General features: G+C 41.5%; 2 protein-coding genes across 2 annotated transcripts in view; both read right to left on the bottom strand.

Moving 5' to 3' along the window:
* Positions 1-14,530: 14,530 nt before the first annotated feature.
* Positions 14,531-43,725, bottom strand: LOC112628439 (neuroblastoma breakpoint family member 4-like). The gene is made up of 15 exons (XM_025391163.1): positions 43,617-43,725; positions 31,398-31,610; positions 29,883-29,982; positions 28,799-29,013; positions 27,684-27,756; positions 26,620-26,831; positions 25,042-25,092; positions 24,765-24,852; positions 24,035-24,174; positions 23,005-23,056; positions 22,013-22,182; positions 20,940-20,991; positions 20,032-20,204; positions 16,807-17,031; positions 14,531-14,736 (listed from the first exon to the last, which is right to left on the bottom strand). Exons 2-15 carry the CDS (start codon positions 31,573-31,575, stop codon positions 14,531-14,533), a joined length of 1,935 nt encoding a protein of 644 aa, XP_025246948.1. The 5' UTR covers positions 31,576-31,610; positions 43,617-43,725.
* A 16,457-nt stretch (positions 43,726-60,182) lies between these two features.
* The window catches only part of LOC112635616 (neuroblastoma breakpoint family member 6-like), a 21,567-nt gene continuing 9,660 nt past the window's right edge, over positions 60,183-72,089 (bottom strand). Inside the window, 7 exon segments of the mRNA XM_025403850.1 lie at positions 60,183-60,236; positions 63,180-63,394; positions 65,415-65,651; positions 68,696-68,868; positions 69,614-69,665; positions 70,652-70,821; positions 71,646-71,697. Of these exon segments, the coding sequence (XP_025259635.1) occupies positions 60,183-60,236; positions 63,180-63,394; positions 65,415-65,651; positions 68,696-68,868; positions 69,614-69,665; positions 70,652-70,821; positions 71,646-71,697 (953 nt within the window).

The raw sequence follows: 72,089 nt of genomic DNA, 5'->3' as shown, positions 1-72,089 counted from the left end.
AGGTGGAATTCTTTAATTGTGTGAAAGGTTTTGGGTCCTAGAACTGTTCTGATCTCTTTGAAGATAGGACAAGCAATGGAGAAACTCACTGTGCAACCAGGATAGGGGAGAAGGGTTTCCACCTTCTTCATTGCTCTACTCAAGGCAGAAATTATGGGCCTGTAACAGTCACTATCTCCTTTTACATTTTTTGGGCCATCAAGGAACACATTTCTTTCTAATTTTTATAGACACATACAAAGCAAGCAAGTATGCCTGGCTGCTGGGATTCTGGGTTCAAAGCAGAGAAAGAGGCAGAAGGCCTTCTATCCATCGTGCATATTTTTTTCACTGAATCCCTGTGTTTCCAGTCCTTACAGAATTATTGAATTCTGTATTCTTTATTCTTGAATCAAGAACTTCTTCATTTTCTCCAGAGAATAAAGCCTCCAGGGGTTTTTAAGGGCAAATCAACTTCTATGTGCATTCCCTTTTGTAGAATTTGTTGTAATTTTTATTCTGCTAAGTCAGTTATCACTTTTCCATTTGCTTTCCACCTCCTCCAAATCTGTTGAAATTGATAGTATTTTTTTTTAATTTGTAGATTAGTTATAGGGTGACCATATAATTTTCATACAGACCAAGATCCTTTTGGAAGTGAAAGGGGACCGGGGTGGTGGCTCATGCCTGTAATCCCGGCACTTTGGGAGGTTAAGGTGGGTGGATCACCTGAGGTCAGGAGTTCGAAACCAGCCTAGCCAACATGGTGAAACCCTGTCTCTACTGGAAAAATACAAAAATCAGCCTGCTGTGGTGGTGGGCGCCTGTAATCCCAGGTACTCGGGAGGCTGAGGCAGGAGAAACGCTTAAACCCAGGAGGTGGAGGTTGCAGAGAGCCGAGATCTTGCCACTGCACTCCAGCCTGGGCGACAGAGCGAGATTCCGTCTAAAAACAAACAAACAAAAAAGTGAAAGGGAGTGCTTAATAATCACCAAGGGACAACACTTGGGCAAAGAAAGATATGTGTACCACCCTAGGTACTGCCTTCTTTATTACGTTATTGGTGTTTTTGTGTGGTTTTGGGAGGGAAAGAGAAAAATATGTGTGGTCAATGGCCATTTTTACTGAAAGTTAATTTCTTGCATGTCTAAAAATTATTTTATTTTGCTTTTTTCCTAGACTGGCAGTTTGGCTGAGTTTGAGCATCAAGTTCAAAAATGCTTTCCCTCAGAGCTGTTAAGGCATTAATTACCCTGTTAATTTTTAGCATCTAGTGTTATTTCTGAGAAGCCTGAACCACTCTGATTTTTCATATATGACCTGTTTTTCCTCTATGCAAGCTTTTAGTCATGCTTCTATCCTGGCTGTTATGAAATTTTACAATGTGAATTTAGGTAGGTTTTCTTTTCATTCACTATGCTTGACATTTAGTGGGCTCTTCCTAACTATAAATTTATTTTTTCTTAGCATTAGTGTATTCTATTATTTTTCTTAATTTTCTTCCTTTTCTTTTCTATCTCTAGAATTCTTATTACTTGGATGTCATACCTTCTGGGTTGACCTTGTGTGTTAGTCAGGGTTCTCTAGAGAAACAGAACAGATATATATATCATATATATGATATGATATATATATCTTTTATAGTTGTTTTGTTCAAGGCAACGCATCTGACTGAGGATAACATAGGGATCTACGAAGTCTTGAACACTGAAGACACTTTGTTGTTATTGCCAGTTAAATAGTTACTACCTCATCAGTTGTTTGTGTAGCCTGTGTTTCATCATAGCTAAAATTATTATTAGAATTTAGAAAATCATTCTTTTTGTATTCAGTCTTTGATAGATATTTCTATATCAGAAGTTTATTATGGGAATTGGCTCATGGGATTATTAGAAGGTGTGGAGTTCCACAATAGGCTCTCTGCAAGCTGGAGAACCAGGAAAGCTGGTGCTTTCCAATTCCAAGTCCAAAGGCCTGAGAACCAGGGGAGCTAATGGTGAAATTCCCAGTCTAAGGCCAAAGGCCTGGGAACTAGGATGGAGGGCAGGGCCATTGGGGTAAGTATCAGAGTCCTCAGGCCCAAGAACCAGGAGCTCTGATGTCTGACGGCAAGAGAAGATGGATATCCTAGCTCAAGAAAACAGAGAAACAGAGACACAGACAGAGACAGAGGGATTTTGCCTTTCTTCTGCTTTTTTGTTTTATGTGGGCTCTCAAATGACTGGATAATGTCCACCCACATTGGCGAGAGTGGATCTTCTTTACTCAGCATATGGATTGAAATGCTAATCTTTTTCTTAAACAGCTTCACAGTCATACTCAGAAATCGTATTTCACCAGCTGTCTGGAAATTCCTTAGTCTAGTCAAGCTGACACATAAAATTAACCATCTCACCCTCCGTGCATCTTATTTATTTATTTATTTTTGAGGCAGGGTCTCACTCTGTCACTCAGGATGGAGTACAGTGGCATCACCACAGTTCACTGCAGCCTCGACCTCTTGGGCTCAAGTGATCCTTCCACCTCAGCCTCCCAAGTAGCCAGGGCTATAAGTGTTCACCATCACACCTGCCTATTTATTTATTTATTTATTTTTATTTATTTTTTTGGAGACAAGGTCTCACTAAGTCGCACAGGCTGATCTCAAACTCCTGGGCTCAAGTGATCTGCCCTCTTCAACCTCCCAAAGTGCTGGGATTACAGGTGTGAGCCATTGCACCTAGCTGCATCTTATCTTTTCATAAATATTTTCTATCACTATGTCATTTTCTAGGACATTTCTTCAATCATATAGTTTATCCCTTCTATTGAACTCATGTCAACAATCACATCTTTACTTCCAAGAGCTCTTTTTATCCCTTTGATTGCATTTATCCCTTTTCATAGTTCCTTGCTTGGTAGTTTTTTTCTTAATTATCATCTTGATTCTTTTTGAGGATATTAAAGGTGCTTTATATAGTTTTGTTTTAGTTGACTGTAGTTTCCTGAATTGTTACTATTTTCTCTGGAATTAGTTACTGTGTTTATCTTAGTTTTAGATTTTTATGCTGCCATTCATGCCCCCAAACATGTGGTGATCCTTTGTTGTTGTTTCATGGTCTCTTATCAATTGGGCTGGCCCAAGGCAAAGTTTGTCCTGTAGAAAGATTCTTATCTATCATCTTGTGTATGCATAAAGCTGGCCTTGAAGTCACTTTTCTCGAAGTTAATTCATATAATGTTCTTTCATATACTCTGGCCTCAATATTCATCTGATTTGCATTTCAGACCCTTAACAGGACTTATAGAAGTAGAAATTAGAATAGAAAGGAGACGTTAGAATGATGTACCTTCTGATCTATACAGTTTTGAAGTCCTGCCCTCTGCACGTACTTTTGGAGTGATGTCCCTTTAGAATGTCATAAATGTCCTCCAGTTAATGTCAGCTCAAATGAATCCATGAGGTGAGGACACTGACAGTAGCAATGGGAACACAGCAGAGTTCCGAGAGCAAAGCAAAGATGCGTACAGAAGGGCCTGACAGGGTGGGAGCCCATGGAACATAGAGGTAAGACTGAACAGAGGTTATAGCAACTGCTGGAGAGAACAAATGAGGAACAGAAAAAGCAGTGGAAGAATGAGCTGTCATCATAGACAGAGAGAAATAATAAGTGAGTGCAGCTAAGAGCCATAAATGTCATTACCCCTGAGCCCTAAGCTTGCAGGCCAGGGAATCTGCATGCCAATCTCCACTTGCTGAATGGTAGTTTTTTTTTTTTTTTTTTAAATTATACTTTAAGTTCTAGGGTACATGTGCACAATGTGCAGGTTTGTTACATATGTATACATGTGCCATGTTGGTGTGCTGCACCCATTAACTCGTCATTTACATTAGGTATTTCTCCTAATGCTATCCCTCCCCCCTGCCCCCATCCCACGACAGGCCTCCCCGTGTGTGATGTTCCCCACCCTGTGTCCAAGTGTTCTCATTGTTCAATTCCCACCTATGAGTGAGAACATGTGGTGTTGGTTTTCTGTCCTTTGCAATAGTTTGCTCAGAATGATGGTTTCCAGCTGCATCCATGTCCCTACAAAGGACATGAACTCATCCTTTTTTATGGCTGCATAGTATTCCATGGTGTATTTGTGCCACATTTTCTTAATCCAGTCTATCATTGATGGACATTTGAGTTGGTTCCAAGTCTTTGCTATTATGAATAGTGCCACAATAAACATATGTGTGCATGTGTCTTTATAGTCGCATGGTTTATAATCCTTTGGGTATATACCCAGTAATGGGATGGCTGGGTCGAATCGTATTTCTAGTTCTAGATCCTTGAGGAATCGCCACACTGTCTTCCACAATGGTTGGACTAGTTTACAGTCCCACCAACAGTGTAAAAGTGTTCCTATTTCTCCACATCCTCTCCAGTACCTGTTGTTTCCTGACTTTTTAATGATCGCCATTCTCACTGGTGTGAGATGGTATCTCATTGTGGTTTTGATTTGCATTTCTCTGATGACCAGTGATGATGAGCATTTTTTCATGTGTCTGTTGGCTGCATAAATGTCTTCTTTTGAGAAGTGTCTGTTCATATCCTTCGGCCACTTGTTGATGGGATTGTTTTCTTCTTGCAAATTTGTTTGAGTTCTTTGTAGATTCTGGATATTAACCCTTTGTCAGATGAGTAGATTGCAAAAGTTTTCTCCCATTCTGTAAGTTGCCTGTTCACTCTGATGGTAGTTTCTTTTGCTGTGCAGAAGCTCTTTAGTTTGATTAGATCCCATTTGTCAATTTTGGCTTTTGTTGCCAATGCATTTGGTGTTTTAGTCATGAAGTCCTTGCCCATGCCTATGTCCTCAATGGTATTGCCTGGGTTTTTTTCTAGGATTTTTATGGTTTTAGATCTAACATTTAAGTCTTTAATCCATCTTGAATTAATTTTTGTATAAGGTGTAAGGAAGGGGCCAGTTTCAGCTTTCTACTTATGGCTAGCCAGTTTTCCCAGCATCATTTGTTACACAGGGAATCCTTTCCCCATTTCTTGTTTTTGTCAGGTTTGTCAAAGATCAGATGGTTGTAGATGTGTGGTATTATTTCTGAGGGCTCTGTTCTGTTCCATAGGTCTATATCTCTGTGTTTGCACCAGTACCATACTGTTTTGGTTACTGTTGCCTTGTAGTATAGTTTGAAGTCAGGCAGCGTGATGCCTCCAGCTTTGTTCTTTTGGTTTAGGATTGTCTTGGCAATGCAGGCTCTTTTTTGGTTCCATATGAACTTTAAAGTAGTTTTTTCCAATTCTGTGAAGAAAGTCATTGGTAGCTTGATGGGGATGGCATTGAATCTATAAATTACCTTGGGCAGTATGGCCATTTTCACAATATTGATTCTTTCCATCCATGAGCGTGGAATGTTCTTCCATTTGTTTGTGTCCTCTTTTATTTCATTGAGCAGTGGTTTGTAGTTCTCCTTGAAGAGGTCCTTCACATCCCTTGAAAGTTGGATTCCTAGATATTTTATTATCTTTGTAGCTATTGTGAATGGGAGTTCACTCATGATTTGGCTCTCTGTTTGTCTGTTATTGGTGTATAGAAATACTTTGATTTTTGCACACTGATTTTGTATCCCGAGTTGCTTATCAGCTTAAGGAGATTTTGGGCTGAGACAATGAGTTTTTCTAAGTATACAATCATGTCATCCGCAAACAGGTACAATTTGACTTCCTCTTTTCCTAATTGAATGCCATTTATTTCTTTCTCCTGTCTGATTGTCCTGTCTAGAACTTCCAACACTATGTTGAATAGGAGTGGTGAGAGAGGGCATCCCTGTCTTGTACAAGTTTTCGAAGGAAATGCTTTTAGTTTTTGCCCCTTCAGTATGATATTGGCTGGGGGTTTGTCATAAATAGCTCTTATTATTTTGAGATACATCCCATCAATACCTAGTTTATTGATAATTTTTTAGCCTGAAGGGCTGTAAATTTTGTTGAAGGCGTTTTCTGCATCTATTGAGATAACCATGTGGTTTTTGTCTTTGATTCTGTTTATGTGATAGATTACATTTATTGATTTGCGTATGTTGAATTAGCCTTGCATCCCAGGCATAAATACAACTTGATCGTGGTGGATAAGCTTTTTGATGTGCTGCTGGATTCAGTTTGCTAGTATTTTATTGAGGATTTTTGCATCAATGTTCATCAGAGATATTGGTCTAAAATTCTCATTTTTTTGTTGTGTCTCTTCTAGGCTTTGGTATCAGTATGACGCTGGCCTCATAAAATGAGTTAGGGAGGATTCCCTCTTTTTCTATTGATTGGAATAGTTTCAGAAGGAATGGTACCAGCTCCTCTTTGTACCTCTAGTAGAATTCGGCTGTGAATCCGTCTGGTCCTGGACTTTTTTTGGTTGGAAGGCTATTATTGCCTCAGTTTCAGAACCTGTTATTGGTCTATTCAGGGATTCAGCTTCTTCCTGGTTTAGTTTTGGGAGGGTGTATGTGTCCAGGTCTTTTGCTATTTTTAAATGATCTTTGTAATTTCATTTCTGATTATGAAACTGGCACATATTTACCATATAGAAAAATATAGGAGACCACAGAGGAAAAAATGCTCATGATTTCACTTTCCAGAGATTTAAGTGTATAAGTTGAGTATCCCTAATCTGAAAATCTGAAATACAATTTATTGTTAAGTAGTGATCTCATGTCCTATAACCCTGATGAACTTATTAATTCTAGTAGTATTTTAGTACATTCCTTGAGGTTTTCTCCATATGGGAACATATAATCTTCAAATAGAGGTAGTTTCAATTCTTCTGTTCCAATCTGGATACTTTTATTTCATGCTCTTACCTAATTGTCCTGGCTACTATCTCTAGTACAACATTGAATAGAAGTGGTGAGAGTGAATGTCTTTGTATTATTCCTAATCTAAAGGTTAAAACATTTGGTCTTTCACCACTAAACATGATGTTAGCTGAAGATTTCTCACAGATGTCCTCTCTCAGGTTGTGGAAGTTTGCTTCTATTCCTTGTTTGTTGAAAGAATACTGAATTTTGTCATATGTCTTTCCCACATCTATTGAGATGATCACATTAATTTTGGTTTATTTTCTACTGATACTACATTAATTGGTTTTCAGATGTTAAACTAACCTACTATCCCTGGGATAAATCCCACTTGGTCATCATGTATAATTTATGCAGATGTTATTGGATTCAGTTTGCTAATATTTTGTTGAGGATTTTGTGTCTATATTTAAAGACTATATTCATTTGTAGTTTTCTTGTGATGTCTTAGAGTGTTGGGGTAATACTGGCCTCATAGAATAAGCTGGGAAGTGTTCTGTCTTCTATTTTTGGAAGAGTTTGTGAAAAATTGATATTAACTCTTCTTTAGATATTTGGTAGGATTTAGCAGTGAATCCGTCTGGGCCCAGGCTTTTCTTGGCATGTATTTTTTTTTTTTTTGATTGCTAATTCAATCTCTTTAGTTTTAGAAGTCTATTCAGATGTCAGTTTTGATGGCTTGTGGTTTTTTTTTTTTTTTTTTTTTTTTCAGTATTTAAAGCTATTGCAGACTTCTAGTATGTAGTGGTTCTGATAAGAAATCGAATGTCATCCCTACATTTAGTCCTCTGTATATAATGTGCTTTTTCTCCTTTTATTCCTCTTAGGATTTTCTGTTCATCACTGGTTTTGATCAATTTGAGTATGGTGTTCCTTGGTGTAGTTTTCTTCATGTTTCTTGTCTTTAGGATACACTATGTTTCTGGGATATTTGGAGTTTATGGTTTTCATTGCCCATCCATGATAGACTGGATAAAGAAAATGTGGTACATATATACCATGGAATATTAAGCAGCCATAAAAAGGAATGAGATCATGTCTTTTGCAGGGACATGGTTGAAGTTAGAAGCCATTATTCTCAGCAAACAAATGCAAGAACAGAAAATCAAACACCACATGTTCTCACTTATAGGTTGTAGCTGAATGATGAGAACACATGGACACATGGGGGAAACAACACACACTGGGGCCTGTCAGAAGTGAGGGGTGAGGGTTGGGGGGAGAGAGAGCATCGGGAATAGTAGCTAATAGATGTTGTGGTTAATAGTTAGGTGATGAGATGATCTGTGCAGCAAACCACATGGCACATGTTTACCTATGCAACAAACCTGCACATCTTGCACATGTACCCCTGAACTTAAAATAAAAGTTGAAGGAAAAAACTAAAAAAGATTTTAAAAATCCACTTAAATCTCCATACTGGCATCACAATTAAATCAAAATTAATTATAGTACTAAATGTAAACTGCAAAACTAGAGAACTTACAGTAGAAAACATAAGAGAAAATCTTCATGATGTGGAGTTAGGCTAAGTATTCTTAGTTATCACATCAACAAAACGATTAAAGAAAATATGATCAATTCAACTTTATACTAATTAAAAATTCTTGGTCAGCACAAGACACTATTCATAGAATAAAAAGACATGCTACAGATTGGGAGAAAAATATGAAAATCACTAATATGACAAAGAACTTGTGTGATAGTTAATTGTGTGTGTCACTGTGACCGAGCCCCAGGGTGCCACGACATTTGTTCCTATGTTATTCTGTGTGTGTACTGGAGGCGGGATCTGGATGACATTAACACTGGAATAGGCAGTCTATGTGAAGCAGATTGCCTTCCCTGAGTGGGCCTCATCCAATCAACCAAAGGCCAGAGGAGAAGTAAAAGGCCCAATAAGAAGGAAATACTTTCTTGGGTATCTGCCTTTCCGTCTTGGGAATTTCAGCCTCCAGAATCTCATGACCAAACTGTGTGTATATAGATACACACGAACACAAACACAAACACAGACACACAAAACACACACAGACGTATATGCCATATACATATACATGCATATATAAATATATATGTATACACACACACACACACACACACACACTTCCTAGGTAAGTAGGAAGGATTGCATTTTGTAAAGCTCAGCCATTCAACGATAATTGTTGAAGTCGGCCAGTGATTATGGGGATGTTCTAGTATAGGATTCTGTCTCCTTTTTTATACTATTGAAGTTCTGCATTTGGAGAAGTAGGATAGAATAATAGCTGAATTTCTCCACATACATGTCGAAGCCCTGGGGATTAACACAGAGTCGAAAATACCACCCATAATCCTGCCCCCAACCAGGGCTAGAGAACTCTGGGGACCCCAGGTGATTTTATTTAGCCAGATCTGGGAGCCACATAACCGCAGAGGGAGAGGAAGCACCAGGCAAATAGAGGCCAGCACAGCAGTGAGGGCCTGTTAATGACAAAACACAGGTAAAACCTTCCTCGGAAAGCGAGTGTGGAGAAACACAGATGAGGCCTGAGACCTGGTGGATCAGAACCCTGCTACTGGGGTATTGAAAGGCAGGGGCTTCACAGTGCAGAGGACCAGAGGGGTCAGTCTTCGAAGGGCAGAATTGCTGGGAGACGGCAAGGCCTGGACAAAGGAAGCATCCTCTGGAGACTTGTGAGGAGAATGAATGAAGTAACTGGCAGAAATTAAAGGTCCTGCTTGAACAAAATACAATCCCAGAATGAGAGCACACATGCCTGTTCCCCAAAGCCAGACAATATTTCCTAAAATCCCAAGAAAAAATCATTTTTGCCAAGGACCTTATATCCAGTGATGCAATCCATGTATCAAGACATTGGGAAAAGTTTATTATTAGGTATGTAAAAGTCAGTGAGACCTGATTCCCTCATGAGGACTCTGTTAAGGATAAATTCCACTCAACGAGTGATGCTTAGGACACACTTTTGAATAGCTCATGTGCATCAACATATTTAAATGTAGATCTCAACCAAAAACCAAGGTGTCACATGGGCTGTCACTTTATGTTTGGGTTAAAATAACAAATAAGAAATGGCAGGTAAAGAGGTTAGAGAAGAGGAAAATAATGTCTTTGATTGTCATAGTGGTAAAAATTTGAAGTTGAAAGAAATAATTTAAAATTTATAAACCAAATAGTAGAAATGTGTCATGTTAAAAGGGGATTAGTGACATCAAAACCTGTTCAGTGCATTGTTAAATGGGAGCTATACAACTCTTCCTAAATAACAAACAAAAAGCACACACACATACACAAACAAAAAAGAAAACAAATAACATCAACAAAGAAATCCAGTAAAACAATCTACCACATATAGTAAACATAGACTAAAACATGGAAGAGTTTAGAATATAAACAGGGAAATAAGAATGTTTTTATTAATCTAAATTCATATCCACCAAAATCAATCATAATAATAAAAGCTTAAAACATTATACGTAAAAAATCCAATAGTCCAGAGTGAGAGGCAAAATGTTTTAATGAAACAGATTTAAAACTTAAACATTTTTAACTGATTGACTAAAATTAATTTTGGATGCAAGTTAAAATTGGGGCAGAGAATATTGTTTTTCACAACAGAATGCCAGTGAAAAGAAATTAAAATTAATTTTGGATGAAAGTTAAAATTTGGGCAGGGAATATTCTATATTATGAAGAATGACAGCAAAAGCAAGGATAAAGTAAGATTTTGAGATAGAAAATTTTCAATGTACAAACATAAATATAGTAACTGACACAGGCAGGGGTGATTAATTGGTGATAAAATAGTCAGAGGAAGATTGTTAGAATACAGGATGTTTATACTATTTCAAACCACTTTCCAAATTAATTATAAACAAGGTGTCTTTACAAGGGACAGAGCTCCTAGACCCCTCCTTTACCAAGTGACCATCCTAGTATCACAACAATGGGGATGGACACACTGGGCCTTCTCTGCCTGCAGATGGACTGAGGTAGGAAGCTCACAGCATGGACTCTGCAGAGTTCCTGGCAAAATGTTTATGCTGAATTTAATCATGAGGACATTTTCAGATAACTTCAGAATGTAGACCATTGAGCCACACAGCTGACCTGTCCTCTACAAACAAGTCCATGTCACCATCCTCAATGACAGCAACAAAAAGATGAGGAGATGTTTTGGGTTCAAAATGACTAAAAAGCACAAGCTACACCGTCTTTTTACTCTTTTTGAGCCCAAAATGTCTCTTCTCCTTTTTGTTGTGTTCTTGGTGGTGACATGGACTGAAGGGGACAGGTCAGTTGTCCTGTCCAGTGTTCTACATTCTGCAGTTGTCTGAGGGTTACCTCCTATGAAACTCAGGCTAAGCATTTTCAACAGGAACATGGCATTGTTCATACTCTGCCCTGGCAGAGTCCCGGCTGACATGCTGTCTCCTGCCAGCAACTCCTGACTCCTGTTCTCTACACGATGGGAATTGAGAGGAGCAGGGCTAAGGCCTGTCAATGTTGTTTGTCCGTCTGGGCATTGGTCTCCCTAGGTATTGATCACAGTTGGAGGGGGATGGACTGTGGCTTCTCAGATCAAAGGAGCATAGTGGGTTGAAATAATCAAGAGTATTCTGTGTCTAAAATTCAATCCTCAGTGAAGGACCCCTGCAGTATTGTGTTTGGACTTGAACTTGCTTTGCTGTTTTAGTTGTTTTCATCAAATGGAAAAGCTACTTTTTGTGACATTCTTCCACCCTTTTCATCCTTCCAGCAGTATTTGGTATCTGTAGGGGAGAGAAAGAAAAAATCAAATGAGCATTTTTGTCAGGTCCTCCTGGTGGCTGAGTCTGGAGGGGTTGCTAAGTAGTGATATATCAGGGGCAAAAGGATCACCTGCCAGGAGGATGAGCTGAAGCGTGGGCCGTGGGTTGGCTGAAGGGGGAAGCGCCATCCACAAGTGAGAAGAAAACATTCCTGAACTTCCCTGAACTTCCAGTCAGCCTGGGGTGCAGGATATAAGGACCCCACCTATGCCCAACCAGCAGTGCGGAACATCTGTCCCTTTCCTCCTGATCCCCTCTGTCTGGAGCAGAGTTATGACTTTTCCTCCCAGTGAGGATGTGCTCAACATCCATCCTGCCTGCCAAGAAGCAGAGAGGAGCAGAAGGAGAGGACCTTTTGCAGAGAAATCCACCCCATTACAACTCCATGTGCTAGTTTTCTAGGGAGGAACGGGAGGGCCATGGGAAGAACTCTGGATGTGAGAAGCAGCAGGAACCTCAGACAACATACACGTCCAGGTCCACCTTTTACAACAGAGGAGTAGTGATGCCACAGGGGTAAGACTGAACTAAGGGCACATGACTTGCTATTGACAACCCAAGAATTAGAATCTATCCACTAAGGCTGTTTCAATAAAGACTGGAGAAAGCGAGAGGAAAGGCTCCAATCTGGAGGTTCAACAGTCATGAGAGGCAGTTGGGTCACCTTGACTAGGACAGGAATAAGGTTCTAGAAATTAATATGATGTTGCTGCGCTTCTTTGGTTGGTTAAAAAAAAATATATATATATAATTATAAGTATTTGTCCAAAGGGGATCAGGAAAAAAAGGGAATTTAAAAAAAGAGACTCAAAATGGAGTTAGTAAAGAGAGAGCGGGGACTGTAACCATGGTCCAGCTTATTTTCCCTAATGCCCTGAAGTTGATTCCACATCTTATTCCACCTTAAGGCATTTCTAGAAATATTCTCAATATCTAGACCAAGAAAACTCTGAAGCAGAAAGAGAAAAGGGTTAGTTTGTGTTTTACTACAGTCTCCCATCCTATTTATTGTTTTCCCCAAGTACATTTTGGGAAAGGTTTGTTTTTAATATTTTATGCCAGTGTGAAGAGAGGCATGAAGAAGTATTCATACACAATCTCCTGCAGAATTTCAGTCTTACTTTGTTATTGTATTCTCTTCAGGAAAAGTGAGACCAATGAGTTCTCTTTGGGGATTTCGTGGAAGGTTAATAATTGACCAAAAGTAAAATTTTCACATTGCAGTGGTGAGTCCATTAGTGGGCTATAAAATGGTGTGGAGAAATGTAAACTGAAAGTTTTCTTTTAAAATGCAAAAGAAAATACTAAATTCCAGTATATGTAATGTGGGAGGTATTATTTCTCTACATTAGGTGTTAATATAATGACTATTTCTTATCTTTTATTCAAAATTGAGCAAGTGTGCTTCAAGCAGATGCTAAACGTCTAATCTATTAATTTTCTTGTTTTTCTTGTTGTATTTTTTTCGATGCTTTACAAACAGCACTACTGAGAGCAGAATACAGATCCCATGAAAGGCTGATAGATACTCAGCCTTTTCTGTGGAATAGCCACACGTATGCGACACTTCCATGTCGCTAACCTGAGGTCACAGTAGGCCAGGGGTCCTTCTCATCTTTAGCCACATATTAGAGTCACATGGGAGCATTTTAAAACTACAGATGCTCAAACCACACCCCAGGCCATGTAAGTGAGAATCCCGAGGTGTGAGTTGAAGGGATTCATCTTAATTGAAATCTCACCAGTTGCTTATTACATGGCAGCAGGATTTAGAGATACTAAATGGACCAGCCCAATTTCCCATCATTTTCTTCCCTTTCCCCATTTATCTCATGATTGGCTTTGTTCCCAGTGGTTCCATGGATTGTAGCCTTCTCCCTGACAATTTCAGTTAAATCTCTCTCTTATCAATTGGGCTGGGCCAAAGCAAAAACTGTCATGTAGACAGATTCTTGTCTGTCATCTTGTGTATGCATAAAGCTGGTCCTATGGTCACTTTTCTCAATATTAATTCATAAAATGCTCTCTCATATGCACTGGCCTCAAGATGTATCTGACTTGCCCTTTAGACCCTTCACTGGACTTGTAGAAGTGGAAATGAGAATAAAAAGGAGAGAGGTTGCAATGGTGAACCTCATGATGTATGCAGTTTTGAAGTCCTGCCCTCTGCACGTGCTTTAGAACTGATGTCCCTTTAGAATGTCATAAGTGTTCTCCGGTTAACGTCAGCTCAAGTGAGTCCATGAGGTGAGAACACTGAGACCCTGGCAACTCGATCCACACTGACACTAGGCTGCACATCTGGGGCTAAAGACTAACCTGACTCCAGGCCAGTAGGGAACCCCCACCTGTGACTCTGGTTCTAATTTTGTTTCCTACGCGGGGCTCTTTGTGCGTAGTTTTAACACTTCTCATTCAGAGGAACAAGTGATGATTAAGAGTTGACTTAGTTGGATTTCTCAAAAGAGGACTCAAAAGGAAAATCTATGTGTAAATGATGTATTAAAGCAATGATTTCTGCAGAAAGAGGCAATGGAGCTGGGAACGAAGGGAGGAAAGTTAAATTTCCCAAGAGAGTGTGTGATTCCAGGCAAACGACCCTGTGTTCAGCAGCTTAAACTATGCACTTGGATGAGGACAAGGAGGCCTGGCTCTCCTGTGGCCATGAGAGGGACATTCAAGACACTAGAAGAAGGAATAGAGCAGAGTTCAGAGAGCAAAGAGGACATGAGGACAGAAAGGGCATGTCAGGGTTGGAGCCCGTGGGACACAGAGGTAAGACCAGACAGAGGTTAGAGCAGCTGTTGGAGAGAACAAACGGGTGAGAAAAAGCAGTGGGAGAATGAGCTGTCACCATAGACAAAGAAATAAGGAGTGCAGCTATCAGCCATAGACGTGATTACCTCTGCACCCTAAGCTTGCAGGCCAGGGAATCTGCATGCCAGTCTCCACTTGCTGAGCGGGAGTTTTCTTTTGATGATCTTCGGTTTCAGGACACTGGAGGCATGAATCTGGCCATTGACTTGACGCCCTTGTGTGTTGTCTGCTGAGCCTTCAAGTGCATCATCTCCCAGCTGGGGAGGGTTCTTCATCCCCAGGGAGGGCTCTAAAACCAGCTCTGAAAATAAAACCACAGCCAATGGGATCCACTGGCACCCACGATCTTACTGTGACTTTCTCTTCCACTCAGTGGACATCAAATCAGGAAAGTGGCCTTGGAAAAGAAAGTCCAAAGGGTGAGGGGAAGCCAATAGAGTCACTTTAATATTTTCTTTTTTCTTGATCTTTCCTACATTACTGAGCAATGGTAAGATTGCCAGGAGCCAAAGGCACTGCCAATTCACAAAAATATTCAAGAAACATAGGATTAAGAAACACAAATAGCTTCCAGGTAGATAAGGCAAAGGCAAGGAAATAACACTGTATGTAGGCTATGCTTTGGGGAGAGCAGAGATTACAAAAATCAAAGTTAAATCAGAGCTGGGTTCAAACAGGAGATGGGAATGGAAGGGTCTGGCAGGGTGGCAGCCCATGTGGCACCGAGGTGAGACCAGACAGAGGTGACAGCAGCTGGTGAGAGAAGAACTAGGAAGACTAAACCTAGAGAATTTACAAAAGATGTATCATTATATGATTTACTGCATATATATATGCACCGTAGATAGCATACACACCAGATATACATAGTCACACATAATAGGACAAATGATATAAATCTGTACATGTTAATTTAAAGAAATGCATGTATCTGTACATGTTAATTTAAAGAATAAATGTTATATAGGGATTTTGGAGAGATTGAATGTAACAGTGTCATCACTATTCTGGTCCATTCAAATTGGAAAAAAAATTAGAGACATGAGAAGAATGAGAAAGAAAAGGTGTGGGAGAAACAAATGACCTGGTAGACAGCAGGGAGAAATCACCAGGTGAAGCAAAATATTAATGAAACAAAAGGCATTCACTCTTTCTTCTTACCTGGGACCTGGTTCAGGCTCTGGACTCCAGGGAAAGTGAGCAACAGGGAGTGTGTCTGAGCCAGTGTGGTGAATCTTGGCTGGGGGTGTGAGAATCCATAGAGAAGCAAAGGAGAGTCCAGTGGGAAGAAATCAGTTTAAATAAGTTTTCACGGCATGTGTCAGGGACTGTGCATCCCCCGACACTCCCTGAGCGCCTTCCATGTGTCCTCTCCTCGGACCCAGATGGTGCTCGTTATCTCACCCAACCCTCCCTTCTCCTGAGGACGGGGTCCCCTCATTCCTCAGCTGAGGCCATCGCCTGACAGATGAGCACCAGGCAGCCCCAGGGGCTCCAGGAGGAGATACTGAGTGGGAAGAGAGTGAGAATGAACACGACCCAGGGTTTTAAGGAAATCTGAGCAGAAGTGGATCCCTGTGAGACAGAAACTGAGGACATGGCCGTGGACATGAGTGGAGAATTTAAACTAAATGGAATTTCATAAAAAACACTGATGTGAACACTTTCCATGTGAAAGTTGCCCTTTTATTTCAAAAAAAGCAGGAAAAAAGGAGAGGAAACTGGACATGTCAGGAGAGTGAGTGTGGGCCCAGGATTTACACTGTTACTCAATGTGCCTCATAGGTTGTTACTGAAAGTGCCTGATAGGGGAAAATTGGCTTCATGAGGGATGGGGAAGGACAGGAAGAAAACTGGCAGAGGAGTCTGTGTGAGAAAGGAGAGGAAGAGGGGCCCTAGAAAGCAGAGATCTTCATAACTGCTCTACCTCAGAGGAGACATCATCCGTGAAGTCACTTTCTAAGTGTAAATTTAGCTGAAAGATCTTAAAAGGATTAGATAACACCCATTCTTAAGTTTATTGGGTAATTCTTATGGAATCAAGCCCTTTGGAAATTATCATAATTAATATTCCCAACAATGATTGCAGGTAGATATAATTTTTCAGGTATCTCAGATGAGGGAACAGAGATGTAAATAGCAAAAAGACAAAAACCTTGGCCAAAGTCAACAAGCAGAAAGTGGCAAACCCAGAACCTGACAGCAGATTTGGTTCTAAGTTCCAGGCCTTTGCTCATCTCACTGGGTTGTAGCATCGTGAATTTCAGCTTGACCCTGAGGAAGCGTGGGAGGCCCCATTCTCTCCTCCACCCACAGCACTGTGACCACCAACACCTGGATTAGAGCTTCATGACTCCGTTTCCTTCCCTACCTTGGAAGTTCCGTTGGTTCCCAGAATCAGTGTTGGCTGCGAAACTGCAGGTGGTGGAGGAAAGGCCCCGCCTGGCCAAGCCATTCCCTTGATCCAGCTGTAGTCGCAGACAACTGGGCACCAGGGTGCTTGGCTCCAGCTGTGCCTGTGCAACCTGCACCTCTGACAGGTGGTGGCTCAAGTCTCCACTCCAAGTCCCTTGGGGACAGGCCGTCTTGGTGGGAGCTGAAAGGAGAAGGTGCTTCAGTAGGAATAATCTGAGTTTTCCCTTTGTTAAGCACGCCCAGAGCACCCATCCCCGATGTCTCTGCTGTCCGTAAAGCCACCCAGTGACCCACGCCACACAGACAGACATCATGTCAGTGCAGGCGACGTCACCTTTCCTGTCTGTGCCTGGGGACGCTGACATGGCAGGGTCCCAGGCTGGGGTGTCCCTGAAATGAAAAACCTTTGCTTCAGCCCAGAGGGCTTTGGATTGTCTAACAAGACCATCACGATTATTCTGTTATTATTCAATTCTTTCTTGTGACAAGAGGGAAAGTTCTAGAGAGGCCTCAGAGCACAGGAGAGGAGGAGCTGTTTTTCTTCACACACAGGGTTGTAAGAACAGGCCAAGAATTAGAGCTGCGAGGCTTTGAGAAAGAACCATGAGAAAGGGGGCTGGGAGGCTACAGACCAAACACTAACTGAGGCAAACTTTTATGGGTTCTGGGACACTTTGAATTTCCCGTTGACTATAATGGTTTGACCCTCAACCCACACATATCCATCCTATTGTCATATAGTGGGTGTCAGCAGACAGAGGCAATGTAGGAGAGGGACCAGTCCCTTCCTGGAAATTCAGGGGCCACAAGAGCCACAGATCAGCACGTGCGGTTCCTTAGGAAGGTAACAGAGGACACAATCCTCACATTACCCACTGCTCCAGTGGGGTTCGGGTGGCACCCCTTAAACAGATTCTTTCCATTTCCCCAGGGAGAGGAATACACATTCTGAGTGGACTAAGACTTCCAATGACTTCACAGCAGTCCAGGTTGGGCTCAGGATGGGGACGGGGCCTGCAGGGCCAGATCCATGTTGCTGTGGGGCTCCTCTCTCTCCTCCCCTCTCCACATCCTTGTTCTCTGCAAGGTTTTCTAAGTTTTCTTAAAAACGCCTCAGTGCCCTCAGCTCTAATATGCAAATACCACTGCCCACTTGGGAGTGTCCTTTGAGCCCGGAACAGGTTATAGCAGGACAGAGCTTGCTTGCAAAGGGGCAGGACATACAGCAGGTGCAAGGACAGTGTGTATTTTAATTGTTTCATGAATCACTGTGATTCTAGAAAGGCATTTGCTGTTTTGAAACTCAGGGAGAAATGCAAAATGGGAATGGGGATGGTCCCAGTATGAAAGGCACTTACTGACCAAAATAGAATAGAGGCCAACATCTTTGTTGCTCGTTTCTTTCTTTTTGTGTGTGTGCCTGTGTGTGTGTGAGTGTGAGTGTGTGTGACACAGGGTCTCACTTTGTTGCTGAGGCTGCAGTGCAGTGGTGCAATCGTGGCTCACTGCAGCCTCAACTAACCAGGCTCAGGTGACTCTTCTACCTCAGCCTCCCGAGAAGCTGGGACTACAGGTGTGTACCACCACGCCCTGCTAATTTTTTTGTAGAGACAGGGTTTTACCACGTTACCCATGCTGGTCTCAAACTCCTGAGCTCAGGCGATCCACCTCCTTGGCCTCCCAACATTCTGGAATTAAAGATGTGAATCACCACACCTGGCATTTTTGCTAATTTCATTACAACATAATCCAATTACTGAGGGACATCACAGAGTTACTTGCTCTTACTAGAAGATAATGTAATGGGTAAAATCCCCAACAATCCACATCAAATTCCCAGAATTGAAGTTATAAAAAAGAGAATGAGCAAGAAGAAATGAAAACTGGATTTTGTTTTTACACATCCTATGAAGCTGCTATCTCAAGGGGCACTTGCTCAGAGGAAGAGTTTTCTGGACGTCGTGGGGACAGGAACCACTTTGCTTTGCTCATCGGTTACGCCAGAACCTCATGAGGGACACTAGTTGTCGATGGTTTTCATGAGAATATAGCACTGAGACCAAAACTTGATTGAAACTAAAACCCACACATGGAGAAAACCACTGGAGCTCTGCAGAGGATGCAAGCCTGACACGCATAAAGGAAGGGACGCTGGACTGCGTCAGTGGAGGGAAGACCCCTCGGAGGAAGTAGAGCCGCAGTCCCCAACCTTTTTAGCACCAGGGTCTGGTTTCATGGAAGACAATTTTTCAGGGACCAGGGTAGGAGGGATGGTTTTAGGATGATTCAGGCACATTACATTTACTGTGCACTTTATTTCTACAAACATTACATTGTAATATATAATGAAACAATTATACAACTCACCGTAATGTAGGATCAGTGGGAGCCCTAAGCTCATTTTCCTGCAACTAGATGGTCTCATCTGGGGGTGACAGTCACTGGGAGACAGTGACAGATCATCAGGCATTAGATTCTCATAAGGAAAGCACAATCCAGATTCCTGGCATGTGCACTTCACAATAGGGTTCGAGCTCATGTGAGAATCTAATGCCCCTGCTGATCTGACAGGAGGTGGAATCCAGGCTGAAATGCTCTCCCAACGCTCACCTCCTGCTCTGTGGTCCAGTTCCTAACAGGTCATGGACCCATAATGACCCATGGCCTCAGGGCTAGGGATCCCTGAAGAAGAGAATCTAGCTTGGGACACAGGAATCATGAAACAGGCCTCCAAATAATCGGGAAAAACTCCCAGCATATCTGGATGGCCAGAGAAGAGATAAGGGCATGTAGTTAGCAACATAATTTCAGGAAAGACCGTTTCCCTATCTTAAAGAAGGAGGTCTGTTATATAAATTTCTTCAGCTAAGCTACTGTGGCCAAGACTTTGCAATAAGTCCTTACCACACCCCTCTCAGGCCTGTTTTGATAGCCACAGCCTACTCTTGTGAGAAGGAGCCAGGTGACAGAGGAGTCTCTTGGGACAGGAGAAGAGGAAGTTCTACCCAGTGGATGTCTGTGCTGAAAACTGGACCCAAGAGCCAGATTCAAAACAGGCTCAGTGTATACGGCCTGCCTGCAGAGGTGGTCTCTCTGAGCTGCACAAGTTGCAGAAACAAAACATACAGAGGCTGCCTGGGATGACAGTGGATCTTTGTGACCTCCAGGATGGAGTACTCACAGGCTATATCCAAAGCAGAGCAGGCAAGTTGATCCTCCAATGAGGACAAGGTGCTGCTATAAGGCTGGTGGCAGTCAGACAGGTCACGATGAACTAAAGGAGTCAAGTAAACTTCATCCACAGAGTCCTCTGGCATTTCCTGCTCCTTCACCTCTGGAAGCTCCTGGCTGAGCCTGGGGTAAAGAAGACAGAAGATAAACGCCAGAGAGAACCAACACCACTGCGCCCAGCTGGTTCTATAGGGAGGCCCTCAGGAAGGCCCAGAGGAAGCAAAGTACAGTCTCCTCAGGGAGATACAATCATCCTTCCCTGTCTCGAGAAGGAGACAGAGCGTGAGAGGCTTTGAGTGCACTGGGCAGGAAATGAGCTGGGGAGGAAGGAAATGGAGTGATCCCTGTGGGAAACTGTTGCATACATTTTCTTGAAATTAGCATCATTGGCCAAATGAATACAGACTCTTGAGTCTTCACAGAGTTCCTGTATCCTCAACATCTCTTGTTCTCAACATTGTAGCATGACATGCATTATTTTCATTAACTTTCCTGCTGTCAAATACTTGTAAACATGGCACTGTCTAATACTTGTAAACATGGTAATGCCAAAGAGGCAGACATCAAGTGTGCAACTCCACTTTAATCAAAAAGGACAGAAAAGGGGATTGCAGAAAATGTCTGTGACTGATCAGTTCAACAGAGTCAACTGAATGCAAATTAGTAGAATTGAAAAAAATTAATAAGAAGGAAATGCAAATATAGGTGTACAATGAAAAGAGTCAACCTTATGAATATGGCTATTTCATGGTTGGCTGAACAGATGGAACAGGTATATTCTGCATGCTCTGATTTTCCCTGCATCCGAGACTCCAGATATCTACAGTGAATTAACTGTCCATGATTCCTCAGAGTTACCTGGGGCACGGTGGGTCTTGATCTTCTAGCTCCTCTTGATCCTTTTCAATTTCTGCAAATAAATTCAGACAGAGACAGACACATTAAGCAGGTTCTCCTACACACACAAACAATCCACTGTGCAGTCCTAACATAGGAACATCAGTTTCCTCAGTGGGAGATCAGGACAGTGTGAGAGAAATATTCCAGGAGGCCTGAGGTCCTGTCATGAGAGAGATGCCTTGGTTTTCTTCCCTGAGCCTAGGAATGAAATCTCCCTGTTCTGGTAGATCATTATCCCAACATCAACTGTCCTGATTTTGTGAAAATAGTTATGCAATTTTTTCACACCAATTCAAGGCAAACACCTCAATTGCTTTCTAGAAGGAAAACTGCACTATTCAGCCTTCAGTCATCAAATACCCACATTGTTCATGGTGGCAAGGAGTTTATACACTGAAATTAGAATGAAGGAGAGAATATACAGACCCTCGAATCAAAATGAATCTTTGGTACTACAAAGAGACATTGGCATTTCGTGATATCTAGGAGTGACAAGGCCCAGTCTTGTTTCTAGACACATAACAAAAGCAAATGTACTGCTCACCTAAAACAGGCCAACATCAAGGACACAGAGAATGAGGCTAGGTTCTTTAAAACCTAGGTAATATCTTTAACGAAAAGTAGACAAAGATGCCACTGGCCTTGGGCTGGCATAGAATCTCAAAGGACATGGCTGGGGAAAGAAACTTGTAAGGAACATAATAGCTGGCAAGACGAATCTTATTCAGATTAAGAGGCCTGACAGATACCTGTTGGGCATGTGCTGCGTAGGTTGGTGTGAATTTGTCAATGTCGTGACAGTGGGCCAGGGTGACACAGGCCTGGTCTGAGATGAGGAAGAGAGCAGAGCTCACTGACCCACCCCATGTCTGTGCTTCCAACTTGATTTTTGATTCTGATGCAAATCATCCTGTGTCTCTGAGTCATGCCCACCCCAATGACACGTCTCAGTCCAGCCAGGGGTGCAAGGATTATGGAGTCTACCTGAGACACCAGTTGGAGATTTATCATGTTCACAATGGAGTACTCACTGTCTACAGGAGCCAAGCTGACTTGCTTGTCTTCAAAACAGTATGAAGTGCTCCCATAAGGGCGATTGGAGTGAGGTAGGTCAGGAAGGATGGAAGGAGTAAAGCAGCATCCATCCAGTGACTCCTGGGGGACTTCATGCTTGTCCACCCTCAGCGGTCCCCTGCTGAGCCTGTAAGGTAGGAAGGAGTAAGGATTAATCCAAGGAGTTTCAGCGCCCAGCTGGCTTCACGTGAGGCAGGAGGCAGTGATGGCAGAAACAAATGGGGCAGCCCATTAAAGAGTTCAATATTCTCCTCTTCTTGGTGGGTCACAGTGTGGTTGCCATGGGGTGGGTTGCAATACAGAGAGAGGGAAAGAGAGATGAGAGAGAGAGAAAGAAGCATCAGGAGCTCAGCGAAGTGGCCAGATCACGATTTTCTGAGGAAGGAGACTGAGTCTCTCTGTATGGTGCAGTCATGACTTACTGAATATCCTGTTCCATAATGGTGGCTTCATTCCATTCTTTTAAATGGTGTTAAATTTCATGTGTAGTGACCAATTAAACATAGCTTTTGAGGCATAATAATATCCCCGAAATCTCATGCCATGAAGTCCTTCTTCTCTCATTACTATGTGTGGTATAATAATAATCTTTTTCTACCTAATTTCCTTACCTTGAAATGCTTAGCACTGTGTTAATGCAAAACAGCAGAAAGCAGATATGAATCTCAGGCTGGTTGAAAACATAAGAAGAGATAGCTGCTTTACAGAAATCTCTGGGACTGATTAATTGTTCACAAGATCAACTGGTTTTATGTACTGAACCTGAGAAGTTAATACAAAATGGCCAACAATGCAAGTATCACAATGAAAATGTAAAACATGGTTAGAAAGGATCATTTCTGGTTGGCTGAAGGGATGAATTAGGTATATTCAGGACTTTCCGGTTTTCTGGGGATATGAGTTCCACAGGTGTCACCCTGAATTGAGAGCCCCGATTTTTTTTAATTACCTGGGATCAACTGTTTCTTTTCCTTTCACCTCTTCAAGATTATTTTGCTTTTCTGCAAGTAAATTAAGAGAAGACCAGTCACATGAACTTGATTCCATTCATACATGCACAACCCTGTGTCCAAATCTACCTAGGGGCATAAATATACTCGGTGTGATAACAGGCTATTGTGAGAGAAATTTTCCAGGAGGCTCAGGGTGAGCCTTGTGAGAAGTCACTAGGTTTGCTTTCCTGAGCCATGGAGCAAATCTCCCTGATATGACAGGTCATCATCACAGTCCCTTCTGTCCTGAGTCACAGCAAAATGTTAACCATATCCTATTTACTAACAGATCCTGGAGATCTACTTAAATGCTTCCTAGCAGGTTACTGCAGTATTCAGCATGTTTCCTTCAGATAAGCTGTTTTCGGTGTTTTTGTAGAATGTACATTTAGAGGGACAGATTAAATCAAATGAATCTCTAACGCTACATGGATACATTGGCCTTTCATGTGGCAGGGAGTTCCAGGGCCCAGCCTCCTTTCAGAAACATACAAAATCTAATAGTGGTGTTATGTTCTGGTACTCAGAGACCTCTTAGCTAAGAGAAGCCTGCTAAAAGGGGAGGGAGTCTAGCCTGAGAGAAGTGAACGAGGGTAATGACAGCTCCAAGGATATAGATAAGGCTGCCAGTGGCCTTGGACAGGCAGAGAAACTCAGGTTGTTTGGGAGGGAAAATTAAAAGTTTTCATGTGAGATGACAGATTAAATCTAAATCAGGAGGACTAGTGGTTACATCCTGCACCCAGGCTGCAGAGGTGGGTATGAATTTGTCAGGTCAACTTTGGGTACAGTGATTTGACAATGGGGCAAAGATGAAGGACAATGTGTGGTTGTGGAGGAGGATGGAGCACAACTCTGACTCCTAGGATGCCTTCCTTCAAAATCCTAAAGCCTGGTTCTAACCAGTGTATAAGCATCGTGTCTTCCTGAAGGTATGTCATCTCTCATTATGGACAGATTGTGTGGTGGAAAGAATAGGGAGCCTACCTAGGAAGCCAAGTGAGGTCTCATCCCATTTGGAATTGGAGTAATCCCTGGCAACATCCTGAACAGAGCAAACTTTCTCTTCATCCAGTGCCAAGAAAGTGACTTCATGATGCAGGTAAGAGTTGGACATGTCACAGTGTCTAGAATGAGAAAAAACACATTCCTCTGGTAAGTCCTTCAGGACTCCCTTCTCTTCAGAATCCTGCAGCTTCCTGATGAGCCAGGTAGGATAGGAAAGACAGCCGATTAGATCAAGACAGACTCAGCACCACAGCATGTCATGTGATTTGATGGGACACAAAGGGAGTGGTCACAGAAAGCAAAGGGGGAGTTTCCTCCAAGAGAGAAAACCCATCCTTCTAAATGTGGGGTGGATATGACTGCCCTGGGGACAGAGCAAACACAAGCAGCAGGTGCTCAGTGCACTTGCCACAAACGAGCTGCTGCAGGAGACCGAGACTCTCCCTGTAAACTAGCAGCATGACTTGCAGCAGAGAGATCTAACACGGGGCTTCACTTCCTTCACACAAATGGCGTTGACATTTACATGCAGCATCCAAGTGAACAGAGCTCTTGAGGCATTCCAGACTCACAGATGCTGTTTTTATGGTCCCCCTTTTTCAATATTTTGATATCGTATGAATTTTTTTTTTTTAATTTTCTGTCTTGCAAACTAAGTAGTTGCCAACATGCTGACACAAAACACTCAGAAAGCAGATATGCATCTTACTCTGGATTAACCACATGGGAGACCACAGGTGAGATCAGGAAATCCGTGAATTTAGTCAGTTCACCTGGCTCAACTGATTGTCGGTTCCCATGCTTGAGATGGATTAAGAAATTGAAACCTATTCAAGTACCACAATAAAGAAGATAACATTGTGAAAGGGGTAATTTGCAGTTGGATGAATGGATGAGACAATTCTGTTCATCACTTCCTATTTTCCCTGGATCCGTGGTGTCCAGGTGTCACTACTGAACCAACAGCCCACAAATCCACAGTTACCTGGGGGGCACTGGCGCTTTCCCCTCCTCTTCCTCATGATCATTTTGATTTTCTGTAAACAAATTCAGAAGAGCAGGTCACAGTAAGGAAATCACACTTCACAAGAAGAAATCAGTGCCCCATCAAGGCACAAGAACATAAATATCCTCAGTGTAAGAATGTGACATTTTGACAGGAAGGTTCTAAGGCGCCCTACATTAAGTCTTGTCAGAAGTCGATAAGCCGCCTTTCCATACCCATGGAGCAAAATCTCCCTCATCTGGTAGATCATAATCACCTCTCCTCTGACATAAGTCTGTGCCGACAGTTAAACAAACTTTTCTCACAAGAATTCAAAAATGGCCCTAACTACTCTCCAGAAGTGTTGTTGCAATACCGATTTATCTCATCATATATCATGGTCAGTGAACGGTTCAAGAAATTTATATAGGAGACTGAACTGATGGATAAATTCCAACAACCCTTGCAGAAAAGAGAGTGTGGTGCTACACAGAAACACTGGCCACTCATGGGGTGATGAACTTAGGGCCCAGCCTTATTTAGGGAAACTTCTAAGCAAGATAAAGGTAGCAGTGTTTATGTCCTGCTTTCAAGGTGGCTGCTTAGCTGGGACAAACTGATTTAAAGGAGACCAAGGCTGGGGCTGAGAACAGTGAATCCAGAGAAACAACATCTCCAAATACACAGGCAAGACTGCCAGTGGCCTGTGACAGGCATAGAAAGTCCAGGTACATTGTTCAAGGACACTAATCATTATTGCATGTGACAAGAGACATAGGAACTGAACCAGGAGACCTGATAGCAACCTCCTGTACACAGATGGCTATGACTTTGTCACACCTGCCTGTGGTCCAACATGCTGACATTGGGGCCAGGAAGACAAAGTCATGCCATGGGACAAGGAGTAGAGGAAAGTTCTCTGACCCTTGGATGGCTGTGTGCAATATTCCCTCATAGTTTCTTTCTTTACTTTTATCCATTTATTTCTTCATTTCTTTCTATCTTTCTCTTTCTTTTCTTTTTCTTTCTCTCTCTCTCTCTCTTCCTTCCTTCCTTCCTTCCTTCCTTCCTTCCTTCCTTCCTTCCTTCCTTCCTTCCTTCCTTCCTTCCTTCCTTTCTCTCTTTTTCTTTCTTTCTTTCTCTCTCTCTGCCTTTCTTTCTTCCTTTCTCTCTTTCTTTCTTTTTTTAATTGATGCAGAGTCTCTGTCTGTCACTCAGGCTGGAGTGCAGTGGTACAATTATGGCTCACTGCAGCCTCTACCTCCTGGGTTCAGGTGACTCCCCTGTCAGCCACCCGGGTAGTTGCAATGACAGGCACGCACCACCATGCCTGGCTAATTTTTCATATTATGTGTAAAGATGGGTTTCACCACATTTCCCAAGCTGGTCTTGAACTCCTGAACTTAAGTGACCCACCCACCTAGGCCTTGCAAAGTGCTGGGATTACAGCCATGAGCCACTGCACCCGGCTCTGTCTTAGTATGTAAATCAAACCAATATGTATGTATGCAGCCTGTCCTCAGAATTGATCTTCCTCAACCTAGACAGAGGCAGGAGGGACAAAGAATAGAGAGGCTACCTGGGAGAATGTTTAGAGCTTCCTTCTCTTCATCATGAGAGGGTTCATTCTCTACAACCAGAGCAGAGTCGACTTTGTCTTCCTCAGATGTGATTTTGTTGCTCCTGTGAGGCTGGTTGGAGTCAGATGGGTCGTGACTATTTGAACAAGTGACAGCACATTCCTCCAGTGAGTCCTGAGGGACTTCCTTTCCTTCAGCCATCTGCACCTCCCTGATGAGCCTGGTGGGATAGAAATGACAGAAAATTAAACCAAAAGACATAGGACCCTAGGAAGTCCTACTGGTTTTGACAGGAGGCATAAGAGAGTGGTCTCAGAAAGCAAAGGGGAGTTTCCCTTTAAGAAGGAACAGACAATCCTCTCCTCTCTGCAACAGAGCAGAGAAAATCAGAGAGGAAACAGCAACTAGAGATCATTGCACTGGGTAGATAGGAGCTGAGGAAGGAGACTCAGCTCTCTCTGTATGGTACAGTCTTGAGAGCACACACAGAGACTAAAAACAGCTGCCACATGGTGTGTCTAAGCTGGGTTGTAGTTAACATATGGTGACCACGGGATTGCAGGTGTTTGAGCCATTGTAGACTCCAGAGATGGTGTGGCTTCTAAGATTTTTTTTAATTTATATATTGTGCCGTGAAATGTAAACTTTTTGTCTAGGTGCTTTTCTTTGTGTTCAACTTTGCTAGGTACTTCCTAATTCCTCTGCTTGTTGCCTCTCTGTTATTTATCTTTCCTTAAAAGAACATAAAGTCTGCCATGTAGAAAGCAGCTTTGCACCTCCTCCTGGCTTTCACTGCAGGGGAGAACAGGTCTCCTCTGTGTGTGCAGGAAGTCCCTTGGGCTGTGAGTTCATCTAGGGTCATGCTTACGGGTACCATGAAGACAATGGACAAACATGTTAACAGGGCTATTTCCTTGTTGGGTGAATGCATGGAATCAGTGGACTCTGCAGCTTTCTTATCCTGCATCTGGAATCTGTGACTACCTTCACCCGCCTTGTGTTCTTTCTGAGACCCTTTTCATATTTTACCACCCATTACCTGCTCCTAATTATTCAGTGTTACCTGGGAGCAGGTGATTCCTGTACTTTCTCAACCTCCTCATCTTTCTCATCTTCATCCTCATCTTCATCAGTTTCTGCAAATACAGAAGTGTCCATTCAGATATTTCCCACTTCACCTATGCAAGCACAGTGAGCCCTATGTGCATGGAGACATGAACATCTATATATATGGGTCTGCACTGTACTGAAAGCTCTCATGTTTTATCTCTAACAAAATGCCCTGGAATGGTTTCCTGATCCGTAACGCAATCGTTTCTGATCTTGGGGGTGACCATCAAGATGTGGCCAAATATTGAAAAGATGTTTCCTCTTCACATCACTGCAGGCTTGTCCAGTCTCTCTTTGAACTTCAGCAGCTGTCTCCCCAGTCCTCCCACAGATGTGATTCCCAGGCACAGGCTCTGTGTCCTGTCACAGCTCGCATTTAGAACCTGTATCTTTCTCTTAGAACAGGACAAACAGCCTTGTCCCACAATACTCCGTACATCAGGGACTTCATGGGCCCCCTACGTGGCTTCGATTGTGTTATCCAGGGACACTGTCTCCATGGGGAGTGCTCCAGCCTCAACCACTTCCTACCACCAAATGCCAGCACTTCAAGAGCCTTCTCCAACAGCACACAGCGAGGGGCTTTATCTCATTGTGCAATATAGTCATAAGTGTTCCCATATTTGAATGCCAGAGACAATTTGTTTGCCTTTACAGATTTAGCGACAGAAACCCAGGAAGGATAAATTAATCAGTTGGGCACAATTGCTAAAGACATTACTGAAGATAGAGCCTGGGAACCTTCACTCTTAGTCCGGGTCTCTTTTCACTCTAACAAGCTGCCTCCTGTCACAGCCTCCTTCCAGTCCTTTAAAACTGGACGAATGCTGCCTCTTGCTCCAAAGACCACGTTCCATCAAGAAAGGAGGAGACATTTGCAATACTGTGACCTCCAACCCAATGGGTTTCCCATCTCTATTCCTACCCAGGAAGTCCTGATCATGTCATGCCCACAGATGTTTACTGGAAAGATACACTATCCATAAAATTGTCATTGTGGAGGTGTGGAGGTCTGGGGACTTTCATAAGCCTAGAGCTGTGTGTTATCAGGGCCTGTGGCCACCTCACCTGGACTGAGCTTGTGGAGAAGGCGCTCTGCCAGCCGGCGCCCCTCAGCCAGCTGCTCTCGGAGGTCCTGACCCTGGAACTTGTCAAGGTCATCAGGAGCGAGGAGGGCCTTGAAATGCTGATTCAGTGAACGGGAGGCATCTCTCCCTTCCTGTAACTTCTCCCGTAACTGGGTCAGCTCTCGTGCCTGAGAGTGAACCAGGGCTTTATATTGCCTAAGGTGAGATAGTAGAGAACATTTAATAACGGAAAGGGATGAGTGATCAGTTCTAACATTGCAACAGAGGTTTCTGTGAGAATGTCCTCAAGGAGCTTTCCAAGCAGAAGGTCAGCACATATTTGGGGAAATGTCTTTGTCAAGGAGAAAAATACAATATTAATAAAATATATATATATTTAAGTTATACATATGTATATATTTTTAAAGGCTTCTTCTACATAAGAGAGTGCTCCTGTAAGATCCTCGATGATGTTCCATTGATCTTTCTTTTCTGTAAACAAAAGCTGGTGTCTTCCTAGATCAGTTCCAAATGGATGTCCTTTCAGTTCCTCACTTTGGCCATGGACATTGCTAAATGGAAATTCACACAGTGCATCTTACAGTGACTTGAACTAAAGCCATGCTCAGAAATGTGACCAGCTGCAAATGGGGTGGATTTGAAAGATGTAGGAAGAAAAAAATGACAGGGTTAAGAAGGCAAGATTGATTGAACGAATGACATGTGGCAGTCAGTCAGGAGGTGATTCTAACTAAGAGTAAATGGGGTGGTGATCACACACCATTTTAGTGTGCTAAATGCTGCTGGGTGGTTCACTTTCTTTTGATTAACTTTGGTTATGCAAATTTCACCTCAAGAATTCCTTGTTTTAAAAAGAGAAAACAAGGTTCAAGAAACAACTGCAACCCATAACTTACTAAGATGACTGTTCTCTGCTTTATAAATGTTTGTGTGACATGTGCCTGCCATGTAAATGCCTGCCCTTGTCCTGGCCCAGCTTAGCTCTTAGTTCTCCCAGCTGAGTTGCTGCACTTCAGAGATTCACACCCCTGCCCATCTGCCTGCCCCCAATGGGGCCTACTCACCCGAGCTCCTCAGCTTGTCTGAGCTTCTCTGCCAGCTTCTCCACGAACTGCAGTTCATCCCTCAGCACAGAGTCTATGATGTCTTTGTACTCTTCACACTCTGAGAAAAGACAGACACACCTGCCTCAGTGCAAGGCTGGACATGCTGCTGGGATCACTACTGACAGGGCAGGCAGCAGCATCCATCCCAAGGATGAAAGCAGCCCCAGTACCAGGCTCCAGGCAGGCATTTCCACGTCTTTATTTATCAACCTCCCAACATTCTAGCATCTGATACTCTCCAACTTAGAGATGGGGAGAAAAAAACTCAAGGGCATATCAAGTAACTGGACAAGATGATCCACCTGGAACAAGGCAGAGTCAGAATTCACAGCCCCTGAGGTCTGACTCTGAATCTTGGGACACTTTCCCAAGCCCTGTAGCCTCTCCTGTAAAACACTGCGCTGGGGCATGAAGTAATAATATCCTGCACAGTCGGAAAGACCCTTAGCACTATGGGACTCACGGTTTCCCTGGTACTGGAAATTTCAAGTACAAGTATGTCAAATATGTAAAGTATCGTATCTGAATATAACTGCATAAAATATGAGGCATAACACCCTGAGGCTTTAGTAGAATTATGCCCAAATACTAATAAACTTTGAATTAAGTTAGACCCAGTAGAATGAAGAACTAATAGAGAGTGTTTTCTCCGTGCCAAGAACTGTTCTAGGAGATTTAGAAGAAATAGATCATGTTAAGTCATTGTAGCACATTTCTGAGGTACATATTATTATAGTACCCAATGAACAGATGAGGAAACTTAGGCACCGAGAAGATAGGCAACTTGGATGGAGCCCAGGAGCCCAGGGTCCCTGCTCTGCACACGACACTGCTACCTCCACAATGTCTTATGTGCCAGCTTTCTTCCTCTTTAGGAACAAGAGCCTGTGCCCCAGGAAGCAGGACTTCCCTCTCACCATGGTACTCCTTCCTCTTGATGCTGTCACTTATGGCTGCCGCAGTTACTATTAGGAGCAATCTCCTCTTTAAACTCCTTAGTGCAGGTGCTGTGTACTGTCACTATGTTTCCCCCAGGGTGCCCAGAATAGAGCTTTGCCTACTGGGCCTCAAAGAAGTCTGAAGTGAATGGAAGTTCATTAGTCCCAGATGTTTAGACCAACAGACTAGATGTTATTTGTCTGCAACATCTTACATGGTACAGAGAGGATTCTCATAAACATGATTTAGCCTCTTGCTGAGAAGAACAGGTGGTTCTGTGCCTGCATCAGCAGTCAATATGTTGGATTTTAACTCTCCTCTCACCTCACACCAGACTGCAAATGTGGAAAAGTTGCTAAATACTTTGTGCCTCTGTTTTCCATCCTTAACACCATGAAGTTAAAAAACCCATTTCTATTTTCCTAGACATATGGGAAGGATGACATTAATTTTGATGAAGAGACCGTTCAGTTTCTCAGAGAGAAGACAGGTGATCGGTCCTCACTTTCGTGATGGTGAATCTATAGAACTTACTGTATTTCTTCAGCTGGTTGGCCAGGGAGTAGGCAGTAGCTTGAGTTATAAGGAATTTCTCTTTGAGGTCTCGGAACTGCTGATTGCTCTCTGCCAGCTGGGAGCGCAATTCCTTGTTGATTTCTAGGATGTTCATCTCTGCCCTCTCGCCGGACAAAGGGTCGGCAGATACCACCATGCTGACGTTTGTGGCAGAAGAGGTAGAGGCAGGGACTGGGGAGAAGAAACCCAAACACATGATGGATAAAAACTAGTGAAATCAATTAGGTTTAATCAGGACTGAGAGATGACAATAACTGGAATTGTTAACTTACAATTGAGAGAAACTTGATCAACACCCACAACACTTTAGAGTCCTTAATCGCAAAAACAGGGTCCAGGATGCCTGAGCTCAGAGTTGAAGGCCCTACCTATAGCTCCAACTCTGACAAGAGTGAGGGAGGTAGCAGCCAGCGTGCCAGGTAACGGTCTGCAGTTGCAATAACAGAATTAGAAGGTGGGTGTGTCATGGAATCTTAGGAGCCCTGCATTCCAATTGCCCAGCCTGTGCTGAAACACTAGGGCCCTGGTCTCACCTGATTGTCACTGATGGGGACCATTTCTTCAGCAGTCACTCTCAGTGTTAGTGCACCCTGGTGACAATGCTATAGGCCCACCTCTTTCCCAATACATCTAAGCCTATTCCTCATTGCTCATCCCTTGTGTGTATAAAATCGTCAAGGTAGAGGTAGTTTCCCAAAAGCTTGTATTTTCTTAGTGGTAGTCACAAAATCAGTCCACCTTCTCTAAGTTGAATCAGATCTTAAGGCTTTTCCACATGTGAAGATATCAGACTTTTAGACTGCCGTGATATCCCCTGGGTCTTCTGCATTTTTTTCTGTAGCTACTGAAAAGTGAATGAATAATTCATTTTAAAAAATGTTTTCTCTCCTGGATCATTATTCCTCTTGCTGCATCCCATTGTTATGTTCATTTATTTTCTCTTACTGGGGCAGCATCTTGGCTTTTCATTACACTTAAGACCAGTTTCACATCCCTATGTCCATAGCTCTTCCTCTATGTGTAGGTTGATTTGTTTTTTTAATGTCACTGAACACTCGTTTCATACTTGTCACTTACGAATATCATTCTGGTCCCACAAGAGCTCTTTTCAAGATATCAAGTGATCAAAATCATTTGTATATATCCCCTGAAAATATGTGTGACCGTGTATCTTGGAAAGTCTTGCAAACCTGATGCTATTTTGTTGTTTTTAGTTTTCCCATATATTGAAAAGAATAGGGCCTGAAACGCTTCTCAGAGAATATTGTTGGATATATCTATATCTATATCTATATCTATATCTATATTTATATCTATATCTATATCTATATCTATATCTATCTTTATCTATAGTTGCTCTAACAGTGTTGATGTCTGGTTGCGTTCCACCTGGCAAGATCAAGCTCACGATCAGGTGTGGTTGGTGATCCTCAGTGTTCCTGTGCAGTAGAAGGTGAGTTTGAGATGAGAGGGTTGAGTAGGGGAGTGTGCTCCCCTAAACCACCTCCTCACTTTCTCAGCTTCCATCCTCAACTAGGTTTTGTGAGGCTAGGACTTGGGAGTTTGTCCTGTAGCCCAGGTCTCCTAAGTGTGGCTGTTGGACTTGCCTGAGTTGAGGGCGTGATGAGTGTGACCACGGGCTACCCAACATTCATGTGGAAGCGAAGGGAGGAGGACTGGATCAATCCCATTGTAAAGCGCTCCTCTCAGTAGCCCGCACTGTCCTCTAACTACACTGTGTAATGACAGTGCTTTGAGATGTATTAAAGGCTGTAAATTTATCTACTCTCTGATGTCTCAGAGACCTGACATTCTGTGTCAGAATGAAAATCTATTTTCTTCATTTTAAAAATGATGAAACTGCAGATTCACAAAGTTACGTGGTTTACTTGGGGTCACACAGGGATGAGTTTTGAGCACTGCCAATAAAAGGAATCACAATAATTATTCAGTAATTATTTATAGAATCCATGTAATTCAGTAAATAGTCACAAAATTATTTATTGACCAATTCATACTAAGCATTTTGTTCAAAACTGTACACATGCTTGGTTATCATATTTTCATCATAATCCTTAAGGCAATGTTATTATCCATAAGAAACAGGTAAGAAACCTGAAGAAGAGGGATAGCAAATCATGTATTTGGCCGTATTCCTATTTTTTGGTTTCTGTGATGCTGGAAGAATGACCAGAATGAGTCAGGAATGCTCAGGAAGAGCATTCATCCCTGTGTCATTTTCCAGGACAGAGGTGTGCCCTCCTTCAGCACTGGGACAAAATTCAGAAGTGTCTGCAACCTCGCTTTAACAGTGCGGGAAATAACCTCTATTACCTGGAATTTCACTGGAACTTTGGAATATACAAGAGAAGTATGACACCTGGGTCTTCCCTTGGCTGTATTTATTTCACTCTTCTATTGAATACCAATGATTCTCTTTAAGACTTTCCCTTTTCATAACCACAATATATATTTTATGGAGAAGATTTTACTGTTAGCTCTATTTAGAATGAAGAAATATAAGCTATGGTTTAGGTTTTATGTCCTGGACTTAATATTTTTTCTGATCTCTCTTTTGAGATTAAATTCTCATGTAAATAGAAAAATGCTTCTTACTACTTATAAGAGCAAATTAGTTATTGGTTTGAGTTTCTGAAGTCGAAGCACAAACTTTTGTTCTTAATCTTGGTCCCTATTAGTGCCACTCATTGTCTCTCAGTATGACCTGGCCGTGCTTCTGCACTTACCGTCATCCTGCTGAACCATTTCCATCCACTGTACAATTCCATCAGTGATTCGGGCTCTTCCCAAAGCTCCCTGAGATGGGTCCAGGTCCCAGGATGTCAGACACCTTCCAGACACAAAAGCAACCCCTTCTGTAGAGTGGGTAGCTGGGTTCCCGCCTCACTGAAGTTGGCAGGGATGTCCTAGGGCAGGAAGGAATGTTTTACCTTTTTAGGGGGTCTTGTCTTCATGTCTCAGTGCCTCTGATCTAGTGAACACAACTGTCCTGAATGTGAAAGAATTGCTAAATTTCTGGTTTCTTTTTCGGTGGCTAGAACAGGTTTATAAGACTTCCTTACTTATCCATGTCTGCTGAAGTTTGAGTTCTTGGTAGTATGATTTTTGTTTATTTCCTTGTAAGGTGAGCGGCTTGCAGAAGACTGGCCTTGTTGCTGTACAAAAAGACGTAAACTTAATTTCTACTCAAAGCAAGCTTGAATTTGAAACTAGGACTTCCACTGTTCCAAAGTTCGACTGTCACTGCCTCAGGCGTGTGTCCTGAAGGGCGCGTGTCTCTGCCATACTCAGGATAAAGTTAAGATGGAGCCCAGCAAAGCAGGTCTCCTTCAACTCTAGGTTCCCCCAAGAATTTTCTCCGCTTTAAGAGACTGCATTGAATATATATTTGTTCTGCCTTCGTGTTTTGGCTTTGGAATGATGTGATGCAGTTCAATGGTTCCCACCCCCAAGGTGGTCAGAGTAAGAAACACTTGGGAAGGTCGGTGCAAATACAAGTCCAGTGTCCTCCTTGCAGGAATTCTGATTCAGTGTGCTCAGGTGGGGCCTGGAATTTATTTGTTAACATGACTCAGATGTGCAGTCCGTTTGGGGGACCCTCTGATACCACGGACCTTATAGTTGATGGGATGATTCTATTTTGCTGATGAAGAAACCAAGGCACAGAGAGTCTGCAACTCGCCCAAGTTCCCTTTGCTGTAAGGACTGAAGCCAGATCTCAGGTAGAGTCCCCCTCCCACAAGCCCCATTCTATGTTTTCCAATTCCGTTGTGTGGGTTCTTTCCAAGTAGGTGTTTCTCTTTCCTGTACCTCATTTCTGCCCCCTGCCTCAAAAAAAATGTTGAATTTAATTTGTTTCATCTAATACATTTCCTCTCAACATGCTGTAAGCAACTTATCTGGCCACTTACTATGTGACATGCCTCTTTTTGAGACAGGGTCTCATTCTGTTACTCAGGCTGAAGTGCAATGGTCTGTACTGCTCACTGCTACCTCAGACTCTTGGGCTCAAGCCATCCTCCTGTCCGAACTTCCCAAGTAGCTGGAACTCTAGGCACACATCACCATTCTGGCTAATGTTTTTATTTTTTGTAGAGATGAGGTCTTGCTATGTTGCTCAGGCTGCTCTCGAACTTTTGGCCTCAAATAATCTTCCCACCTAGGTCTCCAAAAGTGCTGGGATTATAGGAGTAAGCCACTGAACCTGGCCCTAAAAAGCTTTTTTTTTTTTTTTTTTTTTAAATAAATATATTTAAATAAAAATATAGGGCATGGAGATGTGGAAAGATACCTCTCTGTATTACTTTTGTTATTATTACTTCTAAAGTATAATTCATATATCACAAAATTCTCCACTTTTATGCATACCATTCAGCATCTTTTACTATATTCCAAAGGTTTTGCAGCCATCACCACTACCTAATTTCAGAATACTTTCGTAATGCTGGAAAGCAAGCCTGTACTTACTGGCAGCCACTCTCTAATTCCCCCGTTTTTGCCATCCTTGACAAACACTAATCTACCTTCTGTCTATATAGATACACTTGTTCTGGGCATTTCCTGTATATGGAATAATGCAACATCGCCTTTTGCATCTGCATCTCTTACTTAGCACAATGTTCTCAAGGGTCATCCTTGCTATAGCATGCATCAGTACTTCAATCCTTTTTGTGGCCAAATGATACTCCATTTTATAGTTATACCACATTTTGTTTACCTGTTCATCAACTGATGGCAGTTTGGAACATTTCCACTTTTTCACTATTATGAATAATGCAGCTATGAACATTTTTATACATGTTTTTGAGTGAGCATCTGATTTTAATTTTCTTGGTTACATACCTAGGAGTGCAATTGCTGCATCATATATGTCTTTATGTTTAAGTTTTTGAGGAACTGACAGACTGTTCCAATCTCAGTGGCTACAGCATTTTACATTCCCACTAGTAATATATGAGAATTCCATTTTCCCCATAACTTTCCAAACATATGTTGTGTTTTTGTTAACGTCACCCTTGTGGGTCTGAAGTGGTATCTCATTTTGATTTAAGTTTACATTTTCCTAATGAGGAAAAGCATTGAACATCTCTGCATGTGCTTGTTGTATGTATGCTTTACAGAAATGTCTATTCAAACTTTTTTCCCATTTTTAAATTGTCTTTTTTACTCACTTATATGAATTCTTTATATACTGTAGATACTAGACACTTGTTAGGCATATGATTTGCAAATAGTTCTCTCATTACATGGATTATCTTTTCACTTCCTTGACAGAGTCCTTGGAAACATGAACGATTTTTTATTTCAATGAAGAACATTTATCTTTCTATTTTGGGGTTGCTTGTGCCTACTAAAGAAATGTCTAATCCAGAATCACAAAGATTTGTACCTGTGTTTTCTTCAAGACATCGCTTTTGGAATGAGACTTTTCCTGGGTTTTAGTGGAGGATGTGCATTATTTATTTATGCCTCTTGTCTGTTACCGATATTTCTCTTGATTGGTGTACGTATGTCCACTGCCCCTCCATGGAGCATCCCGTGGCTTGGAACAGAGCTCTGGGGACTGGCATCCTTCCACTGACTTTGATGCTGATGAGAGCCCTGATCATGTGATTCAACTGGCTTTAACCCAACCCACATGCACGTATTCTTCGGACATCTACAGCTGAAGTCCAGAGCCTCTGTGGGAACACTTGGCAGCCCATGCTGTTCTAAGGCTGGAGCAGACTTTCTTAGTCTATTCCAGGCAGACAGGACTGCAGGGGGTCCAGCCCCTACAAGCCCCTCTGTCTGGAATAGACTGAGTTCATCTCTGGTGTTAGAAAGCAGGCCTGTTTCACGGTTTGGGGAAGGTTGTTTGATGTGAAGTGGGTCCTCTCTTAATTATTTTAACTGTATGTGTGACTTCTTCCTAGAAAGAATGGGAGAATATTTATGTTAGAACATTTTATCTATTCTTTGTCAATTGTTGTTTGTCTGCAATTTTAAAGTAGATAAAGGAGAGCTCAATGTAAATATATTCTTAATACTTAATTACGATTGATGTCCACTGCCATGAGATCATATTTACTTCTATATACTATCTATTACTTAGGTATTGTCCTGCTCCTGATGGGAAAAGAGACTCAGAAAGATTACAAAATAACCCTCGGTCGCAAATCTTGTGAGGAGAAGAATAAGAATTAGAAACCAGTTTCTTTTGGCCTTCAAAGCTAACCTTATACCATTAGATGGAACTGAATGACAGTACTTTTGCTAGAATAAATCTCAGAGTTTGTGGTTCTGCATTATTTTTCCAGGGAAACGGTGTGTCACTTTAATATTATTTCAAATTTTTAAATGTCGAACTCCTTTTTTGTTAAATAAAACTTTTTTGTGTTCGTTCTATTCCATTGTTTTTGTATTTTTTTTTCTCAAGGGATCCCTGTTATTTATCTGCTGAATATTTGTTACCTATCTTCTGTCAATTTTTACTTTTTTGAGTGTTTGTTATCTGTCACTTTGTTTCATGCTACCAGCTATTCACAAAGATATAATTTGCATGGAGGAAACTACAAAAAAACCTAAGGGTACAAATTAATGACTTTTAATATAATTATATCTTATATAATAACACCCAAATCAAGAGAGGGAACATTTTATTCTATGCCAAAAGGTTCTGACGTGCTCCATGCCAGTCAACACTCATCCCCAACATGAAGAAAATATTCTAAATTTTGTCACTATCTTAGTCCTTTTGTCCCTTTGCAATGCGATAAAGGAATACCAGAGGCTGGGTCATTTATAAAGAAAAGAGATGTATTTCGCTCATAGTTCTGTAGGCTGCACAAGAAGAATGGCACCAACAACTGCTCTTCATGAGGGCCTGAAGCTGCTTCCCCCACGGGGCAGAAGATGAAAGGGAACCAGTGTGTGCAAAGATCATATGGTGAGAGAGGAAGCAAAAGAGAGAGGAAAAGCGCAAGGCTCTTTTTAATAACCAGCTCTTGCAGGAACTAATAGAGAGAGAATTCACTCACTACCTTCTCCCAGGGAGGGGGTTAATCTATTCATGGGGATCCACTCCCATGACCCAAACACCTCCCATTAAGCCCCACCTCCAACATTGGGGATCAAATTTAAACGTGAGATTGGGAGGGGACAAATATCGAAACTATAGCAGCCACAACAGATTAATTTTGCTTAATTTTGTGCTTCATAACAATGAAATCATTCAGTATCTTCTCTTGTTTTGACCTCTCTTAATCAGTTGGATATATATGCTACTAATTTGTTTGTGTTTTTCTTTCATTTCATTTTGTTTTGGCCTAGAAATATCCTATTTATTGTATAATTATCACACAGTTTGATATCCACTTTTGTGATGGTAGACAGGTTTACTTGTTGTCTTTTATATATAAGTAACTGAAAATATTCTTGTAAACTTCTTTCTGTGAAGATACATACTCATTTTTCCTGGGTATCTATAGCTAGGGATGGAATTGCTTGGTGAAAGGCTGAAAATGGACACAGAGTTTTGCATAAAGTTTGTATTATTTTACATTTCTATGAAAAATGTAGGCTGTTTCCAGTTGCTCTACATTCCCACACACTTATTATTTTCTCTCTTTTAAGTTTTAGCCTTTCTACCAGGTGTGTAGTGATATCATCTGTTTTGTTTTTCACATGCCTATTGGTCATTTAGATATCTTCTTTTATAAAGCACCTTTTCAGATTTTGCCACTCATTGATATACTGAGTTGTTTGTCATTTTCTTTGCGATCTGTTGGAGTTATTTATATATTTTGAATGAGTCCATTTTTTCACATATGAATGTGTGAAGTGTTGAAGTTGAGAGCCTCTCTGAGAATGCTTGGCAGCCCGTGCTGTTTTAAGGCTAGAGTGGACTTCCTCAGTCCATACCAGACAGAGGGGACCATGCGGATTGGACCCAATATAGACATATATATATATATGTATTATATAATTATAACATGAATATATGTTGCAAATAATTATTCTTGGTCTCCAGATAGCTTTTGCCTTGTTAAACACTAACCTATAATCAGAAGAAGCTTTTTAAAGGTGAAGTACAATGTAATTGGTTTCTTATTGTGGTCAGTGTTACAGTACCTGGTCTAAGAAATATTTTCCTTTTTCAAGTTCATGAAAATATTTTGTATTTTTTCCTTTACAAGGTTTCTAATCTAACTTTCACATCTTAAGTTAATTTCAATGTATGGTAGAAAGTGATTGTTACCATTAAGTTTTAAAAACAACAAATATTATCTCACTCAGAAACTTTCTATGGAAAAATCTCTCATTTCCCCAATGAAGGGCATTGATGTCTTTGTTTTTCAAAAATTTAAATAACTGTAGATAATTGGCATATTGTTTGAATCTGTACTCTTTTACTTTGATATATTTATGTATACTTACACCTGTACCATAGCTTTTAAATTATTGTGGCTCTAAAATGAGTTTTGAATTCTAGCAGAGTAAGTCCTCTGACTTTTTCAAGACCAAATTGCCTATCCTAGATTATTTCATTTCAAATACATTTTTAAATTGGCATCTACATTTCTCTAAAAACTCCTACTAGAATTCTTAATCAGAATTATGTTGATGTGATATCCTCACAAAATTGAGTCATCCAATCCATGAACATGATATATGTTTCTATATATAGTCTTCTTTAATTTCTCTCACCAATAGCTTTCAGGCACTTTGTATGTGCTTCATTATATGTATTCTTAAGCATGTAATGATTTTGGATATTAATCTTTATTATGTTTTATTGAATTTCATTTTCTAGCTGCTAATTGCTAGTATGGAGAAATTAAGATGGTCACATCAATGTTATAAAGGTATAGATTAAGTACAATAGACTGCAACACTTTAAACGTAATTAAATGCATGTTTACCAATATATACACAAATGGAACAACTGCTATAATCAAGTATGAGAATTTCCATAAGCTCAAAGTTTCTTGTAACCCTTTACAGTTCATCACTCTTTCAAACCTCATCCCCAAGGAGCCAGTGTCACTTTAGGTCAGTTTGCCTGTTTAACCATTTTCTGCAAATGAAATTATACTTGTGTTCTTTTGTGTCTGCCTTCTTTCATGCATCACATTAATTTTAAAATCCATCCATATGAGTATTTTCATCAACAGTTAATACCTCATAATTGCTGAGTAGTATTCCTTTGTGTGGTTACACCATGTTTGATTATACATCCACTTGTTACTGGACATTTGTGTCATTCCAGGTTTGGGCTATTACGAATAAAGTATAAGCATCCACATACAAATCATTGTGCAGACATAGTATGTAAATTCCTAGGAATGGAACGATTGTCCATCTGATTTGTATTTGTTTAAACTTAGAAGAAACTGTTAGCGAAATTTTCAAAGGAGTTGTACCATTTTTCATTCACACAAGTATAAGACTTCCAAGTGCTTTATATCCTCATCAACATATGGTATTTTCAGTCTTTTGAATTTTAGCATTCTCATGGATATGTAATAGTATCTCATCGTTGTATTGATTGATGTCCCTGATGACTAAAGAGGTGAGCATCTTTTCTTGTTCTAATTGACCATTCATGTACCTTCTCTTCTGAAGTAGCTATTCAAGTATTTTGCCAATTTGTTTCATTGTGTTGTTTATCATATCAGACTGCATTATATATATACTATTTAAAAAATCCTTTTTGGAGATAAATATAGTATCTCCTATATTGTGGCTTCTTTTTAAGTTCTCTTAATGTTCCCTATTTTGGAGATAAAGATAGATAATCATCAAAAAGGTGCTTATATATACACATATAACTATATTCATGTCTAAGAATCATTAGTCAAGCATATAGGTAAGGATCTATGTCTGACTTCTCTCTTCTCTTCCATTGATATATGTTCTGTTTTTTTCAACAATACACATGATTTTGATTTCCATAGCTGTACAGTAAATCTGGAAATAGGTAGTGAGTTCATTCACCATTGTTCTTTTATAATGTTGGTTTTTTATTATTCTTGACCATTGACATTTCCATATAAATGGTAGCATCAGATTGTAAATTTCTACCAAAATGCCTGTTGGAGTTTTTACCAGAATTGCATTGGATCTGGAGATCAATTTGGGAAGAATTCACTTTTTAACTACAACAACTCTTCTTAAATGTGACAACATTTATCTCCCCACTAATTTAGTTCTTTTATAATTTCTTAAAGCAATGTTTTGTAGTTTTCAGCATACTGGCCTTACATCAATTTTGTTGAATTTATTACTAAGCACATCATGTATTTAGATGTTAGTTTAAATGAAATTGTATAAGTTTCACTTTCCAAATGCTCATTGGTAATATACAAAAATACAGCAGACTATTTATATTGAACTTATATTCTGCAAAATTGGAAACTCACTTATAAATTTTATAGATTTTTATAGATTTCTAGGAATGTGTACATACATAATCATTATCTGTTAATAAAGACAAATTCTATTCTTCCTTTTCAATCTTTTCAATGCTTCATTTCCTTTTTCTTACTTCATTGCATTGGTTAAGATAGCTAATCTAATGCTGGATTGAAAAAGTAAAAGTAGATATTCTACATTTTTGTGTGATTTAATAGAAAAGCATTTGATCTTATACCATTCAATATAATGTTACCTGTGGGTTTCCCACATCTGCCCTTAGTGGGGTTGGAAGTGTTACCTTCTGTTCTTCTCAAGCTGAGAGTTTTGTGGGGTTTATTTTTTATAATCATGAAATAAAGTTTTCAGTTTTACCAAATGCTTTTTTTCTGTGTATATCAAGGTAATCATACAGTCTTTTGCTTTTGTCCTGATAATGTGGAGAATTACATTGGGTTTTCTGCAAATATAAAAAAGATTTATTAAATCAAGCTATGACAGTTTTCCAATATTTTAAATTGTTTTAACAACTATATTGAGATATAACTTACATGCAAAAGTGAACATAATTAAACTATATACATTTAAAAGTTTGAACATATGTCTCTGTCTGTAATCAAGATAGTGAGTATAGGCTAGGCACAGTGGCTTGTGCCTGTAATCTCAGAACTTTGACAGGTCAAGGCAGGCAGATTGCTTGAGCTCAGGAGTTCAAGACCAACATAGGAAACATGGTGAAACTCCATCTCTAAAAACCCAAAAAATTAGCCAGGCGTGGCAGCAAGTGCCTGTAGTCTCAGCTACTTGGGAGGCTGAGTTACGAGGATGGTTTGAGCCCAGGAGACAGAGGTTGCAGTTAGCCGAGATTGTGCCTCTGCACTCCAGTCTGGGTGACAGGACCAGACCCTGTCTCAAAAAAAAAAAAAAAAAAAAAAAAAAGGTAGTGGATATAGCTACCACTTCAAAAGTGTTCTTGTGTGTCCTAGTAATTCCTCCCTCATGTTTCTCCCCCAACCTCAGACAAACACTGCTTGGCTTTCTGTCATAATAGATTAATTTACATTTTCTCAGGTTTTCTATAAATAGAATCATACACTATGTATACATTTTTGGTTTATACATTATATATTTTGGTATTTTTGTATATCTTTTTCACTCAGAATAATTATTTTGATTTGTAGCCATGTTTTCATGTGTATTAATAGATCACTCTGCTATACTGCTGAGTAATGTAATATTCCATGTGATAGATATATCACGATTTATTTTATTCATTCATCTGTTAATGGGTTTGGATGGCTTCTGAAAATTTGGATGGCATTTGAAAATTTGATTGTTAGCTCTTTATTAATAAACTTTGAGGGTTCCCTTAGTGTTGTACACAGAGGTCCTTTATCAGATATGTGATTTCCAAGTATTTTCTCCCTAAGTGTGGCTTGTCCTTTCATTCTCTTACCAATGTCTTTGAAGAGCAATTTTTAAAAAGCGTTGTTGAAGAGTAAATTATTGCTTTGTTCTTTTACCAGTTTTTAGGCTGAATGCTTCCAGCTTTTGCCCATTCAACATGATGTTGACTGTGGGTTGATCACAGATAGCTTTTATTATTTTGAGATATGTTCCTTTAGTGCCTAGTTTTTTGGGAGTTTTCACATGAAGTGATGTTGAATTTTATCAAAAGTCTTTTCTGCATCTGTTGAGAGAATCATGTTGTTTTTGGTTTTAGCTCTCTTTTTATAATGAATCACATAACATATAATTCACCTTTTGCATCTGGTAACTCTCAATGTCTGCCCACTTTGTGGGAGGGGCCCTTTGGTGCATCAAACAAGGAGGATTCAATGTTGGAGACACGGAGACCCCACTGAAAGCCCTGGACCCCGAGAGTGAGCAGTGTCCCTGGTGTAGACCAAGAACTCTCAGCACTGAGGCTCCTGACACTCATGAGGATGTAAGGGTCAATCTCTTGGTGAGCGACTAGGTCCCTGGAACTCTCACCTGGGTCTCAATGGGCATATGGGTAGCTTTTCTTTGGACAGGCCCTAGCCAGGTGACCCAGGTGCTGGCTGCATCCTAGGTAATCCACTGAGGACCATAGGATTGCACCAATACTAATGCTGGTCTCTTTGGTCATTTTAAGTGTTGCTTTTACTTCCCAATAGGCTGACTTCAGTGGCAGAACCCTCATAGGAAGCAAAGACCGCAGGAAAAGGCCATGACAGAGTAGGTGAGCCTAGGGCTGCATTAACCTTCCACTCTGAACATTCAGGTAGGTCTAAATGGAGAAGCTGGGTAGTTTGCTTAGAACCTGCCCTGTCCTGACCTCCCTGCTGCCCCCAGCTCCTAGGACCATGGGGATCCTTGTCCACTTGCCCCCCAACCCCCAAGTGGACACAAGAAAGCAGCATGGTCCTTCCCCTTGGAGGTCCCTTGCAGAAGAGCAGGGTACCTGGAATATTCGAGTTCCTGGGAGACTGGGGTCCAGTTATTAGCCAGGGGCCAATGTACTGGTGCTTCCTTACTATTGGTCACACCATGTCCAAGCTTGGCCTAACTCCTGTGCTGCCCTGGCCTCAGGGTTTGTCTTTGGAGGCTCCACCCTACAGCTGGAGCCATCTTGCATGGTCTCCTCAAAAACAGGTACTGACAACACAGAAATGCAATTGTGCTTCTCCTGCTAGCATAAAGCATTCCTTCAGCTTCTCAGACTGCGGCAACACTTTCCAGTGTTGACCTGTATCCTGTGTGTGTGAAAGGAAGAGGAGGTGACAGGGCATGGGGGAGGGGGAGCAGAAAGAGGAGGGAGAGTGGTGACAAAAAGGCTGAAGGACAGAATGAGGACAGAATAAGGAGGAGGGGAGGAGTGGGGAGGCAGGATGAGGAGGACCAGGAAAGGGAGAGGACCAGAGACTGAATACCAAGGAATCCATATTCTCAGCCCCAGAAGGGCAACCCTGTCTCTCTGGAACTCCACTAACCCCATCCTGGATACACACACAGAGACACACACACACAGACACACACACACACACAGACACACACACACACACACATACACACACACACACATACACACACAGACACACACACACACACACACACACACAGACACACACACACACAGTTCTCTGATCCTCCAGCGTCTTCTTTTCCTATAAGAAGAGCCTCTCACCCTTCCTCCCATTCCTCATCCTGGGGATTCTTCCTTTTTCCACTGGGTCTTCCAGGGCTGGTTCAGGTCCTTCACCTGCAGTCAAGCCCTTGCCTTGTGGTTCTGGAGAGTCCAGAGCAGTGAAAGCTCTCAGGAAAAGGAAATGCAGGGCAGATGAGGTCACAGGGTCACCCTGCAGAATCTGAGTACAGTTGTCCAAGGTCAGATGTCAAACTTTTCCCAAAGAAAATCAAAGAAGATCCTTGGTCCAGGTCATTCTTTCTTGTGGACAATTAAGCTACGAAACCATTGTGCCCAATTCTCTTTCTGAAGCCAAAGATCAGCTTTAACCAGGGTAAGAGTAGGTGTGGATGCAGATTACAGAAACTGAGCACTGAGGAAAACTTGGGCAGCTCCCACAAAGGCCCAGGGAGGAGCTGCCTAGGCCAGGGTCTAAGAACCCTTCTGTATTAGTGAGCTCAGGCCGTCATCACAAAATACCATCAACAGGGTGGTTCAAAAAGCAGAAATGTACTCTTTCACAGGTCTGGATTCTAAACGTTCAAGATCAAGATTGGATTCCAGTGAGACCTCTCTTCCTGCCTTGGAGATGCACACAGACTCTCTGTGCCCCCACACGGCCTTCACTTGCTGTATGTGATTTGTGGGAGGAGGAGTGGGGTGAACAAGCTCCCTGAGTTTCTTCTTAGAAGAACACTAATCCTACCAGATCAGGGCCCCATGTTTATGACCTCACTTCTCTTAATCACTTCCTTAAAGGCCTTTTCACTATATAAGTCCCACTGAGGTTAGGGCTTCAACATGTACATTTTGGAAGGCTGTAAACCTTCAGTTCTGGCTCCTCCTCAGCCTGCTCCCCACATTCAGATGTCAGCAGCTCCTAGCTCTGAGGGAGCCTCACAGGCACTGGATCCTCAGGTTCTTCTCCCCCAGAGTTTCTCCTCTTCTCTCTGATTCAGATCCCTTTGCAGTGGCACTTGCATGGTCTTTCTTTATAGTTTCCCCCTTCCTTGCATTCTCTTCTTCTTTCTGTTTTCTTTCTATGTAATTCTATACATGTAACATTAAGGCACTTGTCAGATGAGGAGACCACCTCATAACCTGTGTCTTAATAAACAGAAGTCTGAATTTATTGCTTCTTAAATGGAGAGAGCTCTGCTGATCATTCAGTCTTTCTGAGCAGACTGGACTTAGAATTTGTGGAAAGTGTGGGGTTCAGAGACTGGCTAAGGTCACAGACATCAGTGAGCTGGTGTGGATTGGTTGGCACTCAGAGCTGCTCATTGGGCAGAGTTGCTTTCAATTGACTTACTTTCAGAAGTGAGGGTCAAGCACTGACTGAGGGGCCTGCAGAAATGTGTTCACTGAGGTGAGTGGCTGTGGTAGGCAGAATAAACTCCCCTAAAGGTGTCCAATCCTAATCCCTGGGACTTGTGAATATGTTACTTTACATGACAGAAGAGACCTTGGAGAGGTGTTAGGGATATTGAGACAGGCAGATTATCCCTGAGAGCCCAGCACCCTCACAAGGGTGCATGTAAATGAGAGAGGGAGGGAGGAGAGTCCGTGTCAGAATGACGCAATGTGACAATAACTTGACATGCAACAGAAGGACTTATGTTTGGGGATTGAATTCCTTCTCTCCCCTAGCAATCACTTTTTTCCCACATAGTACACATTTCTTTCAATCCACTCTGAAACATCTTGTGGATATGATTTGCTCAACTTTTGTGGTTGCTTTTAATGTTTCTATAACCACTATCCGCACCCTACTCTAACACGTATAGACATCTGTGCTCCCCTCCTGCAAATACACTTAAACCCCTGCAAACTCTGTTTCACTAACAGGTGACTTGCAAACCTTTGTGAATTTCAGCCAGGTTCTCCCACCCCTTGCACTTCCCGGGTGAGGTGACACCCCACCCTGCTTCTGCTAGCACTCCCTGTGCTGCAGCCCCTGTCTAACCAGTCCCAGTGAGATGAGCCGGGTACCTCAGTTGGTAATTCAGAAATCACCCACCATCTGCATTGGTCTCGCTGGGAGCTACAGACCAGAGCTGTTCCTATTCAGCCATCTTGCCCCACAAAAGATCTCTGGGAGGATAATTTTATTGTGCAATACATTTTGAATTTGGGTGTCCTAGTAGTCTTTAGTGAAACAATCATTTTAAGTTTTGGCTCACTTACATCACATTAAGCTAATTGGAAATTTCATCAGGTTTTCCAAGTCATTTAGGAGATGGAATTCCAGGTAAAGCACATTCCATCTCTTGCGGTGCCTATCTACTAACCCCATTCCATCCTCCAAAATAAATGCAAACAATTCTCAACCATAGAAATATGGCTCTTACTTATCGGAAAATAGCCATCATCACTAAAATATGTAAATACTTCTCACTTCAAAATAGTTGTGTTAAATTCAAACTGCCTTAAAAACAACATACCACAGCATTTTGAAATGCTTAAAAAGACTATATTAAGACTGTTTCTAGATTTGCAGAATTTATTTAAATTATGTCCTAAAGACTGATTTATCTAAAATTTAAAATAATACTTTGTAGTTCCAAGAATCAATAATCATGGAACTTGATTGATATTTTACACTTATTTTTTATATATAAAGCCCCACCTCCCTCCTTTCCTTCTTTCCGTCCTTCCTTCCTTCTTTCCTTCCTTCCTCTCCTCTTCCTTCTTCCTTCCTTCTTCATTCTTCCTTACTTCTTCCTTCCTTCCTTGCTTCCTTCCTCTCTTCTTCCTTCCTTCCTTTCTCCTTGCTCCTTCCTTCCTTTCTTTCTCCTTCCTTCTTCCTTCCTTTCTCCTTCCTTCCTTCTCCCTTCCTTTCTCCTTCCTTCCTTCCTTCCGTCCTTCCTTCCTTCCTTCTTTCCTCCTTCCTTCCTTCCTCATCAGATTAAACTCATTAGGCAGGCTTGAATGACGAAAGCTGCCCAACCAGAGCCAGAACTTAGGAAGGAAGGTCACTGAGAAGGGCAACAGCCTAATAAGACTGAGGGATTGGTTATGCACAAGAGGATTGAGCAAATAAATATGTTGAGGATACTGAGAGCTAAGTCAGAGAAGCGAGTTACAAATGTGAAAAGAATTAAGCTAGAATGAACCCTATAGTGTTGGATTATAATTAGTAGTGTTCAGGCGAGTTCATGGTTTTGAATATTTTTAGATACAGAAATAAAAAGGGATATGTGTGTGTATGTGTGTAATGTGTGTGTATGTATGTATGAACACACCGACATACATATATTTTCTACCTGTGTCCACTGACAGGGCCTAGTAGCAATGAGCACATCCAGTACCCCGATCTTTCTTTCTAAATACCACTCTCTGAAAGAAACTAGGGGACCTTGGAGAAATAGCTGATTCCAGGGTAGGGATAACAAAGGTAAAATATAAGCCCAGAACATCTGTTTCACCAGATAGTAAGTGCTCAAAGAATGGAGTAGTAGCTCACACAGTCAGCTCGAAGGGGCTCTCCCTGGAAAACCCTAAGACAGTTTGGGCATCAGAATAAACAGCGTTAGCAGATTATATCACATCAGATGAAACAGGAATCCATCAATCCACATGGATGTCATACAAAGGGGATAAAAGAAATTTCTTTAAAGTTGAATGCCAACTAATAAATATTAGTGGAATGATGGAATTGGGATATCACCATCTGGTGATTATCATGGTAAAAGTAATTAACTCAGGCAAAAAAAAAAAAAAAGTCAAAAAACGCTAACACTCAGTGAGTAAGAGTTGGATAAGAAATGTGATATTTACCCTGTTTCAAACTGTGTCTCAATAAAATATTATACATTACAAATGGAACAAAGAGTTTATAGTGAAGAAGCTTAGCAAATACTAGCTTACTCCAATGACCAAATTTAACGTCACCAGTAACAGGAAAGAAGATCCTGGGTCATGTGATAGAGAGAACATCACTTCTGTGATAGTCCCAACAAAATGCATAACCTGAATCGAATCATGAGGAAACATCAGAGAAAACAAACTTGAGGATATTCTACAGAATAACCAGCCTGTAATCTTCAGATATTAAAGTCCATAAAGATCAGGAATGACTGTTGTTCTGAGTTGAGGAAACTAAAGAAATCTGACAAGTAAGTGTAATATGTGGGTCCAAAGGATGTTGTTGGGACATTTGGTGTGAAACGTGGATGGAATCTCTGGGTGAACGTATATAGGCATTCCTTAAAGTGTGCTTGCAACTTTTTTGTACATTAATTTTTTTTAACGTACAAACTTCTAATGCCCTTTAAAAAGCCCTCCTTAACTTCCTCAGATTGTACCACTCCTCAGGTTTCCCTGTGATATATTTTCCCTTGCAAACTGCCTCTGTGTGATCTAAACAAAACCAACCTATAATACTGTATTCGATCAGCAGTGCAGTATAGCAAAAGTGGTCAAAGTGATGCTAGACCGATGGAATACCTGCCGTTGTTGCCTAGTTTCATGGCCATGAATGAAGTTACAGCAGATAATTTACCTTCCTGCAGTCTCTCCACTTGTGATGCCCTCTCTGATGCTGCTAGCATCACGGAGAAGGGCTTAGAAAGCTGGCATGAAGAGGGCTGCAAAGGTGAGTGGAAGCAGTGATTATTCCATACCCACAAAGGTCGCTAAGGAAAAAGGGAATTGCATACTAGGTGCGTAGCGTATGATCCATCCTTAACCTGAGAGAATCACAAGGTAAGATTACACTGGCATTGGTTCAAAAAATTCCCTCTAGAATACCTTCCTTCTGCTTATTTTGGGGCCAAATGTGTAAAAGAAGGGGTGAAAGAAGAATAAACCAAATTCCCCTGATACCCACATTTCTTCCTATTTGTGTAGGAGACATTTCAAATAAGCACTGGCAAGATGCAATGTATGTAATGGGCACTGAGCATAATTGATGTTGTTTCTTACGTACTTTGAGAATATATTCATGGAAACATTTCATAAAGACTCCAAACTTTCCCAGCTTTCATTTGAGGATATCATGTGCCAGGAGCAAAATGTGTTCTATTTGTTAGGTGATACGTGGAGATAACACCTCATTCATATGAAGACGGAATTCTCAGCTCCACACAGAGGCTGTGCACTGAAACCCTGATTTTTGGTCCTTATTCGGAGACATACTCAATTTTATTTAATATCTGGCTCTTGCCATATTTGCTTAATTGCTTTCCAGCAGAAGAGCAGGTTCATAGCAGGAAAGCCTATAGGGTAGCTGGGGAGAGGTCAGGAATGTCTGAGCCAGGCACAATGACAGAAGAGACTAGTGGGTGGAGGAAGAGCTAACATCCAAGCTAGAATTTCATTACAACACAAGGCAATCATAAATATTAAAACAGAAAGAAAACATAACTCCAAAAAAGGCTAATTATTATCTACGTTCTTCGCATGAGGAGACAGGGAATTGCTACTACATTAATTAAAAGTTTACATAGGATTATTTAAAGAGAAGTTCAGTTACATAAATCCTCTTATATAAACTACCTTCCCCCAATCATCTTAGATGTATAAAGTTTTACAAGAAGAGATCCAAACACTGAAGAGTTAGGTACCATATTGTAACAATGGTGATCAAAGTTCTAAGAAGAAAGGGCTCTAAGTAAGATGGAAATAAAAGGACTAATCTCAAGTGGTTCCATAATAAACTCTTTTGTGCTTTTCAAAGTGCAAAGCAGGTGTGAGTAGACATTTCTTCCCACATTGTTCATTCAACTATTAAATATTTATTGAGTGTCTACTATGTGCCATAGAGAGATCTTCATATAGGCGATGCAGCAGTAAAGAAAACCAACAAAATTCTCAGTCTTCCTACAGCGTATAATCTAGTCAGGGGATACAGGAAATAAGTTTACCACACTTAAAGGGTTTTGTAGCTGGAAGAAATTTGGGTCGTATAAATAACAATTAACCTAAGAATCTATAAAAGTTGCTCCCCTAACATTCATTTTAACAGCTAACACACGCTGCAGAGAAAAATTTTAAATGCACATTTCTTATTTTAAAGTATCTATTACTCATTTTTAAAGTAGAACTTTTTGCTATTTTTTTCATGCATTTTGCCAAATATACTCAAAAACGGAAAGTCCTTTACACTAAAGTCTGATTGTATCTTCAAATCATGACTACTTGTTTCTTTGCAGTAATGTGGCTGTAAATGTATAATTGTAATAAGTTTCAAATGGTGTGAGAGCAATTGAATTTGCAGAGAGTTCATCTCTGTAGTGCATTTTCAAAACATTATTTTGAAAATTATATTTTACTTCTGAAAGAAAGGCACCCACTAATGAAAAACGGACACAATGTAATGTTGCTAACAGTTCAGCAGAGGGTGCTGTAACTTAAAGTTGAAGAATGGCTCTGGGCTAGATTATAAAAGCTGAAAGCTGAATGCAGGCAGAAGGGCTTAAGAGGAAAAAAAACTAAGTGGATCTTTACTTTTTTACGCATCGCTACAGTTACAGAGCCTTAAAATACAGCAACAAACAATACAGAGCTAAAATATGATTTAAAACCTGAGTGTAACACTTTTTTTTTGTTTTAAAAATATTATCTGTCCATATTCACTCACTGTGCATTACAGTATTATTTAAAAAAAACAAAAGAAATGTAATACATTTAGCTTTTAAAATTATATTATATATTACAAAAACGCTTACATCAGCATCCCTCCACCAATAATAAAATAAAAGGTTGATATTGAGTCAGGACTTTTGTAATTCCTGTGAATGATTTATGCATGACTCAGTCATCTATTTAAGACTGAAGTGTATAATGTAACTTTCTGGTGCTAAAATGGCATGAGATTGTTAAAGTTAGCTTTCTTTTCTTTTCTTCCTTTATTTTATTGAGACAGGGTTGCCCAGATTGAAGTGCAATGGCATAATCATGGCTCACTGCAGCCTCAAACTCCTGGGCTCAAGTGATCCTCCTGCCTCAGCCTCCCGTGTAGCCAGGACTACAGACGTGCACCACGATGCTCGGCTAAGTTTTAATTTTTTTTGGTAAACACTGGGTCTCACTATTTTGCCCCGTCTGATCTCTAACTCCTGGGTTCAAGGAATCCTCCCACCTTGGCTTCCCAAACTGCCTGGATTACAGGTATGAGCCACCATGCCTGGCCTTATTTCTTAATTGTGGTAAAATGCACATAACATAACATTTACCATCTTAACCATTTTTAAGCGTACAGTTCAGTGGCATTAAGTACATTCACACTAGTGCAACCAAACTCTAAAACGCTTCATCTTACAAATTGGAAACTTTGTACCCATTAACACTAACTCCTTATTCCTCCCTCCTGGAAGCCCCTGGCAACCACCATTCTACTCTATTTATGAATTTCTCTATTCTAAGTAAATTATATAGTATTGGTCCATTTGCGATGGGCATATTTCATTTAGCAAAATGTCCTCAAGTTTCATTCATATTGTAACATGTCAGAATTCCTTTCTTTTTTAAAGTAGAATCATATTCTATTGCATGTATACACTGTATTTCTTATCCCCTCTTCATGACAAACAGAAAGTTTAATGCAAGTGTCATGAGTTTTGAGGACACAGCGAATATAATTAAGAAAGCTAAGCTAACAGTTCTTACAATAAAGTGAAAGAGAAACTGCTGCCTTGGGCAAGTTTCTCTCTCAGTTTGATGAAAGGAAGAATATATGAATTTTTCTCCTGTACCAGATATTGGCTGTGCAAGACAGTCAGGGTGGGATTTTCTTAGATTTTTTTCTGAAAGGGATTTCTGGAAGAAATACAGATTTCAGCAGGGGAAAAAATGTTGAGGCACCATCAGATGTCTAGGACCTGAAAAAGGAGACATAAGTGACCAGCCAGGGAGGAAAGAACCTGATCCCCACTAAGAAACTACATGAGACATCCATAGTAATAGGGTGGGGTAGGGAGTCTCCATATAACTCCCAAAAAAGAGCCATAAGAGAAAGAGAGGGTTTTAAAAGCTCTCAGGGCAGAGAACGTAGTGCAGCTCACAACTGTATGAGTCAAGTAGGAACCTGCTGACTGCCCGCTTCCTCTCCTCTCTACCCTGTTGTGACTCTGATGTGGTTAGAGAGCCAGAGAAGGAACAATCCTGGAAGGAGAAAAAAGAAAAAGGCCAACACATCCACTTTGTCCACTGCAGGCTTTTGGTCTGCAGCTGGCCTACGTGCAGGCAGAAGAAGTTTTAGCTTGAAATTGAGGTTGAAGTTTTGATGACCACCCTGGGTCTCACATATGAATTCCTTTTTGAAGAACCTTTAATTAACTGGAAGTGATAAGTTGTAGGAGTTGCCCTTTCATCTAGAGCAAGGGAAGAATTAATCCCACAGAAGAAATTCAAGGTGACCCAGGGAATCACAGTGAAAATTGTCTATAATTGCATCCCCCAGTCATGCTTGTTTCCATGCTTAAAATATTCAGCTACAACTGTCTCCTCAAGGTGAAAATATTTAAGAGAAATGAATGGAGATGGCTGTTAAAGAAACATCCTAAATTCTAGATGCTTAACATATATTATTCCTATTTAAGTCTTATAATATTTCAGCAAAGTTGGACTTAATACCTTTTTTTACATATGTGAAAACTGATTATCAGTGAGATTGAGTGACTTTCCCAAATGACAGAATCATGACTCTTATCTATGCTTGTCTGGTTCCAACCACCTTGTCCTTTCTGAATATCATCTTAGTTCACATTTCCTTCTCTTAGACATCTTCAACTTCAGGCAAATTAACTGCAAATCTCTAAGTTCCAGTTTCCTTATGTACAAGACCAAATTCATAATGCCGGCTCCGCCATCCTGCAAGGAGTATTGAAAGAATCCTGAGATCCACACAGTACACTGTAAAGTACTACATGAACTCAAGAATGTTATTATTGGCAGAAGAGAGCGATACCTTATGTCCTCACTCTCCTGCAGACTGAAGAATTATACTGGAAGCAATAACATGTGTTTGGGGATGAAGAATCCTAATCATAAATTGTTTAGAATATACTATTACACTAAAGGTCATTATGTCTTCTCTTAAGAAAAAATGTTTAAACATAAGCATAAGTTGGCCAGATTTGGTGGCATATGCCTGGTAGTCCCACATACTCAGGAGGCAAAGGTGACAGGATCACTTCAGCCCAGGAGTTTGAGGCTGCAGTCAGTCATGATCATACTTCTGCATTCCAGGCTGGATGAGAGAGTGAGACACGGACTCTAAAACAATTATTTTTTTAATTTACAAAAATGTATATTGGTCTAAAAACAATAACAGTGCTACCAAAAATACAAGTAGAGAAATGAAGATCATTGTTCTTCATTTGTATCACTAAATGTAAATAATGATTTGGATTATTATTATTGTTATTTTGAGACACAATCTTGCTCTGTTGTCCAGGCTGGAGTACGATGGCACAATCTCGGCTCATTGCAACCTCCGCCTCCTGGGCTCAAGGGATTCTCGTGCCTCAGCCTCCCGAGTAGTGGGAATTACAGGTATGTGTCACCCTACCCAGTTAATTTGTGTATTTTTAATAGAGACTGCATTTCACCTTTTTGGCCAGGCTGGTCTCGAACTCCTGTCCTCAAGTGATCTACCCGCCTTGGCTTCCCAAAGTGCTGGGGTTACAGGTGTGAGCCACTGGCCCGATCACCTATTTGGTTTATTAAATCATTACCAACCTAATGATGACTTGGCTACAGTAATCCAGATTGCACATGCATGAACTGGAGTACTGGCTACTATGTGCACCTGTCAGAGTTTTATTTAGCCAAATGTATGTGTTAAACCTCACAACTTCCTGCTACCCACCAAACATCTTTCACAAACTTTCTGGTAGCCTTTTGCAACCCGACAGGATGAATCAATGAACAGCATTGTAAACAACATTTTGCTTGCATTGAAATATTACCGTGCTCCCCCTGGAAGAACATATGTTATTTATGAAAGCAGTGGTGACTAAGAAAATCAACTCCTATAAAATTACTAAGTTTTAAAAATAGATTAAAATACACTTGTTTTATTCTCATTATATGCTGTCTAAGCAATGTATCTTAAAAACAAAGAAACTACATTAGCTAACTGGGTTACATTAGAATGATTTTTTTTCAGCAACCTTAAAATTATCTCCTTCATACCAATTTCTTTTGCTGCTTTTAAATGATCTTTGTAATTTCATTTCTGATTATGAAACTGGCACATATTTACCATATAGAAAATACAGGAGATCACAGAGGAAGAAATACTCATCATTTCACTGTCCAGAGATTAGACATTTGGTATCCCTAATTTGAAAATCTGAAATACAATTTATTGTTAAGTGCTGATCTTACGTCCTGTAACCCTGATGAACTTATTAATTCTGGTAGTATTTTAGTACATTCCTTGAGGTTTTCTACATGAAGAACATATCATCGGCAAATAAAGGTGGTCTAAATTCTTCTGTTCCTATCTGGATACCTTTTGTTTCATTCTCTTACCTAATTGTCCTGGCTACAATCTCCAGTCCAACATTGAATGGAAGTGGTGAGAGTGGACATCTTTGTATTATTCCTAATCTAAAGGTGAAAGCATTCGGTCTGTCCCACTAAACATGATGTTAGCTGAAGCTTTCTGACAGATGTCCTCTATCAGGTTGAGGAAGTTCTCGTCTATTCCTTGTTTGTTGAAAGAATATTGAATTTTGTCATATGCCTTTCCCACGTCTATTGAGATGATCAGATTAGTTTTGGTTTATTTTCTACTGATACTACATTAATTAGTTTTCAGATGTTAAACTTATCTTCTATCCCTGGGATAAATCCCACTTGGCCATCGTGTATAATTTATGCTGATGTTACTGGATTCAGTTTGCTATATTTTGTTGAGGATTTGTGTCTGTATGTAAAGACGATACTCATTTGTAGTTTTCTTGTGATGTCTTGGAGCAATACTGGCCTCATAGAATAAGCTGGGAAGTGTTCTGTCCTCTATTTTTGGAAGAGTTTGTGAAAAATTGATATCAACTCTCCTTTAGATGTTTGGTAGGATTTAGCTGTGAACCCGTCTGGGCCCAGGCTTTTTTTGGCATGTATTTTTTTTGAATGCTAATTCAATCTCTTTAGTTTTAGAAGTCTATTCAGATGTCAGTTTTGATTGCTCGTGTTTTTTTTTTCAGTGTTTAAAACTACCGCAAACCTCTAGTTAGTAGTGGTTCTGATAAGAAATCAAATGCCATCCTTACATTTAGTCCTCTGTATGTAATGTGCTTTTTCTCCTTTTATTCCTCCTAGAATTTTTCTGTTTATCACTGGTTTTGATCAATTTGAGTATGGTGTTCCTTGGTGTAGTTTTCTTCATATTTGTTGTCGTTAGTATACACTATGCTTCTCGGATACATGGGGTTTATAGCTTTCATTGCCCATCAGTGATAGACTGAATAAAGAAAATATGGTACATATAGACCATGGAATACTATGCAGCCATGAAAAGGAATGAGACAATGTAATGTCTTTTGCAGGGACATGGTTGAAGTTAGAAACCATTATCCTCAGCAAACGAATGCAGGAACAGAAAACCAAACGCCACATGTTCTTACTTATAAGTTGTAGCAGAATGACGAGAACACATAGACACATGGGGGAAACAACACACACTAGGGCCCATCAGAAGTGAGGGGTTGGGTTGGGGGGAGGGAGAGCATCGGGAATAGTAGCTAATAGATGTTGTGGTTAATAGTTAGGTGATGAGATGATCTGTGCAGCAAACCACATGGCACATGTTTACCTATGCAACAAACCTGCACATCCTGCACATGTACCCCACAACTTAAAATAAAAGATGAAGGAAAAAACTAAATAAAGATTTTAAAAATCCACTTAAACCTCCATACTTGCATCACAATTAAATCAAAATTAATTACAAAACTGAACGTAAACTGCAAAACTAGAGAAATTACAGTAGAAAACATAAGAGAAACTCTTCATGATGTGGAGTTAGGCTAAGTATTCTTAGTTATCACATCAACAAAACGATTAAAGAAAACATTGATAAATTCAACTTTATACAAATTAAGAATTCTTGGTCAGCACAAGACACTATTCATAGAATAAAAAGATATGCTACAGATTGGGAGAAAAATATGAAAATCACTAATATGACAAAGAATTTGTGTGATGGTTAATTGTGTGTGTCACTGTGACCAAGCCCCAGGGTGCCAGGACATTTGTTCCTATGTTATTCTGTGTGTGTACTGGAGGGGTCTCTGGATGACATTAACACTGGAATATGCAGTCTATGTGAAGCAGATTGCCCTCCCTAAGGTGAGTGGGCCTTATCCAATCAACCTAAAGCCAGAGGAGAAGTAAAAGGCCTAATAAGAAGGAAACACTTTCCTAGGTATCCGCCTTTCCGTCTTGAGAATTTCAGCCTCCAGAATCTCATGTCCAAACTGTCTGTACACACCCCCCCCCACAAACACACACACAAACACACACACATATGCCATACACATATACATACATATATATTAATACACACACACACACACACACACACACACACACACACTTCCTAGGTAAGTAGGAAGGGTTGCATTTTGTAAAGCTCAGCCATTCGATGATAATTGTTGAAGCTGGCCGGTGATTATGGGGATGTTCTACTGTGGGATTCTGTCTCCTTTTTTAGACTGTTGAAGTTCTGCATTTGGAGAAGTAGGATAGAATAATAGCTGAATTTCTCCACAGACACTTCAAAGCCCTAGGGATTAACACAGAGTCGAAAATACCACCCATAGTCCTGCCCCCAACCAGGGCTAGGGAGCACTGGGGACCCCAGGTGATTTTATGTAGCCAGGTCTGGAGCCAAATAACAGCAGAGGGAAAGGAAACACCATGCAAAGAGAGACCAGCACAGCAACGACAGCCTGTTAATGACAAAGCACAGGTAAAACCTTCCTCAGAAAGCGAGTATGGAGAAACACAGATGAGACCTGAGACCTGGTGGATCAGAACCCTGCTACTGGGGTATTGAAAGGCAGGGGCTTCACAGTGCAGAGGACCAGAGGCACCAATCTTCGAAGGGCAGAATTGCTGGGAGACGGGGAGGCCTGGACAAAGGAAGCATCCTCTGGAGACTTGTGAGGAGAATGAATGAAGTAACTGGCAGAAATTAAAGTTCCTGCTTGAACAAAATACAATCCCAGAATGAGAGCACACATGCCTGTTTCCCAAAGTCAGACAATATTTCCTAAAATCCCAAGAAAAAATCATTTTTGGCAAGTGCCTAATACACAGTGATGCAATCCATGTGTCAAGACATTGGGAAAAGTTTATTATTAAGTATGTTAAAGTCAGCGAGACCTGATTCCCTCATGAGGACTCTGTTAAGGATAAATTCCACTCAACGAGTGATACTTAGGACACACTTTTGAATAGCTCATGTGCATCAACATATTTAAATGTAAGTCTCAACCAAAAACTAAGCTGTCACATAGGCTGTCACTTAATGTTTGGGTTAAAATAACAAATAAAAATTGCAGGTACAGGGGTTAGAGAAGAGGAAAATATTGTCTTTGATTGTCATAGTGGTAAAAATTTGAAGTTGAAAGAAAGAATTTAAAATTTATAAACCAAATAGTAGAAATGTGTCAACTTAAAATGGGATTAGTGACATCTAAACCTTTTCAGTGCAGTGTTAAATGGGAGCTATACAACTCTTCCTAAATAACAAACAAAAGGCACACACACATACACAAACAAAAAAGGAAACAAAATCAACAAAGAAATACAGTAAATACAATCTACCACATATGGTAAATGTAGACTAAAACATGGAGAGTTTAGAATATAAACAGGGAAATAAGAATGGTTTTATTAATCTAAATTCTCATCTGCCACAATCAATCATAATAATAAAAGCTTAAAACATTATACGTAAAAAATCCAATAGTCCAGAGTGAGGGCAAAAAATGTTTAATGAAACAGATTTAATACTTAAACATTTTAACTGATGGACTAAAATTAATTTTGGATGCAAGTTAAAATTGGGACACAGAATATTGTTTTACACAACAGAATGCCAGCAAAAAGAAATTAAAATTAATTTTGGATGAAAGTTAAAATTTGGGCAGGGAATATTGTTCTTTACGAAGAATGCCAGCAAAGGCAAGTATAAAGTAAGATTTTGAGATAGAAAATTATCAATGTACAAACATAAATATAGTAACTGACACAGGCAGGGGTGATTAATTGATGATAAAATACTCAGAGGAAGATTGTTAGAATACAGGATATTGATACTATTTCAAACCACTTTCCAAATTAATTATAAACAAGGTGTCTTTACAAGGGACAGAGCTGCTTGTCCCCTCCTTTAGCAAGTGACCATCCTAGTATCACAACAATGGGGATGGACACACTGGGCCTTCTCTGCCTGCAGATGGACTGAGGTAGGAAGCTCACAGCATGGACTCTGCAGAGTTCCTGGCAAAATGTTTACGCTGAATTTAATCATGAGGACATTTTCAGATAACTTCAGAATGTAGACCATTGAGTCACACAGTTGACCTGTCCTCTACAAACATTACATGTGATCACCATTAATGACAACAACAAACAGATGAAGAGATGTTTTGGGTTCAAAATGACTAAAAAGGCATAAGCTACACAGTCTTTTTACTCTTTTTGAGCCCAAAATGTCTCTTCTCCTTTTTGTTGTGTTCTTGGTGGTGACATGGACTGTTTGAAGGAGACAGGTCAGTTGTCCTGTTCAATGTTCTACATTCTGCAGTTGTCTGAGGGTTATCTCCTATGAAACTCAGGCTAAGCGTTTCAGCAAGAACATGGCATTGTTCATACTCTGCCCTGGCAGAGTCCCGGCTGACATGCTGTCTCCTGCCAGCAGCTCCTGACTCCTGTTCTCTACACGATGGGAATTGAGAGGAGCAGGGCTAAGGCCTGTCAATGTTGTTTGTCCATCTGGGCATTGGTCTCCCTAGGCATTGATCACAATTGGAGGGGGATGAACTGTGACTTCTCAAATCAAAGGAGCGTAGTGGTTTGAAATCATCAAGAGTATTCTGTGTCTAAAATTCAATCCTCAGTGAAGGACCCCTGCAGTATTGTGTTTGGACTTGAAATTGCTTTGCTGTTTTAGTTGTTTTCATCAAGTGGAAAAGCTACTTTTTGTGACATCCTTTCATCCTTTGCATCCTTCTAGCAGTATTTGGTATCTGTAGGGGAGAGAGAGAAAAAATCAAATGAGCATTTTTGTCAGGTCCTCCTGGTGGCTGAGTCTGGAGAGACTTCTAAGTAGTGATATCTCAGGGGCAAACGGATCTCCTGCTGGGAGGATGAGCTGAAGGGTGAGCCCTGGGCTGGCTGAAGGGGGAATCGCCAACCACAAGTGAGAACAAAACATTCCTGAACTTCCCTGAGCTTCCAGTCAGCCTTGGGTGCAGGATATAAGGACCCCACCTATGCCCAACCAGCAGCAGGGAACATCAGCCCCTTTCCTCCTGATCCCCTCTGTCTGGAGTAGAGTGATGGCTTTTCCTCTGCGTGAGGATGTGCTCAGCATCAATGATGCCTGCCAAGAAACAGAGGGGAGCAGAAGGAGAGAACCTTCTGCAGAGAAACCCACCCCTTTACAACTCCCTCTCCTAGTCTTCTAGGGAGGAACGTGAAGGCCCTGGGAAGAACCCTGGGTGTGAGAAGCAGCAGAAACCTCAGACAATATCCACGTCCAGTTCCATCTTTTACAACAGAGGAGTGGTGATGCCACAGGGGTAAGATTGAGCTAAGGCCACATGACTTGCTATTGACAACCCAGGAATCAGAATCCGCCCACTAAGACCCTTTCAATAAAGATTGGAGAAAGCGAGAGGAAAGGCTCCAATCTGGACGTCTCAACAGTCATGAGAGGAGGTTGGGTCACCTTGGCAACTGCAGGAATAAGATTTTACAAATAAATATGATGTTGCTGCTGCTTCTTTGGTTAGTTAAAAAGAAAAAAAAAGATAATTATAAGTATTTGTCCAAAGGGGATCAGGAAAGAAAGGAAATTTTTAAAAAGAGACTAAAAATGGAGTTAGTAAAGAGAGAGCGGGGACTGTAACCACGGCCCAACTTATTTTCTCTAATGCCCTGAAGTTGATTCCACATCTGGTTCCACCTTAAGGCATCTCTGGAAATATTCTCAATATCTAGAACAAGAAAACTCTGAAGTGCCAAGTGAAATGGATTAGTTTGTGTTTTACTACATTCTCCTCTACCACTTACTGTTTTCCTCAAGTACATTTTGGGAAAGGTTTCTTTTTAATATTTTATGCCAGTGTGAAGAGAGGCATTAAGAAGTATTCATATAAAATCTCTTGCAGAATTTCAGTCTTGGTTTGTTACTGTATTCTCTTTAGGAAAGTGAGACCAATGAGTTCTCTTTAGGGATTTTGCAGAAGGACAATAACTGACCAAAAGTAAAATTTTCACATTGCAGTGGTGAGCCCATGAGTGGGCTATAAAATGGGTGTGGGGAAATGTAAACTGGAAGTTTTCTTTTAAAATGCAAAAGAAAATACTAAATTCCACTATATGTAATGTGGGAGGTATTATTTCTGTACATTAAGTATTAATATAATGACTATTTCTTATCTTTTATTCAAAACTGAGCAAGTGTGCTTCAAGCAGAGGCTAAAAGTCTAATCTATTAATTTTCTTGTTCGTCTTATTGATTTTTTCTATGCTATACAAACAGTACTATTGAGAGGGGAATACAGATCCCATCAAAGGCTGATGGATACTCAGCCTTTTCTGTGGAGTAGCCACACATATGTGACACTTCCATGTTGGTAACCTGAGGTCATAGTAGACCAGGGGTCCTTGTCACCTTTAGCCACATATTAGAATCACATGGGAGCATTTTAAAACTACAGATGCTCAAACCACACCCCAGGCCATGTAAGTGAGAATCCCGAGGTGTGAGTTGAAGGGGTTCATCTTAATTGAAATCTCACCAGGTGCTTATTACATGGCAGCAGGAATGTAGAGATACTAAATGGACCAGCCCAATTTCCCATCATTTTCTTCCCTTTCCCCATTTCTCTCATGATTGGCTTTGTTCCCAGTGGTTGCATGGATTGTAGCCTTCTCCCTGACAATTTCAGTTCAATCTCTCTCTTATCAACTGGGCTGGGCCAAAGCAAAGATTGTCCTGTAGACAGATTCTTGTCTGTCATCTTGCATATGCATAAAGCTGGTCCTGGAGTCACTTTTCTCAAAGTTAATTCATAAAATGCTCTCTCATATACACTGGCCTCAAGATGTATCTGACTTGCATTTTAGACCCTTAACTGGAGTTATAGAGGTGGAAATGAGAATAAAAAGGAGAGAGGTTGCAATGATGAACCTCATGATGTATGCAGTTTTGAAGTCCTGCCCTCTGCATGTACTTTTGGAGTGACGTCCCTTTAGAATGTCATAAATGTTCTCCAGTTAATGTCAGCTCAAGCGAGTCCATGAGGTGAGAACACTGAGACCCTGGCAACTCCTTCCACGTTGGCACTAGGCTGCACATCTGGGGCTAAAGACAAACCTGACTCCAGGCCAGTAGGGAACTCCCACCTGTGACCCCGGTTCTAATTTAGTTTCCTAAGTGGGGCTCTTTGTGCTTAGTTTTAACACTTCCCATTCAGAGGAACAAGTGATGATTAAGAGTTGACTCAGTTGGGTTGCTCAAAGAAGATTCAAGGGGGAAATCGATGTGTAAATGATGTATTAAAGCAATGATTTCTGCAGAAAGAGGCAATGGAGTTGGGGATGCAGGGAGGAAAGTTAAATTTCCCAAGAGAGTGTGTGATTCCAGGCAAACATCCTTGTGTTCAGCAGCTTAACCTATGCACTTGGATGAGGACAAGGAGGCCTGGCTCTCCTGTGTCCATGAGAGGGACTCTCAAGACATTAAAGAAGGAATAGAGCAGAGTTCAGAGAGCAAAGAGGACATGGGGGTAGAAAGGGCTTGTCAGGGTGGGAACCCAGGGGACACAGAGGTAACACCAGACAGAGGTTACAGCTGCTGTTGGAAAGAACAAATGGAAGAGAAAAAGCAGTGGGAGAATGAGGTGTCACCATAGACAGAGAAATAAGAAGTGAGTGCAGCTATCAGCCATAGATGTGATTACCTCTGCACCCTAAGCTTGCAGGCCAGGGAATCTGCATGCCAGTCTCCACTTGCTGAGCGGGAGTTTTCTTTTAATGATCTTTGGTTTCAGGACACTGGAGGCATGAATCTGGCCAATGACTTGACACCCTTGTGTGTTGTCTGCTGAGCCTTCAAGTGCATCATCTTCCAGCTCGGGAGGGTTCTTCATCCCCAGGGAGGGCTCCAAAATGAGCTCTGAAAATAAAACCACAGCCAATGGGATCCACTGGCACCCAACATCTTACGGTGACTTTCTCTTCCACCCAGAGGACATCAAATCAAGAAAGGGGCCATGGACAAGAAAGTCCAAAGAGTGAGGGGAAGCCAATAGAGTCACTTTAATGTTTTCTTTTTGTTTATCTTTCCTACATTGCTCAGTAATGACAAGATTGCCAGGAGCCACAGGCACTGCCAATTCACAGCAATATTCAAGAAACACAAGATTAAGAAACACAAATAGCTTCCAGGTAGATAAGGCAAAGGCAAGGATATAAAACTCTAGGTAGGCTATGCTTTGGGGAGAGCTGAGATTATAAAAATCAAAGTTAAATCAGAGCTGTGTTGAAACAGGAGATGGGAATGGAAGGGCCTGGCAGGGTGGCAGCCCATGTGGCACCAAGATGAGATCAGACAGAGGTGACAGCAGGTGATGAGAGAAAAGAACCAGGAAGACTAAACCTAGAGAATTTATAAAAGTTGCATCATTATATGATCTGCTACATATATATACACCCTATATAGCATACACACCAGATATACATAATCACACATAATAGGACAAATGATATAAATGCATATATCTGTACATGTTATTTTAAAGGAAAAATATTATATAGGGATTTGGGAGAGATTGAATGTAACAGTATCATCACTATTCTGGTCCAATGAAATAGGGAAAAAAAATTAGAGACATGAGAAGAATGAGAAAGAAAAGGTGTGGGAGAAACAAATGACCTGGTAGACAGCAGGGAGAAATCACCAGGTGAAGAAAAATATTAATGAAACAAAAGGCATTCACTCTGTCCTCTTACCTGGTGCCTGGTTCAGGCTCTGGACTCCAGGGAAGGTGAGCAAGAGGGAGTGTGTCTGAGCCAGTGTGGTGAGTCTTGGCTGGGGGTGTGAGAATCCATAGAGAAGCAAAGGAGAGTCCAGTGGGAAGAAATCAGTTTAAATAAGTTTTCACGGCATGTGTCAGGGACTGTGCATCCCCCGACACTCCCTGAGCGCCTTCCATGTGTCCTCTCCTCGGACCCAGATGGTGCTCGTTATCTCACCCAACCCTCCCTTCTCCTGAGGACGGGGTCCCCTCATTCCTCAGCCGAGGCCATCGCCTGACAGATGAGCACCAGGCAGCCCCAGGGGCTCCAGGAGGAGATACTGAGTGGGGCGGAGAGTGAGAATGAACACGACCCAGGGTTTTAAGGAAATCTGAGCACAAGTGGATCCCTGTGAGACAGAAACTGAGGACATGGCCGTGGACATGAGTGGAGAATTTGAACTAAATGGAATTTCATAAAACAGACTGATGTGAACACTTTCCATGTGAAAGTTGCCCTTTTATTTCCAAAAAAAAAAAGCAGAAGAAAAAGCAGAGGAAGCTGGACACGGCAGGAGAGTGACTGTGGGCCGAGGATTTACACTGTTACTCAATGTGCCTCATAGGTTGTTAGTGAAAGTGCCTGATAGGGGAAAATTGGCTTCATGAGGGATGGGGAAGGAGAGGAAGAAAACTGGCAGAGGAGTGTGTGTGAGAAAGGAAAGGAAGAGGGGCCCTAGAAAGCAGAGATCTTCATAACTGCTCTACCTCAGAGGAGACATCATCCGTGAAGTCACTTTCTAAGTGCAAATTGAGCAGAAAGATAAAAGGATTAGATAACACCTATTCATAGGTTTATAGAGCAATTCTTATGGAATCAGGCCCTTTGGAAATTATAACAATTTATATTCCCAACAAAGATTGCAGGTAGATATTATATTTCGGCTATCTCAGATGAGGGAACAGAGATGTAAATAGCAAAAACACAAAAACCTAGGCTAAAGTCAACAAGTAGAAAGTGGCAAACCCAGAACCTTTGCTCACCTCACTGGCTTGGAGCATCCTGAATTTCATCTTGACCCTGAGGTAGCACAGAGTGGTCCCATTCTCTCCTCCACCCACAGCATCGTGACCACCAACACCTGGATTAGATCTTCATGACGCCGTTTCCTTCCCTACCTTGGAAGGGCCGGTGGTTCCCAGAATCAGCATTGGCTGCGAAGCTGCAGGTGGTGGAGGAGGGGCCCCGCCTGGCCAAGTCATTTCCATAGTAGAACCCTTGATCCAGCTGTAGTCGCAGACAATTGGGCGCCAGGGTGCTTGGCTCCAGCTGTGCCTGTGAAGCCTGCACCTCTGACAGGTGGTGGCTCAAGTCTCCACTCCAAGTCCCTTGGGGACAGTCTGCCTGGGTGGGAGCTAAAGGAGAAGGGGTTTCAGTAGGAACAATCTGAGTTTTCCCTTTGTTACGCATGCCCAGAACACGCATCCCTGATGTCCCTCCTCTCAATAAAGCCACACAGTGACCCACGCCACACAGACAGACATCATGTAAATGCAGGCGATGTCACCTTTCCTGTCTGTGCCTCGGACGCTGACACAGCAGGTGCCCAGGCTGGGGTGTCCCTGACATGAAAAACCTCTGCTTTAGCCCAGAGGGCTTTGGATCGTCTAACAAGACCATCCAGATTATTCTTTTATTATTCATCTCCTTCCTGTGCCTGGAGGGAAAGTTCTAGAGAGCCCTCAGAGTGCAGGAGAGGAGGAGCTGTTTTTCTCCCCACACAGGGTTGTAAGAACAGGCCAAGAGTTAGAGCTGCGAGGGTTTGAGAAAGAACCACGAGAAAGGGGGCTGGGAGGCTACAGACCAAACACTAAGTGAGGCAAAATTTCTGGGTTCTGGGACATTTTGAATTTCCCATTGCCTATAATGGTTTGACACTCTACTCACACATATCCATCCTATTGCCATATAGTGGGTGTCAGCAGACAGAGGCAATGTAGGAGAGGGACCAGTCCCTTCCCAGAAATTCAGGGGCCACAAGAGCCACAGATCAGCATGTGCGGTTCCTTAGAAAGGTCACAGAGGACACGGTCCTCACATTACCCACTGCTCCAGTGGCGTTCGGGTGGCACCCCTTAAACAAATTCTTTCCATTTCCCCAGGGAGAGGAGCACACATTCTGAGTGGACTAAGAAAAGACTTCCAATGACCTCACGCCAGTCCAGGTCGGGTTCAGGATGGGGACTGGGTCTGCGGGGACAGGGTCTGCAGGGATGGGACCTGCAGGGCCGGATCCATGTGGCTGTGGGGCTCCTCTCTCTCCTCCCCTCTCCACATCCTCATTCTCTGCAAGGTTTTCTAAGTTTTCTTAAAAATGCCTCAGTGTCCTCAGCTCTAACATGGAGATGACACTGCCCACTTGGAAGTGTCCCTTGGGCCCTGAATGGGTTATAGCAGGACAGAGCTTGCTGGCAAAGTATACACCTTACTTGCAAAGGTGCAAGGTGCAAAAAACAAATTTTAATTGTTTTATGAATCACTGTGATCCTAGAAAAGCATTTGCTTTTTTTGAAACTCAGGAAGAAATGCAAAATGGGAAACGGGATGGTCCCAGTAAGAAAGGCACTTACTGACCAAAATAGAATAGAGGCCAAAATCTTTGTTGCTAGTTTCTTTCTCTCTGTGTGTGTGTGTGTGTGTTTGTCAGTGTGTGTGAGACACAGGGTCTCAGTTCGTTGCTCAGGCTGGAGTGCAGTGGTGCAATCGTGGCTCACTGCAGCCTCAACTAACCAGGTTCAGGGGATCCTTCAACCTCAACCTCCTGAGAAGCTGGGAGTACGGGTGTTTACCACCATGCCCTGCTAATTCTTTTTTTGTGGAGACAGGATTTTACCATGTTACCCACACTGTTCTCAAACTCCTGAGCTCAGGTGATCCACCTCCTTGGCCTCCCAAAGTGCTGGAATTACAGGCGTGAATCACCACTCTGGCATTTTTGCTAATTTCATTACAACATAATCCAATGTACTGGGGGACATCACAGAGTTACTTGCTCTTACAAGAAGATAAAGTAATGGGTAAAAGCCCCAACAATGCACATCAAATTCCCAGAATAGAGGTTAAAAAAAAAGAGAGAGAGAATGAGCAAGAAGAAATGAAAACTGGATTTTGTTTTTACACGTCCTGTGAAGCTGCTATCTCAAAGGGCACTTGTTCAGAGGAAGGGTTTTCTGGACGTCATGGGGACAGGAACCACTCTGCTTTGCTCATCGGTTACGCCAGAACCTCATGAGGGACACTAGTTGTCGATGGTTTTCATGAGAATATAGCACTGAGCCCAAAACTTGATTGAAACTAGAAACCCACACGTGGAGAAAACCACTGGAGCTCTGCAGAGGATGCAAGCCTGGCCACGCATAGAGGAAGGGACGCTGGACTCGTCAGTGGAGGGAAGACCCCTCAGAGGAAGTAGAGCCACAGTCCCCAACCTTTTTGGCACCAGGGTCTGGTTTCATGGAAGACAGTTTTTCAGGGACTAGGTTAGGGGGAATGGTTTTGGGATGATTCAGGTACATTACATTTACTGTGCACTTTATTTCTATAAATATTACATTGTAATATATAATGAAACAATTATAGAACTCACCATAATGTAGAATCAGTGGGAGCCCTAAATTCATTTTCCTGCAACTAGATGGTCTCATCTGGGGGTGACAGTCACTGGGAGCCAGTGACAGATCACCAGGCATTAGATTCTCATAAGGAAAGCACCATCTAGATTCCTGGCATGTGCACTTCACAATAGGATTCGAGCTCCTGTGGGAATCTAATGCCTCTGCTGATCTGATAGGAGGTGGAATCCAGGCTGAAAAGCTCTCCCTCCGCTCATCTCCTGCTTGTGGCCCAGTTCCTAACAGGTCATGGACCCATAACGGCCCATAACCCCATGGCTGGGGATCCCTGAAGAAGAGAAACTAGCTTGGGACATAGGAATCATGAAACAGGCCTCCAAATAATTGGGCAAAACTCCCAGAATACCTGGATGGCCGGAGAAGAGATAAGGACATGTAATTAGCAACATAATTTCAGAAAAGACAGATGCCCTATCTTAAAGAAGGAGGTCTGTTATATAAATTTCTCCAGCTGAGCTACTGTGGCCAAGAATTTGCAGTAAGCCCTCACCACTCCCCTCCCTGGCCTGTTTTGATAGCCACAGCCTGCTCTTGTCAGAAGGAGCCAGATGACAGAGGAGTCACTTGGGACAGGAGAAGAGGACGTTCTACCAAGTGGATGTCTGTGCTTAAAACTGCATCCAAGAGACAGATTCAGAACAAGCTCAGTGTCTAGGGCCTGCTACAGAGATGGTCTGTCTCAGCTGCACAAGTTGCAGGAAACAAAACATATAGAGGCTGCCTGGGATGACAGTGGATCTTTGTGACCTCCAGGCTGGAGTACTCACAGGCTATATCCAGAGCAGAGTAGGCAAACTGATCCTCCAATGAGTACAATGTGCTGCTATAAGGCTGGTGGCAGTCAGACAGGTCATGGTGAACTGAGGGAGTCAAGTAAACTTCATCCACAGAGTCCTCTGGCATTTCCTGCTCCTTCACCTCTGGCAGCTCCTGGCTGAGCCTGGGGTAAAGAAGACAGAAGATAAACATCAGAGAGAACCAACACCAATGCGCCCAGCTGGTTCTCTAGGGAGGGCCTCAGGGAGGCCCAGATGAAGCAAAGTACAGTCCCCTCAAAGAGATGCAACCATCCTTCCCTGTCTCAAGGAGGAGACACATCGTGACAGGCTCTCAGTGCACTGGGCAGGCAATGATTTGGGGAGGAAGGTAATGGAGTGATCCCTGTGGGAAACTGCCAGGACACAGTGCTTTCGGCACTTTTGCATACATTTTGTTAAAATTAGCATCAGTGGCCAAATGAATGCAGGCTCTTCAGTCTTCACAGACAGAGTTCCTGTATCCTCAACATCTCTTGTTCTCAACATTGTGAGCATGACATGAGTTATTTTAAATCACTTCCCTGGTATGGAATACTTGTAAACATGGTAATGCCAAAGAGGCAGACATCAGATGTGCAACTCAACTTCACTTTAAGCAAAAAGGACAGAAAAGGGAACTGCAGAAAATGTCTGTGACTGATCAGTTCAACAGAGTCAACTGAATGCAGATTAGTAGAATTGAAAGGAATTAATAAGGAAGAAATATAAATACAGGTGTACAATGAAAAGAGTCAACATAATGAATATGGCTATTTCATGGTTGGCTGAACAGATGGAACAGGTATATTCTGCACACTCTGATTTTCCCTGCATCCGAGACTCCGGATATCAACACTGAATTAACTGTCCCTGATTCCTCAGAGTTACCTGGGGCACGGCGGGTCTTGATCTTCTACCTCCTCTTGATCCTTTTGAATTTCTGTAAATACATTGACAAAGGGACAGACACATGAAGCAGGTTCCCCCACACACAAACAATCCACTGTGCAATCCTAACATAGGAACATCAGTTTCCTCAGTGAAAGAAAAGGACACTGTGAGAGAAACATTCCAGGAGGCCTGAGGTCCTGTCATGAAATCTCCCTGTTCTAGAAGATCATTATCCCAACATCATCTGTTCTGATTTTGTGCCAACAGTTATGCAAATTTTTCACACCAATTGAAGGCAAATACTCCAGCTGCTTTCTAGAAGGAAAACTGTAATATTCAGCCTTCTATCATCAAATACTCACGTTGTTCATGGTTGCAAGGAGTTTAGACACTGAAATTAGAATGCAGGAGGGAATCTACACACCCTCCAATCAAAATGAATCTTTGGTACTACACAGAGACATTGGGTATTCGTGACATCTAGGAGTGACAAGGCCCAATCTTGTTTCTAGAAACATAACAAAAGTAATGGACAGCTCAGCTAAAACAGGGTAACATTAAAGACATAGAGAATGAGGCTAGGTTCTTTGAAACCTGGTTAATATCTTTAACAAAAAGTAGACAAAGATGCCACTGGCCTTGGGCAGGCATAGAATCTCATAGCACATGGTTGGGAAAAGAAACCTGTAAGGAACACAATAGCTGGCAAGACAAATCTTATTCACATTAAGAGACCTCACTGATACCTGTTGGGCACGTGCTGCGTAGGTTGGTGTGATTTTCTCAATGTCGTGACAGTGGGCCAGGGTGACACAGGCATGGTCTGAGATGAGGAAGAGAGCAAAGCTCACTGACCCACCCCATGTATGTGCTTCCAACTTGATTTTTGATGCTGATGCAAACTATCCTGTGTCTGTGAGTCATGCCCACAGTAATGCCACGTCTCAGTCCAGACAGGGATGTGAGGTGCAAGGATTATGGAGTCTACCTGGGATACCAACTGGAGATTTATCGTGTTCACAATGGAGTACTCACTGTCTACAAGAGCCAAGCTGACTTGCTCTTCTTCAAAACAGTACAAAGTGCTCCCATAAGGGTGGTAGGAGTGAGGTAGTTCAGGAAGGATGGAAGGAGTCAAGCAACATCCATCCAGTGACTCCTGGGGGACTTCATGCTTGTCCACCCTCAGCAGTCCCCTGCTGAGCCTGTAAGGTAGGAAGGAGTAAGGATTAATCCAAGGAGTTTCAGAGCCCTGCTGGCTTCACGTGAGGCAGGAGGGAGTGATGGTAGAAAGAAATGGGGCAGCCCATTAAAGAGTTCAATATTCTTCTCTTTGTGGTGGGTCACAGTGTGGTTGCCATGGGGTAGGTTGCAATACAGAGAGAGGGAAAGGGAGATGAGAGAGAGAGAAGCATCAGGAGTTCAGCGAACTGCCCAGATCACGATTTTCTGAGGAAGGAGACTGAGTCTCTCTGTATGGTACAATCGTGACTTACTGAATATCCCGTTCCATAACGGTGGCTTCATTCCTTTCTTTTAAATGGTATTAAATTTTATGTGCAGTGGCCAAGTAAACGTAGGTTTTGTGGCATTATAATATCCCCCAAATCGCAAGACATCAAGTCCTCTTTCTCTCAATATTATGTATGGTATAACAATAATTTTTTCTACCTAATTTCCTTGCCTTGAAATACTCACCACTGTGCTAATGAAAAATCAGCAGAAAACAAATATGCATCTCAGGCTGATGGACACCATAAGAAGAAGATACTTACTTTAAGGAAATCTGTGTGACTGATTAGTTGTTCACAAGGTCAATTGGTTTTATGTACTGAACTTGAGAAGTTAATAAGAAATGGCAAACATTACAAAAGTATCACAATGAAAAATGTAAAACATGGTTAGAAAGGATCATTTCTGGTTGGCTGAAGGGATGAATTAGGTATATTCAGGACTTTCTTGTTTTCTGTGGATATGAGTTCCACAGATATCACCCCTGAATAGACAGCCCCTGATTTTTCTCAATTACCTGGGATCAATTGTTTCTTGTCCTTTCACCTCTTCAAGATCATTTCGCTGTTCTGTAAATAAATTAAGAGAAGACCAGCTAGATGAACTTGATCACATTTATACATTCACAACCTTGTGTCCAAACCTACCTAGGGGCATAAATATACTCGGTGTGATAACAGGCTACTGTAAGAGAAACTTTCCAGGAGGCCTCAGGGTGAGCCTTGTGAGAAGTCACTAGGTTTGCTTTCCTGAGCCATGGAGCAAATCTCCCTGATATGACAGGTCATCATCACAGTCCCTTCTGTCCTGAGTCACAGCAAAATGTTAACCATATCCTATTTACTAACAGATCCTGGAGATCTACTTAAATGTTTCCTAGCAGGTTACTGCAGTATTCAGTATGTTTCCTTCAGATAAGCTGTTGTTGGTGTTTTTGTAGAATGTACATTTAGAGGGACAG

This window comes from Theropithecus gelada, chromosome 1 (assembly GCF_003255815.1).
Source record: "Theropithecus gelada isolate Dixy chromosome 1, Tgel_1.0, whole genome shotgun sequence".
In the NCBI taxonomy this organism is placed as follows: Eukaryota; Metazoa; Chordata; class Mammalia; order Primates; family Cercopithecidae; genus Theropithecus; species Theropithecus gelada.
Note: the sequence above shows the minus strand (reverse complement) of the source record. Positions and strands in the feature narration are given on the sequence as shown.

What these genes read in the sequence shown, in the direction of transcription:
- LOC112628439 (XM_025391163.1), bottom strand. Translation starts at nt 31,575, where the DNA reads ATGGTGGTATCTGCCGACCCTTTGTCCGGCGAGAGGGCAGAGATGAAC. An exon ending in GAAAGCGCCAGTGCCCCCCA is followed by an intron (nt 24,853 to 25,041) that starts GGTAACTGTGGA and finishes ATCTCAAGCATG; the next exon opens with GGAACCGACAATCAGTTGAG. An exon ending in CAGCTTGGCTCCTGTAGACA is followed by an intron (nt 20,992 to 22,012) that starts GTGAGTACTCCA and finishes ATTTATTTGCAG; the next exon opens with AAATTGAAAAGGATCAAGAG.